This window comes from Ruditapes philippinarum, unplaced genomic scaffold (genome assembly GCF_026571515.1).
Source record: "Ruditapes philippinarum isolate M1 unplaced genomic scaffold, ASM2657151v2 ctg3368_1_1_1_1, whole genome shotgun sequence".
Taxonomy (NCBI): domain Eukaryota; kingdom Metazoa; phylum Mollusca; class Bivalvia; order Venerida; family Veneridae; genus Ruditapes; species Ruditapes philippinarum.
This window is the reverse complement of record NW_026854526.1, coordinates 7,821-79,909: the sequence shown is the minus strand read 5'-3', so window position 1 is coordinate 79,909 and position 72,089 is coordinate 7,821. Positions and strand designations below refer to the sequence as shown.

The 72,089-nt window shown below is 31.9% G+C and overlaps 3 protein-coding genes across 3 annotated transcripts in view; 1 reads left to right on the top strand and 2 right to left on the bottom strand.

Moving 5' to 3' along the window:
* The window catches only part of LOC132740369 (fasciculation and elongation protein zeta-2-like), a 19,505-nt gene extending 10,224 nt beyond the window's left edge, over positions 1-9,281 (bottom strand). The window contains exon 1 of the mRNA XM_060728249.1: positions 8,922-9,281. Within this exon, the coding sequence (XP_060584232.1) occupies positions 8,922-9,232 (311 nt within the window). The 5' untranslated portion in view covers positions 9,233-9,281. The remainder of the gene's footprint in view (positions 1-8,921) is intronic.
* A 7,999-nt stretch (positions 9,282-17,280) lies between these two features.
* On the top strand, positions 17,281-25,243 carry LOC132740368 (NPC intracellular cholesterol transporter 2-like). The gene is made up of 4 exons (XM_060728248.1): positions 17,281-17,413; positions 19,712-19,828; positions 20,695-20,870; positions 22,327-25,243. Exons 1-4 carry the CDS (start codon positions 17,338-17,340, stop codon positions 22,408-22,410), a joined length of 453 nt encoding a protein of 150 aa, XP_060584231.1. The 5' UTR covers positions 17,281-17,337; the 3' UTR covers positions 22,411-25,243.
* Positions 25,244-30,483: 5,240 nt separating this feature from the next.
* On the bottom strand, positions 30,484-52,934 carry LOC132740367 (ferroxidase HEPHL1-like). Its single transcript, XM_060728247.1, has 15 exons — positions 52,648-52,934; positions 47,221-47,468; positions 45,463-45,675; positions 44,876-45,018; positions 43,958-44,142; positions 39,297-39,403; positions 38,756-38,936; positions 37,780-38,060; positions 36,938-37,149; positions 36,113-36,263; positions 35,346-35,558; positions 33,426-33,660; positions 32,023-32,960; positions 31,097-31,164; positions 30,484-30,712 (listed from the first exon to the last, which is right to left on the bottom strand). The coding sequence occupies exons 1-15, from the start codon at positions 52,785-52,787 to the stop codon at positions 30,701-30,703; spliced, it is 3,327 nt and encodes a 1,108-aa protein (XP_060584230.1). The 5' UTR covers positions 52,788-52,934; the 3' UTR covers positions 30,484-30,700.
* Between the last annotated feature and the right edge of the window lie 19,155 nt (positions 52,935-72,089).

Here is a 72,089-nt window from a genome sequence, read left to right as displayed (position 1 = left end):
CATGATCCTTTTAATCAATAGCATTAGAAACATTTGGAGATACAGCCAAAATAACCTCAATTATTAACATGGAGAGCAGATCATGTTTAAAGAATCTATAACATTATTATAGGAAAAACACTTGTTAACAGCTTACTGTAATGTATCTATTAGTTTGATATACATTATTTATGTTCCTCCTATTAGGAACAAACATCTGTTACATAGAGGCTGTTAAAAAATCTGTTTCAATCTTTTTCCTTGCTTGATTTGCCTTCTTTGAATTTGGAAGAGTCCATTAAAAGTTACAAAGATTTCAGCACCAAAATATCAAATCTTAACAGTCTGGTCTGGGTTTGCATGAATGCATATGCTGGCCTGATGTACAGATCGTTTTTATACCTTTTTTAATAATACTTTAATTAAAAGAATGTATATACTTTATAAAATTAAAAGAATGTAATAATACTATGTAACAATCTGCTTTTTTATAACGTCTTGCACAAAACAAGCATTTATTCATGACAAACTTAAGTTTGATCAATCAACCTACATGTACTTGGATTTTCTTAAATTGACTTTTGGCATTTTCAATTAAGGGACTGCCAATATTTCAATTATATCAAGTATAACCGGAATGCATCGAATAGCATCAATAAGCTAGTATATCCTCTAGCTCTTATACATTAAAGGCATATTTAATTTGCCTGCATTACTGCATTTATAACCAAATAATGTAATTGATATAATGATAGCCAAATGTTAATGTTCTAGTAAAACACCAATACAGGAACTTTTGAAGCTATTGATAGTCAAACACTAAATTATACTAACATTCTGCAATAGTTAGTATTGCCATTCTGCTTAACTCAATTTTATAAATCAGAGGTCACTGGCTTGATCCTTGAAATAGATGAAATTTTTCTGTGACAAATGATTTTTGACATTTGTGTCTTACTGTCACAATTTTATCAATTGCAGAGATATTTGTAATAATAAAACCATAGCTATGTTTCCATATGTAGTTATTGAACTTAAGTTTTAAAAAAAGATAATTTAGATTGCTAAATAAATCAGTTTACTATGGGTTGGTAAAAGCTTTTGGCAATTAGTACACTTAAAGCGGTTTAGTATTTTGACTGGAAGTCAAAATACCACTTAGTTTACATTTTACTACTTTTATAACAAATAATTTCACATTCAGTGATAAGTATCTATAAAACTATTGCTATAAAACTCATGTTTGGCTATGAAAAATTTATTTGTTTCAAGCATAATGTGCCTTAAATATTTATATCAACATATCTTTTGATATTTTGTACTGGTTTCAAAGCCCCTTTTTCTTCAAGTTTTAGACCTGTTTAAGGCCATTTATCATTAACAATTTTCAAGACATTTTTACCATTAATATTCAAAACACTTTCTGAGGTTAATGAGTTTTGAAAAAAAATAACAAACATCATTGTGTTAGTCATGTTTCCACAAATACATGCACCAATGATGAACCATCACAGTGGCGGAATCTCTCCAGCTGTAAACATGGGAGGAAAACTATTGACTCACACTGCCTGGTATATTGATTGTTGGTGTGTTTGAACAATATTGTATGACTGCTATACTATGTATACATCAGACAAGGAGACTCGTCACTCATACCATATAGTGTAATCAATAGTGAAATACTTTTGTACCATACTATAAAGAAAGCACTTGATATAAAGTTCAGAACATGTAGTTTATACAATTGTGTAGTTAAATTAATTAATTAGACAAGGGGTCGCACTGATTTTCAAAATTTTCTATGGCATCTATCAGTCTGAAGTCCAGAAGAAATAAAATTTCATTAAAGCTACCGCTAAAAGTATCTTAATAATTTAATCAGTTAAATTCTTAAATGAAATTCTCAAATGGCAATGCCATATTTAACAGACAGCAAGTTAACAACAAAATGAAAATGTCTGAGCCACTGTTTGTATGAAACAATTAGTTTTTGCTACCATTCACAAGAGCTTTTGGCTACATGGCCATTACATTCTTAAAAGTTCTTTATATACTTGTACCAGTACCATAAAATTCTTCCAAGATACATGTACATGTGTATTCACATGCATCATAAGTTTGGTTTTAACGAATACAAAAAAACAAAGAACCTGTGTTTGGTAGACAAATATGCCACCAGCATTCTTAACAGTAACCAGAATTAATTATATTAAGGGTTTTCCAAGCTGATTCGGGGGAGGGGGGGTTGTTTGTTTTGGGTTTTACGTCACATCGACACAGTGTAGGTCATATCGCGTTCCAGCTTTACTGGTGGAGGAAGACCTTAGGTGCCCTTCCATGCATAATTTCAGGCACGAACGGGCACCTGAGTAGAACCACCGACGTTCCGTGTGGGGGGGGGTGGGGGTGGGGTACAAACAAACTTTTACAAATTACATATATGTACAACTTGCTTCAGAAAAATTGTTAACAAATTTAAATATCTTGCAAGAGTCATATAGTCAACACATCTAATTTTGCATTATCACTTAATTCATGGTAATTTAAATGGCAAATTTCCATGTGACCAGTGTTAACATTGGTCCAAAATGACAAAATACATCTAAACAACAAAGTTTTAGTGCAAAATATTTCAAATCTTTATATTTTCCGTAAAACAGAACAACATTTTACTCATTTCTGCAAAAAGTCACAATAGTCCTCATGACTGAAACAATCATCATTTTATAAATATTCTTATTTGATGAAAAAATAATTTTGAGTTATAAAATAAAGACAGTTTTAATTTTTAAAATTTGAGCAATATAACATTTAGTGATTTTAACCACAGGAACTTGAAATTCTATTAATATTTATGATAATATCCAAAATATACCCCCTATACAGTATAAATAAACACTGTAAATATTGATAGAATTTCAAGTTCCTGTGTTTTACATGTAACAGAAACACGAAAAAACCATTTACTGCGATTTAAATGATGAAAAACTGTTTTCAAAATGGCCGATCTTTTGTCTATGTCTTGCCAATTACATTGTAAATCTTATTTTGATAAGATATGTTGTTGTTTCCTTGTGTCATACAGTTAGCCAGGGTTCCAGTCTGTCAATTTTTTATGTGCTTCTGTTCGGCAAATATCGACATAATTATTATTATCAAAACATTATCAAGTATGAAATAGTGAGTATGATATGAGTCAGTAAAAAATATCAATGCCTGCCAATCCCAGGCTAGTCATACAGCAGAAAATATCTAAATGTTACAACTTTTGAATTTTTTTTGACAGTACCGGTATTAAAATTCATTTTTTGCTTTCCTTCTTGTTTCAAACAGTTATATACCTGTATATAAATGCAAGACATTGACCTAGAATCTAGCGGCCCCAAATTAAAACTAAAGTCACAGGACCATCAAAGGTACATTTATGTACCTACCAAATATGAAAGACACCAGTCCATAAATAAAAGCTGTATGAGCCTGTGTAAAATTTATTTTTGACAAAAATTTAGCGTTGATGACCTTCATCCCACTGACCCCTTATTACACTTGGTTACAATTAACAGTGCTGGTAAAATTTTGCTACAATCCCTTGAAAAAAGTTGGAGTTGGGCAATCAGAGAAGTATTTCTCTGTACATGTATATAACAAATGAAAAAACAACAACAAAGGATCATAATTCTGTCAAAATGATCTAATAACAGATCCTGACACTAAGCCTTACTAACAACAAAAGGCACAAAAGTTTGATATGTCTCTATTTCAGTTTGCAGCTATATTTCATTCATTGATAAATATTTTCAATGTGTCTCTATAGACTCAGATTTTCATTTTGTAGGGGTCCTGCATGTTATTTGATGTGCATAGGATGCAGTATTAAGCATCATCTGATAAAACCCTGCTAGTAACGATAAATTTAATGGACAGGAAACTCCCACTTGTAATAGAAAGCCTCTAGTGCTATGAATCTTGCATGTTAAATTGCAATTAAACTGAATTTGATTAAATATGTGACTAATGTAGCATTCACAGTTTTCATATCTTAATGCCTTGAAGGTAAGATATTCCGTAAGCATATCTTCTTTTCCGGACTGTGATAAATGTGGTGCATATACATAGTTAACTTACTAGAGAAATGGAATGAAATACATCGCCGATTGTCTATTCCACACATTGTCTAAATACACAAAAAACATTTGCTCTGAAAACAAAAGAGCATTCACATTCACAAATTAATAAAATATCACATAGCCATTGTTTAAAACTACACACGATGACTTCTCACAAGTGGCAAACCAGCCCTTCAAAAGAATGGTCAATCTTTGACTGCTGTGTAATCTGAATCATCAAAGGTGCCGAAACTCAGCTGACTTGCACAGATCAAAAGTTAAAAAAAAAACTGTCAATGTTCAATTATTGCCCAAGTTGAAAATATTTTTATCGGATAATTAGCGGGTCAATTATTGACAAACTATTAAGAGTAAGTGCATTTTTTTATTTTGTTTGTTTGAAAACCCGTATTCAATCGGCTTTTAAAGACTTTTTGTTAAATCTGAAAATAGTGATCACTTCTTATCTAAATTACTATCATTGCATCAGATTTATCTCGAGCTGTCCTTGAATGTAACTGCTTGAGTAATTTGCTGGTTTTTTTGTAGTTATTTTCTCAGACATTTTTACGCATTTGGGCCTTACAATAATTTTTTTACACATATACATGCATAGATGAAATTTGATCGAAGCCTAATTATAAGTCAGTGGGAACGGCTTGACCCATTTAACAGACATGGCTTGACCCATTTAACAGACATTCTTTCATATACTCCATTAAAAAATGTTCTCGACGTTTCTTTGACAAGTCTAATGGGTCAGACATATAAATCCCCATAGAATATTAATATCTTAATTTCATAAGCGGCGTATTTCAAGACAACACAGAATTTTTTCCCAAAATTCGGAGTTGGCAGGTCAGTAAACCGAAATATCAAAAAAGTAATAGCCTTAATCTGTTTTATAACTTAAAACACCATTATTTTCATAAAAGAGCATAGGTTGTGCCTGTTTTTCTAAAAAATATTTCTGTGGCACACTTTGCGCCTGTTGCTTTTAGTCATACCCATGTTGAGAGTTCTCTGCCCTCCAGTCCATTTCAAATTTGACTGAAACATGGCGCAGTTGTCATATTATTCATTCATGTTGGGTTTAGAGTTTATTCAAATTGAAATAAAATTAATTTATATTGGTTTCAATAACGGAAATGATAATGTACATATGATATACAAAAAAATATAATCTAACTAAAGATATTTATTTCAATGTACAAACAGTAAACTTTACAATATTTGAAAAGAACTATTTTGTGTTGCCCTGCCCCATGTTAAGAAATATTGAACTCTTTATTTATCTCTTTTATGTAAAGATTATCCAGTAACTATATGGCCATACATTAAGTTACATTGTGGTGGCGCGATAGCTCAGTTGGTTAGACCACTGATTATCACTCCTGAGGTCCTGGGTTCGATCCTGGTTTATAACCTTGGGATTTTTCACCTATGGACGGTACCTACAGGTGTACTGGTAAGAAATCCAGGTTATCCTTGCATGTATCAGTGCAATACACTGGGCATTTAAAAGAACCAAAGGATCTATTCAATAAGAGCTAGGGACTGGTTCCCGGATTCCGTTTTATCTCATAGCTGTCTCTTACAACTGTATACAATGTATACTGGCTTAGAGTGATCGTAAACGATTTTAAAGCAGTATCATGTAGAACTATGCTAAGGCCTTTGAGTATGACTATGACATCCCCCATATTATAGTACAACAGTAGATTTTCTGTTATCTTTTTGAAGCATGCTACTTTAAGTTTAAAAACAAGATTGCATTTGTAAAAAATGCTATGCCACCGCATAAATACAACACTAAAATAGTAATGTAGGAACACATTTTTTTTGTTTTGACCCCAGGGCTTTAATTTGAATAATCTTGCTAAAAGTTCACTACACAATGTTTACTGCAAAATGTCTCACCTCTAGCCTTTGTCAATTCCAGAAGATGATTTTTTAAAGTTTTTACTATATACATGTAAGGAAAACCTATGGCCCCGGGGCAGGGCTAGTTTTGACACTAGTGGCAAAATTTGAACAACTTTGGTAGAGTACCTATAGATGATATCATATACCAAATATCATAGCTCTAAGCCTTGTACCTTAAGACAATAAGATTTTTTAATTTTTTACTATATGTACATAGTGAAAATCAATGACCCCCGGGGATGGGTCCAATTTTGACCCCAGGGCTATAATTTGTTTAATCTTGCTAGAGGTTCACTACACAATGTTTCATGCAAAATATCTAACCTCTAGCCTTTGTCAATTTAGAGAAGATGATTTTTTAAGTTTTTACTATAAACATATGAGGAAAACCTATGACCCCCGGGGCAGGGCTAATTTTGACACTAGAGGCAAAATTTGAACAACTTTGGTAGAGTACCTATAGATAATAACACATACCAAATATCAAACCTCTAAGCCTGGTACCTTCAGACAAGAAGGTATTTTAAGTTTTTATTATATGTACATATAGTGAAAATCAATGACCCCTGGGGCGGGGCCGATTTGGACCCCAGGGCTATAATTTGAACAATTTTGGTAGAGGTCTACCAGACAATGCCTTATGCAAAATATCTAAGTTCTAGGCCTTTTGGGTCTTTACAAGAAGATTTTTTAAATTTATTCTTATAATTCCTTTTGGTTGCCATGGAACCAGAATTCTGCATGGAATGAAATTCTTTAAACAACTTTGGAAGGCCTTCACCCAAGGATCAATCCTGCCAAGTTTGGTTGAAATTGGACAAGTGGTTTTTCACAAGAAGATTTTTTAAGTTCACTATATAATCTATATAACACACACACACACAGACACACACACACACAAACAAACACACACACAGGTGAATCGCTATATGCCACCGCATCGCAGATGCTGCGGTGGCATAAAAACACTTAAAAATGTATATATATACTTTTCTATCTTTTGACATTAAATTGATTAATGGAAGAAAATGGAAGATAGAAATATAGATAGATAGTACACATTTTTTTATTTTATTTCCTTCTAAATACAGATATGTAGTCCATAGCCGAGCTAGTTCTGGCTTCCATAACTTTATGTGTCGCTTTTATTTTGACGTTGTGTGACAGTAAAGTTATGGGTCAACCCTATTTGGAAAGGCTACCAGAATTTTGGCAGTTTGTGTACAGTACATAAAAACCTATAAAATCACCCTTATTAATCAAATTTGGCTCAAATAAACATACCATTTGATAAACAAATCAATTTTGAATCAATTCATGATTTGTTTTTAAATGAAACTTCAATGACATTGTGTACCCAAGTATTTAATAGGGAAATATACCAATATGGAGTCTGCTTTCAAATGAAATCTCGCGGGACTTTAAGTTTTGGGAATTCTAGCATCTATTTTTAGTAAAGGACCATACACTATTTTTAGTAAGTGTACAATTTTAAATAAAAACAAACAAATAAGTCATGAATCATCACTCAAAAAAGTATAAATCCATCATGTTTTTGGTACAATGTCTGTTATTGAATAAATACACCTTTATTCATAATTGCAAAGCCATGTTTTCAATTAAAAATAGCATCTGGGTCACAGGTCACCAAATGTCATGCAAAGGTATCCGAACCTAAATTCTTGCTAGTCACATGATAATTTTATGAAATGTAAACCCACAGTTAACAGACATTATCAGTGTTCCCACTTCTATTTTTCATTGTGGGTATTTTTACCCCTCACCTTTGAAATAAAAAATTTAGGGGGTTCATAAATTTGTACAATAATTATATGAAATTAAAGGATAATTCCAAAACCATACATCAGACAACTAATCTATTTTCTTCAAGATTCACTTCACCCACTCCCCACCCCCTTTAAGTAAAATTCATTGTGACCAACACATACTGGCATATACCTCAATCTCAATTAATGTAACCATTATTTAAGTTATTTTAATTTATCAACAGCATATAAATCGTTACTACACACCTTTGAACAAAACAAAGCTTCCTTTTTGGATAACAAAATTGGCATCGCGAAAATATGTGACAAATGAAAATGTGTCTGTTTTCTGCAGAAACATTCACAATTCCAGTTGTTGCTGATTACAATTATATTAGAATTAATATTTTTTAATATTTCAAGATTGTTTTCATCGGCTATTCTTACAGGCATCATAAAACAAAAATTTCAAATTTGTAATTTACGGCAATAATTCCCAGTGGGGGGTCTGTAAACTTCATTGCGAATTTGGAGATTTTCTTACATTTCATCAATTTCAATGCACTTTAAGTGATTTTTGTTTGAGAAATTGCTCAAAATAATAATTTTTGAATTAAACATGATTAAGTTTCCGACTTTCGTATTTTTACCCTCTTGCCTAAATTTCTGTACGTGAAAATTTGGCATTTATGCGTAAAATACGCACATATGTGCGTAAATGGGAACACTGATTATTTCATCAATCAAACGTTCTGTGTTCAAAAATATAGACTGAAGTGTCCCAAATATATCTAATTACCTGTATTAAAATAGTTTTTGTCCTGATCACACAGATTTATTGAATTACAGTATGACATAAATATGTCACGGTACTGGTTGACTTTAGATACGGGATTGGCTTCAGCGAACACGTCTAGCAGTACTATAAAACCTGTTCGCTGAAATATCTTAAGCTATAGCCGGCCAAGCCTAGGCCTGGGCCAACTTTGTGGTCAAGGCATTTGACTTCCCCATTTTAGTACATTAATAGATTTTCTGTTATATTCTGGAGGCAATCTTTTAGTTTTAATCAAAAAAATTTATATTTGCATGATGACTTCATGATGACTCACACAAATCATAACTATCAACTATTAATACATACGGACAATCAGTAGTAAGATCATCTTTAGTCCTCAGCTGAACTGGTGCAATTTTCTCCACATTTGTATCATAATTACAAAAACAGTTGGTTATTTTTTCGTCCAAAGATTTGACAAGATCTTGCAAAGAGCCGGAGAATGTTTCACCTACACCAAAATTATCTGACGCTGGATCAGTCTTTTCACTAGTGTCTTCAACATTTTTTTCATTATTCTTACATTCTGCATTCATAGCTGTTTGAAAATCGTTAAAATCATTCCATTCTTCAGTTTCAAAACTGGCCAACGGAGCTTCAAATTGTAGCTCGGCCATTTTCCTCTCATCATATGACCTTCACCTTCATAAATTAAATACATCCGAGATTGTGCGAATTATTCGGGACACCTCGCAGATTTCCGACATTTCGGTAATTTCCGTCAGTCTTCGGATCAATATCCGAAGATTGGCGGAAAGGGCCGAAAATTTGCGGTTGATCGGTCTACTAATGAATGGTCTCCGGTCTTCAACGCTCCCTATCTACTGGAGAATATAAAATCATGATGTAAGGTAATTGAGACTGAGTAAAAAATGGGTCAAATAAGTATTTATTACAGCATAATTATTATGCGGAACTCTACCACTCAGAGTAAATTGAATGAGAAGATCTATTTAGGGATAGCATAAAATGTGTTTCCGATCTTTAATGAAAGTCAATAAGCTTATGTTCTCTTTGCATGTGTTATTACTATCGAATAAGTTTTGCACACAAACTAATAAAGATAAACCTAGTCTGCTATAGGTGTGATCAAACAACCAACAGCTTACATTTATGATTTAAATAGAAGAATAATTATATTTTGTTTTTGCGCATATGTGCTACATTAATATTATAGTAAAACAGGAAAAAGTTACATAATATGTGCTGGATCAAAACACTGTGCACACTGTCTTTCTGAAGTATACTTTTCGTACGTGCATGGGGTCATTGCTGAACATGGCAATGGTCCAGCAATTAACTTAATGATTATGTCAATTCTGATAAAACATGCTAAAGAAGAATATTTAATATATTTTAGACATTTTCTTTCTGAATATGTCCAATTTTTCAATTACATCTGTTTCCCCGCAAGAAGATAAAATATATAAAAAAACAAATTAACTTGGGTTAAATTCGATCGAAGATCTTATCAAATTTAGTACTTTTATGAAAAACTTATATAAAAAGGAAGTTGTTTGTTGTATTTAAGGTAGAACACCCCTAATGGGCACTATAAGGAACTGTAAAATTGACAACATAGGACAGTTATATGCCTTTAATGTCACCTGTATGCAAAATTTAAACAAAATTTACCGTGTGGTTGATGGGTTATGGATATCTTTCTAAAATAAATCTTTGCCATTAGAAGAGTTTTTTTTCCCAGAAATGAGGAAACTCTAATCTATAATATTATCATTATGAAAAATGTTTTACTATTGCTGATTGTTAAGAAACAAATAATAACATTCAGGTAACAAAGTAAACGAGCAAAATTATTGTTTCTAAACCAAAGGTTTTCAATATGCATAAAAATGTAACCCTACCCCACCCACTTTAAACACTTATTTTACCATTTCCCTATGTAAAAACGCTTATTCAAAATATCCCTAAAATTTACAACAATGAGGGGCTGTTTTCAAAGTTTGCCTAAATTTTCTTAAATGTATATTGGTTGATCTTGCAAAATATGAAATACTTTTACCATGTAGTTTACACTTTGAAAATATCTGGTATCAAGTTTGCTATTAAAGTTGACATTATTTAGCAAATACATACCTACAATAATTATATAATTAAAATCAAACATTTTCTTCCATAAGGGATGTGAGAGATACATAATAATACTACTACTAATAATAATAATAAACACTTTATTTCATGAAGGTAACATATTAAGAAATACAAATCTTATTTACAATATGGCCTTCAATTAAACAAGATAATGAAATTCACAAATATGTACACACATATCAAAAACAACATAAACAACAACCATTCAAATTGGCAGACACATGCATACATCAGATTTATTTAAATTGTATATCAAGCAAATATTTTTTCATATTTCTTTTAAAAGCATATAGAGACGAAGACTCTTTAATATATAAAGGTAAATGATTCCATACTTGCATTGCATTATTTCTAAAAGTTCTTTTAACATATTTTGTATTAGATCTTACATGTATTATGTTTCTATTTGTAGTTGATCTAAGTGTATACGTTTCATTTTTCGAGAACACTATGATATCTGAAATGTAGGAAGGAGTCAATCCTTGTATAGATTTAAATACTAATAATGCTGTATGATACGTGCATCTATTTTCAAAAGTTAACCAGTTTAATTTAAGGAAAAGCTGTAAAGAAGGCGTTTTAACTGGTTTACACAATATTATCTTTGCTGCGCGTTTCTGCAGTTTATTCACTTTTTCAAATTAAGTTTTATTACAAGTACTCCATATAATACAACAATAATCAAAACAAGGTAAAATATAAGCATTGTAAAACATTTCTTTCGTTTCAGCGGATAAAAAGTATGATATACGCTTTAAGAGAGCAATTTGTTTTTGTAATTTTTTACAGACGTGCTTTATTTGAACATTCCATTTTAAGTTTTAATCTAAGTAAATACTTAATAATTTCTGTGATTTCGTTTGACTTAGGCATGTACCTTCTATATTTATATCTAAAGAAGGTTTTGATTTTAATTTATTTTCTGACCCTATTACCATGTAAGTGGTCTTTTCCGGATTTATTGCCATGTTGTTTAATTTACACCATTTGCTTATATTATCAACATCACATTGCAGAGTTCTCTGAATCACTTCATTTTTTTATTTGATGCATGCATAGTTGTATCGTCAGCATTCATGTCTATGTTAGAGTGTCGTACTAAATGGCATATCATTAACATAGAAAATGAAAAGTAAAGGGCCTAATATAGACCCTTGAGGGACCCCTGATTTCACTGTTCCACTATTTGAATGACTATTTCCATATTTGATAAACTGTGTTCTATTTTCAAGATATGATTTGAAGACTTTAATTTAGGTGTTTGAAAATTTGTACAATTTTAACTTATGCAACAATATGTTGTGATCTACCAAATCAAATGCCTTCTTAAGGTCTAAAAATACTGTGCCTATCAAGCAACCCTCATCTAAATCATTAAGGAAGGATTCTATGAGTCGTATTAGAGCTGTTTGACAAGAATATTTTTTTCTGAAACCCGACTGACTTTCATGAATGATATTAGTTTCGTATATATAACTGTGTAATTGTGATGCAATATGCTTTTCAAACATTTTTGATATGGTTGACAAAATTGAAATAGGTCTATAATTATTTGGATCTTTTTTTGGTCCATTTTTGTAAATTGGAAGTACATATATTAAGTTTATCAGGAAAAATGCCATTTTTAATGGAATTTTTTATTATAGAAGATATAGCTATGCTTAAATAGTCACCACAGGCTTTAAGAATACGCGGCCCAATTCCATCATTTCCTGTTGACTTGTTTACATTCAGTTTATCAATAAGTAGTTTTACTTGGAATGGGCTGATTTCATCAACAATAAAAGTATGCCCTTGAAATTTTTTGTTCAGTTGTTCTTCAAGTGATTTGAAATTTTCTGTTTTGAATTTGGATTTGTTTAGGAAATCAGAAATATTGGTAAAATGATCATTGATTGCATTTAAAATATTATTTTTCCCAGTTATTATATTACCATCTATTGTTATGGAACTAGGCAATCTGATATTCCCGTTAGTACCATTATCGTTAGTAATATCTTTAATATTTTTCCAAAGCGTACTCTGGTCTTTCTTATCCTTGACGGCATTATTGAAGTAATTTCTTTTGTGTTGTTTTATTAAATTATTTGTTTTATTCCGTTACAGTTTATATGAATCCCACTGATTTGATTTTTTTATAATTATCTCTTTTCAAGCATGCATTTTTAATTTCTTCATCGTACCAATGTGGCTGTGTGTCCCTTTTTATACGTTTAATTTTAAATGGTGCATGCTTCACTAGAATATTATTTATCATGTTATAAAACAATTCTATAGCTACATTTGGATCAATAAATGTCTCTATACAATCAAAATTAGAATCACTTAGTTCACTTTGAAACGATTCTGTATCAAATTTAGCAAAACTCCTATATTTTATAGTTTTGTGATTACCTGCATGTGTGCTAGTATTTCCTCTAGTGAAACATATTAAATAATGGTCACTGACACAAATTTATTTTTCATTAATTTTATCAAGATTATTTGTGTAAATGTGATCAATTATTGATGAACTGTTTTTGTCACTCTTGTAGGTTTATTAATGATTTGCCTAAGAGCGTATTTCAGTAAAAGTGATGCCCATTTATTGTTTAAAAACCCTTCTTCTGAACTATATTGTATATTAAAATCACCTAGAATGTGCATTTCTAAATTCATCTGATCAGCCATTTCAAGATGTTTTTCAATCAGGTCAGCCCAAACCTGCTTTGAATCAGGGGGTCTATATACAAAGTTTAAGAGAAATGGTTTACATTTCACAAAATTAATTTCTATCCATATCGATTCAAAATGTTAAAAATAAAAAAAAATAAAAAAAGAGTTGCCACGTCTGGGGTTTAAACCCACGCCCCTCAGTTTCAATGCACATGTATTGTTTCCGATGTTATTATAGATAATAGCCGAAGATGTTCCGATTGTGGTTTTAGGAATAATAACGTGACCTAAATAGCAAGCAAAGAACAAAATTTACATGTATAACCAGAGACTTATATAACACTTGTACAACATATCTATGTGGATGGTGAATATGTTAATATTCAATGTTATAAATGTTATAAATATGAAATAAATAAGTCTTAAAATGTCCTTTTGATTGTCAGTTGTCATTAGTTAAAGAAAAACTTGCAAATAAAAAAAATCATATAATGGCCGGTTTATACAGATGAATAGTATGTGACCCTCTCTGACATGTCTGAATTACAATGCACGTCATCCTCGTGGAATTACAGTCAACTCGGGCCCAAGTCAACCCGGCTCCCAATTGGTCAATACAGCTCGGGTCCCAAAAGTCGTTAATTCGGCCCCAAAATAGATTTTCAAAGTATGTTTTATTAAATTAAATTATTACTTTTTTCAGATGATATTTTTTCCTTTTTTCATAAATGAATACTGTATTATTTAAAAAAAGTATTAAAAATAATGTAAAGCATTTCATATTTTGCAAAAAAAAATAAAACTTTACTAATTGAAGATTATGAACCATAGAATAAAGTTATAAAAAATGTGTCGGTAAATTTAATTGCACCAATTTAAAAAGGCTTTATTACACATTAATTATATGAACATCAATAATTATGTGTGAACGTATGCATGCATAACTATGCGTGTTTTCTTAGTACACATGTACCGTTCCAAAGAGCTGTTTGCAACAACCCTTTCGAAAACCGTCTCTAATTGTACAGAGAAGAGAAAGGTTTTGTTATTATTTTATTTAGCACTACTTTTTCAATATCTTTTCAGTAGAATAATGAGGGGTCGGATTGACATAGGATTGGGTTGACTTAATTAAAAAAAATGTGTGTTCCCATTTTCTGATAAATGTAAAATTCAGTACAATTACATGGTTTATAATATGATCATGCCTCTCTGATACCAGGGTCATTCTCACTTGAGCTCTGGTCTTAACAACATGTATTAAGTGGTTATAATAAATTGTAGAATAGTTTGAATCTTGTTATCATCCATACAACATAACATAGTGTCAGAAGTAAACTAAAGGAACATTATTGTAATAAAAGGAATTTAATTAAGAATTTATTTGGAATTGGATTTAACAAGCATTCTGGAAAGAAATTTAATTGTGCGCATCACAAATATTTAACTTTCTTTAGAGGAATCAATTAATTCTACAGCTCTACAATGGATTTAAATGGTGTACCCATACCAACAATGAACTGGGACAGTCAGAACCCTATGGAGGAGTTCAAAAAGTTTAGGCAGCATGCAGAACTTATATTTAGTGGCGCGTTAAGAGAAAAAGAAGAAGAAGTACAAGTTACTTACTTATTACTTTGGATTGGTGATAGAGGCCACCAGATATATAATACTCTTACATTAACTGAGCTCCAAAGAAAATCAATAAAGGCAATTTCGGATGCAATTCAAAAACATCTACAACCAAAATCAAATCCTGTATTTAGCAGATACAAATTCCACAATGAAAAACAGGGAAACAGTACGATAGAACAATTCATCACACGTCTAAAAATATTAGCAAATGATTGCGCTTTTGATGCAGGGTACAGAGATGATGTAATACGAAATCAAAATTTAATAGTAATTGGAATTACGTCGGAAAAAGTTCGTGAAAAACTTATCACAGAAGGTGAAGCATTGACTCTCGAAAAAGCAGTCAGGATATCACAGTCACATGAATATGCACAGGCACAATTACGTGATATGACTAATTCCAATAGCATTGATGACATTAATCACAAACGACATTCCACGTCAAAACACCAAAACGAGACTGGAAAGAAACACGTACAATCACCATTCAAGAGTTAGACAAAACCAACAAATAACAAAATGTGGAAATTGTGGACAGTCGCATCACAGCAAAGATCGATGTCCGGCAAGAGGAAAACTATGCAAGAACTGCCATAAATGGAATCACTATGCAGTTGTGTGTAGGTCAAACAAAAAAGTGCATGAAATCGAAACCGGAAACAATAACAGTGACAGTAACAGTGACAGTGAATTTTGTATTGGTGCAGTTGATTCACATTCAAAGGGACAGGTATTTGTTGATTTACAGGTGGGCTCTAAAGGTCATTTTAAACAGTTTAAACTTGACACAGGGGCATGCTGTAACATCCTTTCTGAGGCAGATTTCAAATCCCTCAAGGTCAATACCCCCTTAAAGAAGCCAACTGTCAAACTCACTGCTTACTCAGGCACTGAAATTAAGGTTCTAGGAGTAGTAGATCTCTCATGCAGCTATAAAAATAAATGCACAAAACTTGTAGAATTTTATGTTGTGAGAACAAACAAACCCTCTATCCTAGGTTTACAATCATGCCTTGACTTCAATTTAATTCAAATTGTAATGTCCGTAGACCAGAATGAGCAAATGAGTAAAAATTCTGTCTTGCGTGACTTTCCTGAAGTTTTTCATGGCTTTGGAAAATTACCTGGTGCTTGTTCGATCAAAGTAGATCCCAAGTACTCTCCAGTAATTCATCCTCCCCGACGCGTTCCTGTAGCTCTTCAGAGCAAGGTTAAAATGGAACTTGATGCTATGGAAAAGGCTGGAATCATAGCCAAGGTCACCACACCAACAAATTGGGTGAATAGTATGGTCGTAGTCAATTTATAATTGATAAGCCACATTCTGATAAAGTTAGAATTGTAATTGATCCTAAAGACCTTAATAAGGCAATCCATAGGCCACATTATCCCACTTCTGACACCATGTTATGTTGTATGGATGATAACAAGATTCAAACTATTCTACAATTTATTATAACCATTTAATACATGTTGTTAAGACCAGAGCTCAAGTGAGAATGACCCTGGTATCAGAGAGGCATGATCATATATATAACATAGCACTAATGAATATCAAGTAAAGGGAAGTAATCCCATTAACTGTACAACTTAACATGTAAAGAGTTATCTGATCTTGATATCATAACAATTCCAAAAATATGTATTTTCTTCAAGTCATGAATACCAATAATGTATAATCATATGATATTGATATTCTCTGGAAGACGGTTTCAGCAAGGCTGCAGATAAAGAGTTCAATTGGCTTTGTCTTTTCCCTGTTTGACACGATGGAAACCCTCACAGATGAGTAGTGCTTGATCAACACTGCTGTTCGCCATCACGAAGGCATAGCACGATGAGGAGGAAAGCACTTGTATTTGATGGTCATTCGGCTGCTCTACTCTGACACCGGTTCTTTATATAAACAGTTATCAAGGTATAACTCACTGATGGGCATTTCACTGAGGACGTTGGTAATTAAAATTGTCATGGTATAAGTCATCATGTTTAATTATTTCTTAATTAAAATTTTACAAATTAAAATTACACAGATGTCGGGCGAAGGGCGAACATCGTCCATATAATAAAAAGCCCTCAAGCGCATAATTTGTTGGGCTTATCATTTTTTCATCCGAAGATCGGATCCGAGTTCTTTTTAGTCTTCTATGGCGGTCTTTTAAGAACGGAAAAGACCGCGATTTCGCGGTGACCGTCGATTGGTATGACTAGACTGGTCCCCTGCGTGCTTCGCATCCGGTAATTGACGTACTCCGGAAACCTTCCAAACAAGGAACCAACCGGTATCTAATCGTACCATTTTTCGTCATTAGTTGGAAGGATGATGAATATCTTTGGGATCGTTTTTTGTTTATCTTTATCATTTGCTGTTATAGTAAATGGAAAATTTGCACCATGTAAGTGGCATATTTATTTGATAAAACAACTGTCAATTTTGTCATATTTATTAAATCACTGATAATGTTACACTGTAAACTTTCTACATAACCTGATAACTTCATAAGGAAATTCAGCTAGGTCATCTGTAGCTGAAATAAGAATGCTTTGACCGTTGATTGAACATTTTGGCCGTAAATGAAAACATAATTTGTAATTCTAGATATATTCTATTTGTTAACAGTATTGTACTGTATTGTAAAAATGTCATTTTAAACTGATGATTATACAGTTGACTAAGTGTGAAAATACAGTGGCAGTCATGTGACCAGAGGGTAAACTTTCAACACCACCATATTTCATGATCCCATGCTGGTTGGGGACCACCAAAACTGGACAACCACCAAACCCGGACAGCCCCGGAAATGCTTAATTTAGTATTTTCTTTGTTCAATGGTTGTCAAGTCACTTTTTTTATCAACAATAACTGCATGTTTCTTTAAAAATTAAGTAAATAAATTTATTTCAACTTCCGTAAATGGTAATGTTTTAATGTCTATTTCAAGAATGTTGACGTTGAAATTTGGGGGTCAAGAAAGCAATGCCTGACCTCATATACCAGCTAAAATCATTTGCTGATTGAATAGTAGAATATCCAAAACTTCAGCATTTGTTGCTGACATATTGAATATCATGTTAAAAATCAAAACATCCAAGCTTTTATCTGAATTAAATCACGTCATGTGCATATTATCTGTCCGGACACATTGGTACTGTAGTGTAGACAATTTAGGTAATTTTGATACCCTCCTTGTCGAGCCTCTGATAATAATAAGTGTCAATACAATCAGAAATAAACAAACTAGTTTCTTAGATAGGAGAAGAACCTAGCTGAACTGTGTCAAATTTTTTGGTCTCTAGGTTAAAATTTATGAAATCTGTACGGAAAAATGTTCCAAAAGTGTCCGGTTGATGGTCTCCGACCAGTAGATTGACGGAAATGGCAAAATCAGATTTTGACTTGATAGTCTAAAATATATGAAGCATTTCTTAACTTATCTGTATGATATATGACATCCTTGGCAATACAGACAATTGATTTTGCCACCCCAACTTTGGTTGTTAGCTAGGGCCTGCTCTTTGAGTTTCCTATTATAATTGCATAATGTGTTTCTAGGGTTAGACTATCTTTTGTATTTTCTTACATGTTTAATAGACATGTGAAAATTTACCAATACATACTGTTACACTGCCATCTTAATGGCATCAAAAGAAGTAATGAAAAAGTAAATGTAGTTGCAAATATAAAAAGCATGAAAATTGGGAAGATTTAATTACATGTTAATTAAAAGTCCTTGATGTAATGTGATGTAATTTAATATCAGCAATGAATGAAAGTTTAAACCCATTTGCTTATGTATGGCAGAAATCTACCAAGTTAAAAGGGCCAAGTAATCTCATCTGGATGGCAAAATGTCGTATTTTTAGATCTTTTAAGTCCCTGATTATTTTTAGACCATAAAGAGATTCAAAAGGATTGTTAAAATCTATCACTTTGCTTTGTATTTCTCGCATTTACAGTGTAAGAAATTAGGATTTAAATCAACTAGGCTGGTAGGACTACCAGATTGGAATTATAGAATATTCACTAGCCCAAAAGACATTTCACTAGCCCGATTTATTTGTTCAAAACAGTTGTTTATATTGCGTCTGAAAATACAGTAGCCTGGTCGGGCTTGTTACTGTGAAAAATTGGTAGCCTGAGAAGAAATTTAGTAGTCTGGGGCTATAGGACTACTGCTAATTTTACACCATTTACCACAAGCATTTAGTTTCTAACTAAATGAAGCCTAGCTATTATATACTAAAGAGGAGATATGATAGGAGATTAAAAAAATTATATGCATTTAAGTGAAGAAAATCTACATTAAGCCTTTGTCACATTGATTCCAATGAACACAAATTTATCCCTTTAAAGCAATTGACAGGTGCGTAACAGTTTTAATGTACTTAAATGTACTCCCAAGATATGGAACGCAATGAATTTTATAGTCTTGCAGGGCAGGGTATAGTGATTTACTTTATTTAGAGTGAAAATTGTTTGTTGGAAAACTGACACTTTCAAAATGACTATCACTTATATTGAATGTTTACTAGTTGAAGGGAGCCCTATGCTGCTTAAATAGCATGTCAGTGTCATAAACCCAGTGATATAATACTTCTTGAAGTTGATCATCAATGTTAGAAATAGACCTAAGAATTTTTTTTTATTCAAGTTTTTTTTATTTTTATTAATTTGTTTTTATTGTATCTTACAGGTGGTGGTTCAGCAAAGATAACAAAAGTTATTTGTAATGGCAAGGACATGGAGACTGAGCAAATGTGCATCTTGAAAAAGGCAGAAAATTCTACCTTATCTGTCACATTTCAAGCAGGTAATTAATTTTTGATGTAGGCTTATGAACATGTATTTTAAGTAATAGGTAGAAGATAGGCGTTCTGCAATTTCTTAGAATAAGGTTGTTGGTGTACTTCAGATTTATTTCTATTAGTGAATGTTTTCTAGAATATATCAGAAACATTTTTATCTCTCTAGTAGCTTTGTTGCTTATGTTGATAAGTGTTGTTCTATATATGTGCTTGCCTTCAAGTTGTCTAAGACCTTCTGCTAGCCTAATGTATGTAATCAGATTTATTTAGAATGACTATTAGAGCCTCCTTTGTTGACTGATTTTATGATTGCTAAAGTTTTGTTAATGCTAGGCAACAAGTATGTTTTCATTGTTTGTAATGTTGCAATTAATAGCCGATGTTGATTTAGTTTCAAGGACATCAAAATGTTTGTCAGAATTTATCATTATGATTTCTTTGACATGGTTTAATAATCTAGGTAAAAAGTAAGGTCACGCCAAAGAAAAGCAAAGTGTCAGAGTGTTAGAGATAGCAAATATAAAACTTTGCTGCTTTTTTTTTTAAAGATATTTTGGACAATCTTTTAGTTGAATAATCTTGTGTAAAAAATAAAATTAGGTCATTTGGTAAAGTGAAAGAAAAACCTTGTTCACACTCTAAGAAATTGGTTGATAATCCAAGTAAGAATATTGGTTGACTTGGTTTAAAGTTTATAGCATATATCAAAGGAAAATCTTTATCCCCTTTTTGTCATAGATTTATGCTTAGCACATGTTTCATAAGTGGTCATATTTTTGCCATATATTTGACTTGATACTTGTTTCAGAAGTGATCATATTTTGTCATAGATTTATTCTATAAATGATCTTCCTTCCATTTTTCTATTTAGATAAACCGGTTAAAAGTATAACGTCTGTTTGTCATGGGATAATTGGAGGAATACCAGTACCATTTAATGGCATTGATACAAATGGTTGCGATGGTATTCAAGGTGGATGTCCACTGGCTGCTGGTAAAACATACACATTTACAACACAGATTCCAGTCAAGAAAATCTACCCTTCAGTAAGTATTTTTATTATTCATCAATATTTTTTAAAGTCTCACTTATACTGTAAAGGTCATTAAAGTAACTTTCCCATATTTACTGATGGGAGAATAGCAGTCATTGAATTTAAGATAGCCCGAATTCCAGTTTTGAATTTATTCTACTATATATTTAACTAAATTTTCTTAAAATTAACACTGGCCCGAACTAATTTTTACTGGCCATGGGCCACCGGGCCAGTGCTAAATTCGATGACTGAGAATAGTCTTATAGTTATTTTGTCTCTTTTTGATGAAACTTTCTGAATACTATATATTCCAAAGAATTTGGTTGATATGAAATGAACCACAAAGCTAAAATGGGAAGGTGAATAAGTTAAAACAGTACTTACAGACATGAAGATAGAAAAAAGGCATTTGTATTGTACAAAACCATTTTATTTTTGAATGATACTTCAAGACCACCTGAAAATGTTCTGGGTGTTGAATGTTTTGTATTAAAGATGGTGTATATATTGATGTAAAAAAATATTCAATAATATTTATGATATGTATTGTTGACTGTTTTGTCATATGATTTATTAAACATGAGAGTATCATTCTGTTCTGAGGAAGACATTGAAGCGGTGAAGCTCAACAATTTCTATCACAGGCACTGATGTACATTGTCAAGCTCACCTGTGCAATATTGATAACACTGGTCACTCATTCTGAATTGTACTTGTTCAATCGTTTCGTCTGTTGTAAAATTCATTGGTTATTTTTAAATATTTATAACATCTGCACACTGTGTACTTTTCCTGTCCCAATCAGTCTTTACAGTCATTTCTTGCATAGCAGACTGGCATTTCTGTTAGTTTTACCCATGCCGGAAATTTCATCTGGCATGGGGGGTGCCAGATGAGTCGCGTGCTGTACAATGGCACGCTTAGGATGACTTCATTTTATCGTTATGAATAAAGTTGCAATTTCATACGCTGTTGTAAAAAAAGTAGTTACGGTTGTTATAATATAAATTTCCATTGAAAATGAAGATAAAGAATTTAAAATATAATGGAATATGGTAGAATATGCAAGAAAAAATATCTGACATATGTTTGCGGTTCGGATCGGAATATCCACCCCTCGGTCACCCGCCCATGGGCAGTAACTCGGCAAGCCTCGTTACCGCCCAATGAGCGGGTCACCTCGGGACGGATATTCCGATCCAAATCGCAACATATGACAGATATTATTACTCTTGCTAGTAAGATATAAAATTTACCTGATCATTATGCAGATATTACAGATTGACTTGATTTCAATTTACAGTATATTGAAATAATATTTGTACACAGTACAGACACTGTGCCCATTTTAATTTTGGAATAAATTTCATATAACTTATAATAAGAGTTTCTTTGTTTACACCCAATGAAAAAATTTTTGTCCCTGTGACATACAGATTATTGTATATTATCCTTTTTTTCAACAGATAAAACTCGCAATCAAGTGGGAAGAAATGATGGATTCAAAAACTGATGCTTGGTGCCTTGTCATACCAGCAGAGATTTTGTAACAGGTCACCAATAATAAAAACAACAGCTTATAAAGTTTGATCTGAAGTTACACAATATAATTCCAAGCACTTATGTATGCTATAATATTTAAAACAGCACATCTTCTGATGGGTAAACACATTGATAATAACATTTAACTATATAAATAGATTAAGCAATGTTTAATCACAAATCGAGGACAATAATAATATGACCTAAAGTTTAATAGTTTTACTATCATGATTGCAAATGATAATTAATTGATAAAGGGCTCTTCTTTTGAGTTATTTGAGGTGATTATTTTGGGCTATCAAATGCCTTAAGCACCCTCATGTGGTTTTAAATCACATTTTAATGGTATTCTCAACCTTAATTCATTATGATAAGAATAATTTTAAAATTTATAGAAAATTAAAGGGTATTCGAGGGTGTGTTGCTTTAAATAAAATTAAGGGGGGGGGATAAAAACATGTTGAATATAATTATTGATCTGTATGAAAACTAAGCTCACTGACTTATATAAGATAATTTATAATAATGCATATATTTTGGAATGTTCTGTTAAACTTTTATCTCAAAGTGTATAAAGCTGTATTTCATGAAATAATTTATAGATTTTATTAACAGTAAAAATATGTTCTTTCCCAATAGAATGTCTGTATTATCTAACATTATTATATGATTATTGGTCATAAAAATGTTCTGGTTCAAAATATTATGCTGCTATTTTAAGAAGGGTTTTAACCATTAAGCAATGATTTAATGCATGCACCATTCTCACTTAAGGCAATATGGTAAAAGGGGTATTTTGGAAGTATTCTTTTTCAAAATTAATTGATAATTGTTGCATTAGATATATAGCTTTATACCCTTAAAAGAAATTCTGTGAAAACTGTGTCTACTACTCTAGTTTTTAACACTATATCCTAGTCACTCTGCCATGGAAAGGTCCTGATCTGAGGAGAATTACTAATCTCAGTTTATTTTACCTTATTTCAATCAAATACACCTTTAATATGATGTATTTTATTCAATTTGATTATCTGAATTATAATTTGATACTTTGTTTTTGAATAAAATAATTCAGTTTACAAGAGAAATTCCCAGGGATAGAGAATACATGTAGTGTTGACCTAATTTACTGTTACTTACTATGTTAAACATACATTTATCACATAAACCGCAGCACAGGAGTGAAATAGCTGTTGTTTTGTTATGTTAAAATGTAAAGGGAAAGAGGCACTTGTATACAAGAATCGACATCAGTTATATATGCCTATACTATTGTTTTTAGATGACTCACTGCACCATTGTTCATGTATGTATCATGTGAATGTATCATAGTTGATCATAGGTCACTGTGTACATGTTATAATGATTTATTGTAGCTCTGTAATAAGTCATTAAATCCTGAGAACATGTTATTACAATGTTATAACAACATTATAAGAGTGTTATTACAAAACTTTTATGTTATTACAACATAATTACAATGTTATTAAACACTATTACAGTGTTATTACAACAATTGAAATTATGACAATGTTATTTCAATTACAACATTATTACAACATTATAACAATGTTATTGCAAACCTATTACAATGTTATTACAGCATTATAACAATGTTATTATAACACTATTACACTGTTATTACAACATTATTACAATGTTATTACAAGATTATTACAATGTTATTACAAGATTATTACAATGTTGTAATGAATTTACAATGACTGTGTACTTGTTAAATTTATTTTTATGTTCCATACATGCAGTTTATATAAACTTGGATGAATATATAAAAAAAACTGCATTGTATAATTATGTTGTTCTTTATTTATGTATTTTTTTCCATCTGATTTTATAAAAGGATCTGATATGTGCATTTTAAGTTTTCTTCCCTATCAGTGGTGACTCATTATGTAAGTAAACAAGTACATAATATTGATTTAAAGTTTTTAGAAGTTTCAGATTGTTTTTGTTATTTTGTTTGTACTAGTGCAACCAGGAAGTGAAGTTTTAAGTTACACTTGACTGGAGATTTAGCATTCCTGAGGTGTTATTTGTACAGATATTGTTTGAAAGGTCTAAGATGAAAGCTAATCTGTCCAAAGTCTGAGTGATATATTTTCCTATGTGAAATTGGTCATAAAATATAAACATGCACATGTATTTAGAGGACAGATAATAATAGATTAATTTCTTAAGCTTTACATGTTGTATTTTCTTCATTTTCTTTTAAACTAGCTGAACAATTTAATACTGATATTTTTTACATTAAATCAAGGAAGTGTCATTAGATTTTTATTTTGTTTTCCCACAGTTTTTGTAGTCATGTGACCAAATATCTTTGAAGAGTCATAAATATATACAATGCATAGAAATGATAATGATATTTTTTGTCGCTTTTCAGTTTGCTGCAGAAAAAAATGAATAAGTTGTATCAGTTTGTTTTTTGTTGTTGTCTTATTGAATAATGTAGATTTTTAATAAATATATATACACAAATAATGTATAGTAAAGCCTATTAAGAAATTAATTTGACTATCATTTGTAAAAAAAAATGCATATTTTTCAAAGAATAAGAAAATAACATTTTCCATATCTCACAATTTCCTGTTTTTAAGTATTTCACTTTTCTTTCACTTTTTATCTGAGATTATTAGTCTTGAGGTAGTTTTCTTAGAGATTGTCACATATAGTCTTTTGAAATGAAAAAAAAAACAGTTCTACATATTGTTAGTGTAATGTTTTAAAGTTAAAACCGTTATTCCATTTTTGTATACATGCACATTTGTACCTTTCTTTTATGAACAGAACTATTTTTGTAATAAAGAACATTTGATTCAATAGTTTTCGTCGCTATCTTTAAATGTGTGTGAACGGAAATGTATGACATAATTATAATAATAATAATAATAATAATAGCTTTCATTAAAATAACAATGAAGTGAAGAACAATGGAGCTATTTAATACATAGTTGTGAAAACATTATAGATGAGTATAGGTGTGGAAGAGAATATCCATATTTTAAGAGGTCAAAGGTCCTGGTAGCTGTGTCACACATTAACAGTAATGCTGACAGGTGTCCCACATTGATGTGTGACACTTATGATGCTAACTTATAAAACTGTTATACAACTTCTGATCAACAACTGAAGAAAATTTTGGCCATTAAGAATGTAACTTATTATATCGAATATCCCGTTTGTAGCGATGTTATCTGGAACAAACAGTAGGGGCGTGCGTGGCCGAGTGGTTAAGGTCGTTGACTTCAAACCACTTGCCTGTCACCGCTGTGGGTTCGAATCCCGACAGCGACTTTGGATTCTTTCATGTGAGGAAGCTATCCAGCTAGCTTACGGAACGTCGGTGCCTGAAATAATGCACGGAAGGGCACCTGAGGTTTTCCTCCACCAGAAAAGCTGGAACGTCGCGATATGACCTATACTGTCTTGATGTGACGTAAAACCCAAACAAACAAACATCTGGAACAAAGTTTAAAAGCAATGTGTCCACTATCCACAATTTCATGTAACGTTGTTTACTGGAACAAAGTCTCTGTGTCCCATACACTTTCAACAATTCCATGTTAGTTTAGAAAGAAAGGGTATATTCATAACTCATTAGAATGTAAGACAGAAGAGTTGTAGATACACACTTCATACTAGAATTAAGAACTGTGACAGACAATGTTTTTTGTTTTTGTTTCAAGAGGTCAAACGGGAAGGTTATTGACTATAACGTTCAATAGCTGGTGAAGATTTAGGCGAGGAAGATATAACCTCTTGTTTTTGAACATCAGAAATCCCTGTATGTGGCTTGGTTAATACTGTTACAGCAAAAGTAAAAATAACACTGACCTTTTAAATTAACTTGAACTGACAATTAATTTGTCAATAACCAGTTAAATTGATATATTAAGAATTGCCTACATGTTACATTTGATAAGACTAAACAAAATGTGTTTACATCGGCGTAAAAAACACCAGAAAACAAACAAGCATGAACCATGAAGCCAGTATTATGAAAACAGATATAAAGATCAATTCTTTAAACTTCCGTAAATTTGAGTAATACATTTGTCCAGCTTTAACTTAGTTAAAAAAATTCTACAACCAAGCAGCGCACTGTATAACATAATCATGTGCTTGCATGTCTGGTTTTATACCCCCTGGCATAATTATGTCACAAATAATCCAACAGTTTTATGAGTAATGTATCTTTATCATCTAGAAACAAAATAATCATTGCAGTTTACAAGGAAATTAAACGAACAAGGAAGTTTTAATCGACCTATGATAATCCAATCAGATTATATAGAATGGTTACATCCGTATTATTTTACCTGCAATGTCACGCCCGTTTAACTCACAACGAGTGAAAAATGTCCATCGGTAAAAATGTTGTGAGCAACTTCCGTTCCTCGTTGTGAGCACCCATCTATGACGTGTGAAACGATAAACAAGGTGAGCTTTTCATAATTTTTGAAGATTACAGACATTTATGTAAAAATATCGGAATGCAGTTAGCTAGCGATGTGTTTTCTGAGTATGCACATATAAAGATATTGCCTGTTGGTGGACAATTTGATGGAAATACCGTGCGACCCAGTCACTCGGGGTAGCTGGAAAACTGGAGACAACTTCTCTTTGGACCTAATTTAACATTGAAAACGTTGTTCTGGTGACGTTTTGTGCATTCTAACCTAAAACAGATGCCCACAAGTCTTCAGCGTGAATTATTATCTGAAAGTTTTCATAGAAACGGAGATATACCCTTTTTGCTTTAATCCTCGTTGTGAGCACCATAACCTCGTTGTGAGCAAGACAAGCGCAGTGCGTGTATGGTTTTAATATGTAATTCAGATGGTGAAAATGTAATGTTCAATCTACCAAAGCAATTAAAACGTTTTTGCACAGCAGCATTTCTTTGCAAGACGTTGTGCATACCCCAAAGGAAGTCATATTAGTTTTGACCTGTCCGTCTGTCAGTCCGTCAATCCGTCCGAAAACTTTAACATTGGCCATAACTTCCTTATTAATAAACGGATTTGATTCATATTTGAACACAACATCCCTTAGCATAAGACATTCCTACGGACCTGTATTTTTTACCTTGACCCTTGAATGGCCTTTACCTTGAAGGTCAAATTGTCCAAAAACATTTAAGATTGGCCATAATGTCCTGGCATAATGTTTAGGCACAACACCTCTTTGGACAAGGCCTTCCAACTATCCTATATTCTTTTGACCTTGACCCCTGAATGACCTTCACCATGAATGTCAAATTGTCCAAAAACTTAAAAATTGGTCATTACTTCCTTATAAGTATACGGATTATACTCATATTTTGACACAACACTCCTTTAGACAAGACCTTCAAACTGATTTGTTTTTTTACCTTGTACCCTGAATAACATTCTAGAACATCCAAAATCTTTAACATTGGTCATAACTTCTTTATTAGTAAGTAGAATTAATTCATATTTGGACACAATGCCCCCTTTGGACAAGACTTTCCAACTGACCTATATTTATTTCACCTTGACCTTGAAAGACCTTCACATTGAAGATCTAATTGTCCAAAAACAAATCATCTATCTGGTCCATAAATCAAAGGGGCATTTCAACTTACCTTGACAGTTCTTGTTTTATATACCTTGGTCAGTCTTCAGCTCAGGATAAACACACGTATGTGTGTATCACACAGACTGTGAAATTGTTGAAATATTCATAAACTCCCCGTGATGTTCACTCGTGCCACACTAGAGTATAAGAAATAAAATACCTGATTTAGCTCCATTGATTAGTTCTTCTGTTTATCTGATGACTATGAATATGAAGAATAATTTTCAAAAAAAAAAAAAAAAAAAAAAAAAAAAAAAAAAGAAGAACTATTGCAAAGAAAAACTATTGTACAAAAACGTTTTGATTGCTTTTGGTAGATTGAAAATTGTATTCTCGCCATTTGAATTACATATTAAAACCAGACAAGCACTGCGCTTGTCTTGCTCACAACGAGGTTATGGTGCTCACAACGAGGATTAAAGCAAAAAAGGGTATATCTCCGTTTCTACGAAGACTTTCAGGTAATAATTTACGCTGAAGACTTGTGGGCGTCTGTTTTAGGTTAGAATGCACAAAACGTCACCAGAATCGACGTTTTCAATGTTAAATTAGGTCCAAAGAGAAGTTGTCTCCAGTTTTCCAGCTACCCCGAGTGACTGCGTCGCACGGTATTTCCATCAAATTGTCCACCAACAGGCAATATCTTTACATGTGCATACTCGGAAAACACATCGCTAGCTAACTGCATTCCGATATTTTTACATAAATGTCTGTAATCTTCAAAAATTATGAAAAACTCACCTTGTTTATCGTGTCACACGTCATAGATGGGTGCTCACAACGAGGAACGGAAGTTGCTCACAACATTTTTACCGATGGACATTTTTCACTCGTTGTGAGTTAAACGGGCGTGAATGTGCTGATTTTCATTTGTTTGGGTCGTCAGACCAAACAAATAATGGTAGCGAAATTTCAGACCCGGATGTTCTTATTTGCAAATGCCGAAAGTAGTCCAAACTCATCGAAGCGGTTACTTCCCTTCATATGTACATTGACGCCGAAAAATTAAGGGGAGATCACTGCGTAAAGATTGTCAAATGACTGGCGCATTAATTTTCGTAACGAAAAAATAGTTCCCGATTGGTCGAAGATTTCTAATATTGTGTAATTCTTATAGATATTCATGCTTATATTCAGCTCCATGATTATTTACTTCAGTGTTAAACAACAGGTTTACCGTGAACAAAATATTTCGAAATTAATAAGGGTTACAAACTCTAAGTAAGAATAATATGGTATTCTTCAGGCTGTTATCTTATAACTCCCCGTGGTCGAGGGGTTTACACGCTCGCTTTAGAAACGAGAGGTTTAATTGATTAAGCCAAATAAACATTGAATTGAATATCAGTGTTGCAATTAGTCTTATAGCCAATTTACTATAGTTATAACACTGGAAACAGAATTTGGTGACACTTTACAAACAAATTGGTTTATAATCTCACAATCTTCACCTTTCTGACATTCTGAGACCCAAACAAATTCAGCGCCTTCTGTGCTTTGATTTGTAATGGATTTGTCTAGATATGAATTTTGAACAGTCCGTTTAAATTAAAAATACGTAAATTGAGTAACCAACAATTAAACAGCCGACCTGGCGTCGCTGATGGCAAAGAATCTTTTTAGATTCCAACAGGGCTGGAATAGCCGGGATTCTCACTACAAAAAAATGGTTACTTTATCGCATGTCACAAATTACTAAGTAATGAGACAAAAAAAAACACAAAAAAAAAACTGGCGTTAAAATATCAAGCATTTGTTGCCTATGTTGTAACGTTGCAATTTTATGCCCAAAGGGATTTGAAAGTCAATCGTGATAAATACAAATATTTCCATGTAAATTTCAAGAAATCCCCACGTCATTTAAAAGTTTTTACTTGACAGAGAGACAATTTACGATTAGACAACAATCGCCTGTCCAATTAGATGATGGCTTAAATTGTACCAATTTGTTTCAGTTGTACAAAACAAACGGTTTATAACATTTATGATGCACAGATAGAGATGTTTTATAACCACTAGTAGAAGATTATCATGGTACCGTTATAACTTAGTGATGGACTGATTGTGTGACGCTATTTGCTGGTTATATGTCATCACAAGGACTTAATTTAAAAAATACTGATTACTGATCACCAGTCAAGGATAAGCTACAAAAGTGCAAGCACTAATTTCCAGTAGGGTCCATACCTCAGCAGTGTCCAGAGAGAGCTATGAGATACAAGGGAATCCAGAAACAAGTTCCTAGTTCTTATTGAATAGACCCCTTGCAGGTTGTTTTACATGCCCAGTGTATAGCACTGATACATGTATGCGAGGATTACCTGGGTTTCTTACAAGTGTACCTTTCGGTATATATAGGTGAGAAACACTGAAAGTTTTCTGAAAAATCCAAAGGGTGTTACCCAGGATCGAACCCGGAACCTCGGGAGTGACAGTCAGTGGTCTAACCAACAATGTACAATTTTTCGTATGTCCATTTATTAAAAAGAACACTGAGATATAACACTAAAGGTGATTTAAAGATTAATAATTTATTTATTTATGTCTGTTGTCGAGTAGCACTATAAAATGCATATTTAATGAATATCATTAATAAACAAAGGTATAAGTGTTAAATTAAGAAACTAAATTATATTATAGCCATTCCCTAGCTCCTCCATTTTGATGCTCAGGTATTTATATACCAATCTGGAAAGAAGAAATAACTTCAAACTAGCTTTTAAACATAAGCACGTTATAATGTCTTTTAACAACAACTAAAATAAAAGAATGAAAACGCGCTGCAAAATTGTTAACTTTTTCGATAGAAAAACGTTGAACGACCGTTTCAAATTATTGTCTATAGAATCGATAGTCCTGACTACTTTATAAAAATATACTGTATCTGTAGAAAAATAGCAATACAGTCATATTAGCAACACATGTGTCTTGTGATGATACAAAATGTAGTAAGCGCCATTAAATAAATTACATAATGCACGGAGAGAAACATTGCGTATATTTGGCGTCATAAAGTAAGCAAGTCACTAAATTTCCTTAACACCACCAGGAAAAAAAAAGAACAACACATACCTTATGGAATCCTTTCAAATTCGAAAAAGTCTTGATACCAAAATCAGTTCCTAATTGTTTATGTTTTCCTGTAATAAAATCAAATAACGCTTAACCCACAACATATTCAAACCAATATATATGTGTAGTCAAAGTTTAATACTGAATAGCAGAATCACATTTATTGCGACATCGGTCGTCCGTACTCTCAATGCCTGAAAGGGCGAATAGACCCTCATTTAGCTTAGAATACACATAAACATTATAGGATATCAACATTTTTAAATTTATGAAATTAATATAATATTATATTACTATCTTATATCTTATAGATCTATCTCCGTGCAGTTGCCCTACGTCATATTCCAAAATAAATGATTATTGGATCGAATCTGATAAGTATATATAGCCTCGGTTTCATTTTCCGAGTCCAAATTATCTGTATCAATTGCATATTAAATGCACTTCATTCAGTCTCTTATCACTGGCTAAGTTAAAAAAACATATCAGATCCGTATTGAACAGAATTTAGCATCGTTTTCATTTTCCAAGTCCAAATGTTCCATATAAAATCCATATTGTACACGTCGTAACTGTATCTTTAATATAATAAGAGAACACTGAACATTGATTTAAAGTGGTTTCTTTAATTTTACTGTTGTTTCCTATAGAATTGGTGTTGTGAAAAAGAGTTCATCATACATTGTTGAATACCTTACATATTCTATTGGACTCGTACACGTACGCAAATCCTCTATTGGACTCAGCTGGGCCTCGTGTAACAAAGATTTAACAATTAGGTACTCGTCCATTAGAATTCAGTATTGTTCTCAGCAATGAACAATAACCTCAAAATACTACACAACAATGCGAATGGTAATGAAAGAGCAAAAATATGTAATTTTGTGCATATTCTGATATATTTATCAACTGAAGGAAATACATACCAAAAGTGATTTTTCTTTTTATTGGTGTTTTTCTTGGTAACACCGTGTACACTGCTTTCATACCATCGGCTGTGTGCAAGCTCACGTGACAATGATACAACCAAGTACCCGGATTATATCCCCTCATTTCAACAGTCTCGTAAGTTCCCGCGAATATTTCTAGCACATCTCGTTTCAATGTTAAAGAAGCTGTCCGTAAATAAAGTTGACCATGGAAATGCACAGTATGGATACCAAAAATAGACCCTAGTCCAAATATATACCACGCAGATTCCTCGCCTTGATTAAATACTAGTCCTTTTAGATTACCGTAGATATATCCGTTAATAGTACTATAACTATTACTTCTAACAAACTCAACATTTGATGTGTTCATTCTAGCAGGAGCTCGAGTTCTAAAATTGAAGTTTCTATAGTTACTTCTATTTTCATCCACAATCACAAAGGCAGTTGCAAACTCCTTTGTTACCTTATCGGTTCTCCTCCCAGAAAGATCAAGTACTCCAGGTTTGCAAATCACCATTGGTCCAAACAACCCGCTGTACGTATCATTCATTGGTGTAACTCGAGACGCGTACAGGGTACCAACACAGTTTGGTTGGCTTGGGAGAGGGGCGGATCTTTCCGGAATTAGGTAACGGTATATACGGGTTTTACCTGGCATTGTCGGTAAAGCTGACGTGATTGGTGCGCCATCTTTAAATACTACGTTTCTTGGAACAATATTGTAAGGGTATTTAGCGAAGTTCTTTAGCACTATTTCAATAGTATCCCCAGCATTGCCGCGGATAAATGGTCCTAACATTCCTAGATGCTCATCTTCAGGTTTCCTCTTTTTTAAATGGAGGAAAGATTCGTCGGTAAATTCTCTGTAGATTGCCTTGTAATAAATGCTCCCAACAAACATCGGATCGTCTCGGACATATTTGTAGGCCGGTCTGATTGGAAATAGAAACAATTGAATACTTTAGTTAGTTAACTTACATTACTATTTTAATTCATTAGGTGTAGTAGGGAGGGTGTACTACGATTAGATGTAAGACCATAAACATAACTTGTGTCTCCTGCTTTACTTTCTAAAACTATAAATTAACAATTGAATTTGAGAAAACAAAACATATTGATTTGTGAAATACGTTTATTTCTAGTTGTTAACGACAAGATAATGTAGAACCATATTCGATTGATGTCACTTTTATCTTTGACAAACACTCTTTATAAAAGTTTAAGTTGCGAAGAGATCGAGGTGATCAATATCGCTATTTTTATATTTACTTTCAGACAGCTTTAACCATCGGACCATTCCACCAGCGCTGAAAATATAGAATGCGACAAGGTTTCTTTCTTACTAGTTATTTTTCAATTATAAAACTATAGCTCTACAAAACTGAAAAACGACTTACTTGTCAGGATTAAAAAGAGTTTCACCGGTTATCGGATCTATTTTGTCCGGGCAATAATCCCAGTCACCTTCTACAACACCTATGTAATACCGACGTATTACTCCCTTCACCATTGGTATAATACGCGGCGGACGAATCTTCGCTGGGGGTTTCCCCGTACACACCATGACGTTATACCAAGCAAATAGTCCTTCTGATTCAAACGCAAGTTGTCCAGTGCGTAGTAATAATTTACCTTTTAATATAAAACAAGAAAAGCATTGATGCAAAGCATCAAAGGGCGTCCAAGCAAATAATGCAGCAAGTGAAGATAAACTAGTAGACATCTGATGACCAGATATTCTTATAAACTTTTCAATGGTTAATTGGCTTTTACCAGAATTGTATATCAATTATGAATGGACAGACAAAAGACATTGTTCATCATGAACTTTGGTAGGCATGCTATAGAGATTAGAATATTAATGTTTTTCCACGGAACTTGAAATTATATCAATACTAACGATAATCTCCAAAATAAACAGGTCTATAATATCAAAAATATACCCGCCTATATGGTATAAGTTTATTAAGTATATTATATAGAGGTTATTTTTGGATATTATCATTAATATTGGTTATCTGATAAAATTTCAAGTTCATGTGTAATTTTCTTTGGAACAAACACAAAATAGTAGTCAAAATGAACAAAGTTTGTTAATTGATTTATCGGGAGGTCAATCTACTGTTTTAATGAATTACTTCATAAACCTCGTCTGACCTACCAGTGTGAATAAACCCATAACAACTCATGTTAAAATTGCATACGAAAGTTTCTGTTGTTAGAATGTCACAATATTCGGCAAATGAACATTCCACACAAACTACAATAAAATCGATTGCCTTCAAACAAAATATAGAACTGTTACCTAAAGAGACTTGAACAGCCAATATGTTTTATAGTATATTACTGCAAGACCTGTTTACTGTCGCACAGCGTCAAAATAAAAGCGACATTTTAAGTTATGAACTAGGTATATTAAAATAATTACGGTAAAAATGTCATAAGTGCAATCAGGGCCGTAAAAAAGAATACCGAGAGACCTACGGAAAATACAATTTCAAAATGATAATACTATGATATAACAATTCGTAAAAATGGCCTACTTAGATTTTTTCTATAGATTTATAAAGAGTGCAATTAATTGTTTAAACATGTTTCTGCAAAATTCTCCAGTTCGTATAGCGCGACACGAATGACCGTATCGTTAATCTAAAACTACTTCTATAAATAGATTTTCGGACTTTCACAATGTTAAGGTCATCCTTCTATTTATAGGTACAGCAGTAACATACATAATAACCCAAATGCTTAATAAAAACCGAAGGGCGCGATTAATTGACGGATAAGATAATTTCATTTGAATATGTTTGAATTGCGAAATTCTCCACTTCGCTATTCATAGTACATTTCGCGACATTTCATTTTTCCTCATACCAATCGGAATGATCGGCTATTATGACAGACAAAATGGTCCGAGAAGTAGCAACTGCCTTTTGTCATTCTTTAAAGGGCGTCGTGCTTCGGCGCGGACGCCAATAAAATATGATTTTCTAAAGTATTCAAAATTTTAATATTATACGTAACGTGTAAATTTTACATAATTTATTGAAACTTATAACTTCATGTTTTTATTATAAAATTTATGTATATGATGAACTTACATAAATACGTTATGAAACATCATCTATTAAACATGAGATTGTTTGGACCTATTACATGAAGGCATATTGCGATTGTATAATAGGAGTATCATATTTTTGAATTGTTCACGTTGTATAATGGACTGAAAAAATATATTCTAAATATACTGTCATAATTATGGTGTATAAGCTTACATCTGTTATATTAATACGGTTACCACTATCAGATTATCATACCTGATTGATCAGTAATCATTGATACAGTTTGTCCGGTACCAGGTAACACAGAGGTTGTATCAAGCTTACGATTTTCATGGAGGAAGTTGTTACCCTCAAAACTGAAGTGATGGTGATCGAATCTTTGTCCCAAACCATACATATGCCACGAGACACGATCGCCCAAACACATGTCCAATCCTTTAAGCGTCCCAAAAGTACGCCCGTTAATTGCTGTGAAGAAGATAACAAAAAGTGTATACAAACTTCAAAATAAAACACATGTAATAATAAAGTATGAAAGAAAGACTTTTTAACACATACCAGATACTTGATGACCCCTACATAAATATGCTTATTGCAGCAATGCGGTCGGCATCTATCTAGCGTAGACACTTTTTGCAAACATTTATTATAAATGCCTAGCAATTACTTTGTATATCTCACCATAAATCATGATAGATAGATACTTTTATCGTAGTTATCTTATATATTTAAACTAAGTTAACAGCATATAAATTCGCTTCAAATTTGAAAATTTTGTCAGCAATCTAAGTTAAATGGGTTACAAACTACAAAAAAGAGCAACACAAAATACCTTTGAAAACTAGGCCTTTTTATATAAACTCTAAAATTTTACATGGCTATTCATATTTGCTTTCATTTATATAGCTTGACTTTTTTTCTTTGTAATGATTTCAACTGCCAATAGGGTCTTTAGAGTAGTTCAGATTGAAAGACCCCGATGTCATTCAATCCGTTGGAAAGATATTCAATATTTTTCTTACATCTCATCCTATTTGACAACTGAAACTGTGGATCCTGTTTGTTCACTGTATACGGTTGTGTTGTGAAAGCTTTGATATTGTCATCAATATACCAGGATAGGTTTTCATCAATTACCATCCAGTTTAGATAGAACTCTCGATCTACGCCGACCTGACAGGGCGTTTTAGGAGAAAATCATTACAATATTAAAACAAGAAAAGATTAAACAATGTCACATTGATAAAATTTAGCTTCATATATTTATAATTTGTTTAGTATATTTAATGTATTGTGTCAGTTAATAGTTGTACATTGTATGTACAGAGTACTTTTAATCTAATAGTTAAATAGTCAAATTTAAATTGTAGACAGTAATATCGAAATGTTTAAAAAACGAAAATCTTAAAGAACGTCCGGAACGGAAAAAATGCGCTGCTGGCTCGGTTTGATCGAGCCTGTTCATGAACTATAGAGGTAAGTGCAAGCTACTGTCCCCCAGCACCGGCTTGAAGTATATGAAGTATATATTCATTTTAAGACTACTGAAATAATAAATACCATGCTTAACTTACATTGATGTTAAATTCTTAAATGTCTTTGTTGAAGTAATGGGATGTAATATAGAAAAAAAAAGACTTCTAGCAATTGCTGTGATAACCGGAGATTTTGTTGTGACCTCAGACATTTCTACATTTCAATTTCCCCTTACTGTCAGTGACTAATGCAGCTACGTACTTATCTTAATCTTAACTTAAAATGTTTACTTTTACATAAATGTCATATACAAGAATTTTTGTTGTTGTTGTTTCGCTAAGATTTTAACCAAGATGTGTTATTATGTTTACCTGTTTATCTTTGTATGAAAGAGTTCCTGGTTTACATACGAGCAGTGGACCAAAAAGCCCGGTATATATATCTTTTTGTAGGTCAACTGCAGAGTGATACACGTATGTGATACAATCTGTGTTTAATGGTGTAGGTGCTACCTGCTTTGGTACATTGAACTCATAAACTCGAACTCTGCCTGGTCGGACAACATAACCCGTCTCCAGCTTGTCTATAGAAAAAGTGCAAAAGTGTTGTGATAATAAAATACAAATAACAAATATGATAAATCATTATCGCATTGTAGAAACGAAATAACTGCATCATTTATTGCACATTGTGTTATTGTAGTTACAAGTACCTTTTTCTACCGGTCACTGTATCATTTATTGCAATCTGATCGACGCTATTCAACTTGTACCTTTTTTTGCGATCTCAGGAAGTAGTTATTATTAGTTATATACTAAATGCAAATGAATGTGTTTCAAGGAAGCGCATGCATTAAAATAAATATAGTTTAATTTTAAAACATCATCTTATTTCATTATACATGTAATTATATATATACATAAAATGTGCAATTCAAATAAGCGATTGTATTTTGAGAAATGACCTTCGTAATTAATTCCTCATTAAGAGATTCAAATCGTTTTAATTTAAATAATAATTAATACTTCAAAACTTCGTTGTTCGATCATATATTTTCTTCTGTATTTTATAATAAAAAATATCACGTTTAATGCTTACAATGCTATGTTTGAATGCTCATAAAAGTATACAATTTGAAATCGATCAATCTTGAAATAAAAGATTGAAAAACGTACTCAAACGTATCTAGAAGGAGTTAATAATTTTTGTTTACCAAACCGGTTGTTTTTATAAAATGCTCCTTCGTTCTCTTTTGAAATGGACACACCATTGGCCAAAAACGAATATGGTCTCGAAGCTCTATTCATAACGTAAACGATGACGTGATCACCGACTTCAGTTTTGATAGGAGGACCAGCTAGACCATAATGCAACTCTCGCTTTCCACGTGGTATAGGCATGGTGAATGTTTTATCTGTGTATGCACGATAAACTGCTTTCTTGTATACTGAGCCAATCCGTTGCCTTCCTTGCTGCAAGAACCTGTCAGCACCTCTACAAAACAAGACCTTACGTACATTTCATTCTGTTAATCAGTAAATGAACAATGTTCCGCAGGAATACATAAAAATCCGTCGGATAGTATTTAAAGGCCAATTATGCCTCAGAAATAATGCATTATTTTTATTTCTCAAAAATTTTGTGTCCTGATATAGTTTCCAAAAGGTTACTCATTGTCCAATAACCTGAATCATATTTTATTTCTGTTGCTTTCTGAAAACTATCACAGTTATATAGTCATTTAGTATTTTGTATGAAAGTCAAAATAATACTTAGCTTATATTTTTATGACGAAGACGAATAATTTCACATTCAATGCAACTTTCTTCTTATAATTTACATATACCATGCTTTAAAACATTATACAAACTTTGCAAAGCTCATATTTTTCTTTTCTCACGAAGGAGAAATTCATTTGTTTCTGGGGCATAATGTTCATCATTATTTTAAACAAGAGAGTCTCGTAGGAAAAATAGCATGGGCAATTAAATGAAGTATGAAAAAATAAATGCTAAAAAATTGTGCTACAAAATTGTTAACTTTCACAGCCACATCAATGCATTTAAACAAATGAATGTTTTACAATATTTAAAGTGTATGAAACAAGTAAATAACCTTCTAATTTATGTCAATTACTACATGGCACCGAGTATTGTGTTACGTTACTTTATTTTCAGATTATAACTTACGGAAATTTCTTTGCGTTTACTCCTGGAGCATAGTCCCAAAGGACTTCTTCTATTGCTATATAGTATATTTTCGTCCTTGGAATGATCTTTTTCACCTTTTTCTTCATGTCGATATATAATGGTTTAATCAATGTTTTACGAGGTTTACATTTCTTGACAGCTAGGAATGCTCTCATTCCCTCTGAAAATAAACATAATGTATACTTTCTTATTAAATATAGGATATTTTCATCCGATGATAATTGATAATAGCATTTACTTTTAAGTTGTTGCTGTTATTATTACAATTACATTATTATTACGGTAATTGATATTGTTTATATTTCTCGTGACCACCAAAAATAACTTATTTATACACTGCAATCGACATTTCCCGGCAATCCTACGCTTTTTGGCAATCCTCGACACACACCCATATTTAAAATTCATAGTTGACAAAATGTTTTTTGTTGTTTGTTTTTTTTTGTTTTTCTTGTTTCTGGTCGATTTCGAAACTTAGCCATCCAAGTATAATATAAACATATGAATTGTATACATGTACCTGTGTAATGAAACAGATTTCTACAGTAGAAAAGCCATCTACCGGGGTTCATCGGGGTCATATAACCAGAATAAAAACTAGCAGATTGCAATGTTGCAGTGTCCGTTCTGTAAGAGAATTTTTTTGTATGAAATCAAATTTAGACAATTCATGCAGCGTGTGTGTGAATGAGTGTGTGTATATTTACATTATATTTTAAAAGAATCCCTAAACTTGTTGAATATTTAGTCAGCCTTAGTAAGAAAGTAAATAAGAGATTATACTGCCAAGAATGCTAGTAATCTTTTTTTTTTTTTTTTATCAGGTTAAATTTATTTATCTAATTCAGTATGTCAGTGTAGTTTATTCAATTAAAGATCTTACTAATTGCCATCTATTATTTTCATCTTCTGTCAAGTTTGTATCTTTATAAATATTCCATGCTAATTTAAGACTATTTTTAAAACCAATACATGTGGGTAGCACTTTTTTTCGCTTTGACAAATAAATATATCTTTTTAGTTCTAAAAACAAAATGTCATATTTAAAATCTTTAGATTCTGAACCTAAAATAACTGATTTACAGTTGAAACATTCTTCAAAATTATGTGTGTTATCTTTCAGATATTGAAAAAGGCCTTGAATCTTGTGACATTCCCAAAACAAATGCAAAAGTGTTTCTTCATAACAATTACAAAAAGTACACATTTTATTGTTCACAATTTTCATTTTAAACAGAAGTGAATTTGTAGCAATAATTCTATGAATAATTCTTGTTTGGAACCACTGAATGTATGAATCTTTTGTACAATGGAAAACATAACTATAAATTAAATGCCAATTAATGTGATCACCTATAAAGCATGTGTTCCACTTTTCTTGACTTGTTGGTAAATCTGAATTCTTAACTAAAGTTTCATATACATATTTCTTATTACTATTCATGAACAAAATAGGTTTTATATAACAACTTATAATAGGGTATTGAACATTAAACAAGTTATTACAAATCATCATATTTAGCGTTTGCATATAAAATTTAATTGCCTGTTTTAAACTATGATATTGTAAAAAATTCACTTGTTTACATGTTACCTGTTCTAAATAATTCAAATCTACAAAATTACCCTGTTCATTAATAATATCTTTCACAAATCTGATGCCTTTATCATACAATATCTGAATGAAAATATATCTGTTCCCAGATAAAAAATTATGATTGTAAAAAAGTGGCATATGTAATACTTGCTCTATATTATCTATAGAAAGTTTTTCAATAAACATCATATAAGCCTTTAAAACATCAATCCAGAAAGCATTTTTAATCTTACTGATAATTACTTTACAAAACATTTTACCTGTGTTAAAAACTTTACCAATATCAAACAATGTATTCACTAGCTTATAACATTTACTGCTGCTATTACTAACACACCTTCTAAACCATTTTATCTTTAAACTATGAACATAACTATTAATGTCAGTCATATTTAAACCACCTTCTTTGTATGTTTTAGTAATTACTGATTGTTTTATTTTTGCCTTGCCCTCCCATATAAAATCATAAAATAAGTCATTCAATGTCTTCAAATAAACAGTACTAGGTGTTGGTAAACTTGTAAAACAAAGGGTAAATAATGGAAGCAATATTGATTTAACAACAGTAATTTTTCCAATTGGAGTTAACATTCTCTTTTTCCAGTGGCTACTACTATTTTTTACTTTCTGTAGTTTTTCGTTAAAGTTTAAGATTATCATTTTTTCTAAATCAACATCGAATACTAAACCTAACAATTTAAACTGTGTATCACCCCATGTAAGTTTCCATCTTGTCTTAATTGATCTAGTACTATATTTTAAAGAGCCTATCCAGATAACTTTGGTTTTGTCAAAATTTATTTTTAATCCGGAAATCTCTGAAAATGTATTTAACAAGTTTAAAGAAGCATTTAGTGATTTTTCTGAACCATCTAATAAAAGTGATGTATCATCTGCAAATTGTGAAATTTTATATTCCTCACCGTCTATTGTAATACCTTTAATATCTTTACTTTGCCTAATTTTTATAGCTAATATTTCTGCACATAAAATGAAGATATATGGGGAAATTGGATCGCCTTGTCTACAGCCTCGTTCAACTTTAAAAAAATTAGATAAAAACCCATTTAAAATAACACAAGTTTCAGTATTATATAGAAACAAAGATATCCATTTTTTAAGCATAGGACCAAAATGAAAAGATGAAAGACATTTCTCAATAAATGTAAAAGATAAAGTATCAAATGCTTTTTCAAAATCTATCATCATTGCTAAACCTGGTATATTATTATCTTCTGTAAATTTCATTATGTCATACAATAATCTAGTATTTTCTCCTATATATCTATTCTTTATAAATCCTGTCTGATCCTTTGAAACTAAAATATCTAGAACACCTTTTAATCTGTTTGCTTTACTACCTGATGCTAATTTGTAGACTACATTTAATAAAGTTACTGGTCTCCAATTTTTCAAAAAATGTTTCTGCTTGTTTTCTTTTGGAATACATGTTATTATACCAAGTTTTTGACTTCTACCAAAAGCATTATTTCTGTAAGCAAAATTTATAGCTCTAACAACAAAATGACCAATTCTACTCCAAAAGGTTTTAAAGAAGTTAGCCGTAAATCCATCGCAACCTGGGCTTTTATCATTCTTCATATTTTTCAATGTAAAAGAAACTTCATCATATGTAAGAACACCTTCTAGTTTTAACATTTCATCATGAGTCAGTGTAGTAATATCACAATTTCCTAATTCTCTATCAATAACAGATTCATCAGTCAAGTTCACTTTTTTATATAGATTTTCATAAAAACAACAAGTATGTGTGAGTATATCTTTTTGATCATAAATAAATGTTCCGTTATCCATTTCTAAAAAAGGAATATTTTTTTCAGCACAATATTTTTTTTCTAAATTCAAAAAAAAAATTAGAAGGTTTTTCCCCAGATTCAATCCATTGTGACCTTGACCTAATCATAGAACCTTTTATTTTATTATGTCTTATCTGATTTAATTCATTTTGTAAATGTAAGAGTCTGTCTTTATTATCAATTGTCAAATTTTGTTCTATGAGTGATATTTCCTCCATTATTTGTTTTTCATAATTATTTTTCTCTTTAACCTTATAGGAGCTATATGAAATAGTTTTACCTCTTATTTCCATCAAAAGTGTTTCTAAAAATAGTTCATCATTGATTGTAAAGTTAATGTCTTTATTTTTTGTATCTATTATATAGTCTATATTATAAACTGGTATACAATATTGAAGTTTTATTTCATCAATTTTTTCATTTATAATTTTTAAATATTCAATATCATTTAATAAAGCATTGTTAAATTTCCACAAACCTTTACCATGACAAATATGAGAAAAACAAATATCTAAAAATATTATTGAATGATCTGATTTATAACTCACATCAATATCACATTTTCTTACATACTGATACAAATCATTTGATAAAAGAAAAAAATCTAATCTCCCCTGTTGTATAGGATTTGTACGCCTCCATGTAAATTTTTTAATTTCGCCATGTAATTCTCTAAAAGGGTCAATAAGATCTTTATCTTTAATAATATCCAATAAAAAAATTCTGGCTTTTATATTATTAGTTTTGGATTTATAATTATGATAATCTAGATCTGGGTCTTGAACCAGGTTATAATCTCCACAAATTATAAGTGAATGCTAGTAATCTTGAGTAATCGAATACTAACCTGCATTTTACACGCGTTAAACATTGGGTTAAAATATTCATGCATTAAATACAGTCAATAAATGAATGATTTGAATGATTTGAATTGTATTGTCAAGTTAATGTCTAATAAGCATTTAAATCTATTTAATTATTCAATTTTATTCAATAAATCAATGTAAAATGGTGTCGATTGCATAATGAGATGTTAAGTTCATGCGTGCTTTTTATCGATAATTTATGTAAAAACATTGTCTAATGTTTTATAAATACATACAAGATGAATGATAAAGTCACATAGGACAACTTTATGAGGCTTGGGCATATTTCCTGTTCTTTTGGGCCAAAACAAAACCCAGCGAATGCATGCATCCGGCAGTGCTGGGAAAGGCTTATTGTTAAACTGACTTCCCCCTTTATTCTCCCCCGGAACTTCCCCCGAGAGAAGGGAGACATGGTGACAACTAACTAGTGCATTAGAACATCTGACAGAAGCTTAATTTAAAAAAATATGTTGATCATTATGTTTGTAACGCCAATCTTAAATTGTAAACAAGCATAATCTCTCAAATGCACCCATTTTAACACTCGCTTCTAGCCCTATACAGCATTACGGACATAACTTTGTTTTGCCCATCCACTACATAAATTGTCGGATCTGCGCTTAAATTGTCGTATAAGAATGGTTTTACAGTAACGCCACATAGTAAAGACAACTATTATTTAATTCATAATAAAAACATTAAATTTCATTTTGGAAGTGGTGAACATTTGCAAGTTTTGCAATACCATAATCTATTACTTCATACTAAACTGGTTAACGATATATGTGTCATTTTAAATACTAGTTACCCGATTGGAACCTATATACGTATCAAAATAACAATATAAAAGCCACTTTATGATAAGGTATTCGTATATATAAAAAATCTTATTGCTTACCGCTTTTTCTCTATAACCATCGTCTGTCCGTTAGCATGCATTGTGTGAACTCCAAGATTCAATGACATAAAATACCAGACGACATTTTCCCCTTCACATACTTTAAAATCCGGCAAATTACCATAAATATACCCATTTATGTGGTATTTTTCGTTGCTAAGTTTGAATTTTTCATCTTGAGTTTTCTATAAATTCAAACATGAATCTATCAATCTTTTTGATATATGCCTTAAAATGTCTTTGAAAATAATTACATGTAACATGTACTTAAATAATACTGTATCTTGTTTTTTTCCAATGAAAAAAAAAAAGAATGCATTTGTAAAGAAAAAGAGCACTGGCACACAGCTTTATAACCTACAATAATGGAACTGAACATATACAGCCAAACTTATTTTCACGCCATACAGTCATATCAGAATTAATACTGCTAGTTGACCACATTGCAAATTTTCATTATAATATACATGTACATGTTATATCTTAAAACTCAGTCAGGCAATTCGGTATGTTGAGAAATTTTGGCGCTTAAATACGACATTGGCCTTTTGTTATCGGCTTCATGTGACCAGTTCTCGTCTGCTCTTGAAAAACAAAATTTCACGCGGTCTATGTTTTAGTTGGCAAGCGTTCTCAACAAGATGCTTTTTTAACATAAGCCTATTATTCCAGGTTATATTACGATAATATCTCATAAGATATTTATTAACTTATACATTAAAGTTTACGAGAAGTTCTTTTAAATAATGGATTCCATTAATACATTTGTCTTGTATTTTTATCGCATCGCCAACAGAGCAGGATGTTGGCACTGAGATTGCATTTGATAATTTTTAGCCAACTTAACAGCTTCCATTTAAAAGTTAACATTTTTTTTTATTAACAATACTAAAAATCTTAATTTTAAAAATCTAATACCTTTAGATGCCTACACAACTGTGGATTGCCACATAGACCTAAATTGTCATCAAAATACCAGCTTTTGTTCTCGTCTGCAATGTCTGAATACAGGTACAGCTCCCTGTCTACATCCATGCGGTTACCATAGTGATCGAGTGTTCCTGATATAGACAAAAACATTCTGAAACCAAATGCCAACTTAAGTTTAACCTATTATATATAATACAATGTTTTTATGTACTTTTTCAGATTTATTCGGCCACAAGACTACATGTTAACTCCTTTCAGTTTGGCATATAAGAATGCATGTATGTATATTTCTTTAAGGGTTTTGACATATCAACAGGATGCAATGAAACACAAACATTTTATCATTTTTCAGGAATGCAAATAAAGTGTTTAAATAAAACATTCTGTAGAGTTTCTTTGTAAGTTGGATTGCTTTCTATTGTTTTGGCTGTACATAAATAATGAAGCTGTAGAAGTGTATTTCTATTGACAAAGGATTAAATGGACTTTAGTGAATACACACGTCATTTTCATACACATTGTTGCGACGATTCGGCTAATGAACATTTGCATTAGTGTGACATATAAGAAAATACCTTTTCGACAAATAACTGCTAGACCTACAAGGCCAGTGTCGATGTCCTTCGGTGAAGTCACGTGAGAATGGTAACCCCAACCTACACAGTTGTCATCTTGAGGTGTTGGCGCGTGAATTTTGGCAGCATGCCATATATATGTTATACTGCCACCTGGTGGTACGGCGTCGTCGTATTTAGCCTTTCCGCTCGTTCCGTCGATATACAGAGCACCTTAAATGGGCAAAACATTCTTTGAAATTGTTGTATTAGAGTGAAAACAACAACAACAACAAAATAGCTAATGGACTATAGCCATTGAATACAAAACGCCATGGTAAGCAAAATCCCTACCATCATTTTTTTTCCTGAGTGGACAAAAACCCTCAATCAATTACATTGAGTTCTTCTACATAAAAATGTCAATACTCACTATTTTATTCTGTCTTACTAATATAATGATAATGTTATTTATTCATGGTAAAGTACACGAACATTTTTAGAATTAATATTATTCGAAAATAAGTTTTGAGAATATTGTATTTAATGTATAAGAATTAACATCAGAATGAAGGGACCTCTTAATGAATGTTAATTATATGTCTGAATTGTATGAATTAAAATATTTTGTTAGAGGAGTTGTAGTGAAGTTACCGCAATTATAATAATATATGTCATATGTTACGGTTCGTATCAGAATATCTATCCTGAGGGTACCATGCCCATTGATTGAACGATAACCCCGCATGCCAGTTGAAATCTCCGGCATGGATAAAACTAATGGAAACACCAGCCTAATGTGGAAGAAAAAGATAACCTATATTGATTGACAGTAAAGCTTTCAATGTCAGTATTCAAATAATCCTGTACTGCAATTCCTAAGATATTATCATTATTCTTGCAATAACAAAATAATGCAAGAAGAAAATACAAAACAACATTGTATCAATATTGATCAGTTGCATTTTGTTCTAGACATTCAAAGTAAAACTTTTTGCTATGACCATAAATACATGTATCTCTAAAACTTAAAACATTGTTAATTGATTGATTTTGTTTTAATATATTGCAGCTGTAGAAACTTTATTTATTTGTTTCTTTTCTTTTCATTTTTTTTTCAAATAAATTTTGTTTTGAGGCATTTTGTTCTCTTTGAAGTACGTTTATCTTCCTTGCAAATTTGATGGACGCCATTATCCCCTGGCTGCTTTGGGATGAAAGGGCTTTTGTCAATATTCCTTTGTTTCAAATACGACTTTTTGTCATAATACATTATAAACCTAAATATTCTAGTTAAATATGAACTTAACATTGGTATCTTATTTTCTGGTTTTGGTTTAAGCTCTCACCGCATCGTTTATGTCATATCATTAACATAAAAGTGTTGTTTTTCTATCAAGTAAGTCCTTTTTCAAATAAATGGATTGTATATCAACCAAGAATGCTGCTTAATTGTAAAATTATATATCTTTGTTTTTTATGTATTCCTTATTAGTTTTTTTTCTTTAAAAGACTTGTTATAGTTGATACTATAATTGTTACACAACATAATCCGTGAAGACACTCGTTGCTATACAATAATATAAATATACATGACAGTTTATTTGATTATTACAATGTAGCGATATAGACATTGATTCTAAACATTAGATAGAATGCACACTTAACTATTTAGATAAAATATTAACATGTCATACTTAAAATGACTTTTTTAAAATGATATATTCAGCCATTATGTAAAAACTTTTACTGTACGGTAGTGTAAAGTTTTACATTTACCTTCATTTGCCTTATTGTATAAGAAGCCATGAGGGTGAATACTGAAGTTGCTTCCGGTAGCCCAATTCTGGAAGTGAATAACCACAACGTCTCCTACTTCTGCTTTGATTAGTGGTCCAAGAAGCCCGGCCCATTCCGGACGCGGAAGTGGTTTCGTGAATGTATTGTCCGAATATCCCCGAAATACGGCTTTCTTGTATGTACTGCCTATTCTATCTTGGCGACGGTCAATCTTCTCCCGGGACGCACTAAAAAAATGAGTATATAAGTCTTAATTCCCCCACATTTAGGTTTTCGCTGTGCTCATTAATTTTTAACCATCATTTTTTCTGTTGTTCTGAATAGTGTGTTTGTTGTAAATAGATACAATATTAAAATAAATAAGGTCATTCACTGACAATTTAACCATAACCACATCTTATGTTTGGTTGTTTCTAACAGCGGTAGTCGTAAATTATAGCTTTATCATCAATAGCGGTTTATATGATGGTCGATAAAAGAAACGTTATGGCGGGGGACCCAGCTTACCAATGAGAATCATTATTCTTATAAGCATCCGGCTTACACCATTCATTTGCAGTCGGGTGATCAAAACGATGCAAACAATTTTTTTTAACCCGCTTACACCACAGACTCCACACGTTCAATTTTGTACTATTTGGTAACCCTTTTTTCCTGTAAATAGGATAATTTTTAAAGACATTGTCATTTTTTAAAGCCATTTTCGAAAAAGAAATCCACATTTTGTTATTAAAGTAACGATATTATTATGATATTGGCCATTTTCTAAAAACAAAAGGAAACCTCCAAATTTAATATGATTTTAGTAACGGTATTATTAGTTTTCGTTGTGTTTGTTAAGTTTGCTATCAATGTTTCTGTCATTCCGAATAATGTGTATGTAATATATATAGATACTATGTTTAAAAGTAAATAAGGCTATTTACTGACTTTTTAACTGTTTCTTACAGTAATAGTCATAAATAAGTCTTAGGCATCGTTCGGTGTAATATATTGCTTATCATTCATGAGTTAAAATCAAAAATCATTTTTTAAAAAGAAGAGCCGCCTCTCCTAAAACAAATCAATATTAAAAGAAAGAAAAAAGATAAACACACATTATCAAACAAGAAAATGTTTATCAAAAAGTCAGTATCAAGCAGATAAAAAATCACTCTTAAGTTACTATCAAACCATGTTTTTTGACATTACAATCTTTCAAAAACAGCTGTAAAAATCAGTTTCTTATATTATAATTCGGTACATGATGAAGATTTTAATGCAACCTGAAATCACTTTATAATGTGGCTGTTGTTGTAATTGTTATTATCTTATTATTATAAGTTATTCTATAAGTACTATGATTACAAGGAGTGTACGCCAGTCGTGTGAGTGAATGAAAACATTCTAGCTCTACATTTAAGTAATATATATCTGAGATTTTTTGTTTGTACGAATTGTTAACTCAGAAGACGTACTGAAAATAAGAACACATATGCTCGTTTTTCTATAAAAGATCAACAAGGCAAAGGCAACGTTCACAGGACTTTTGTATGATACATTCTCTAAATCAAGATTCATTCTCATTATTATTATTATTATTATTATTATTACTCTTATTATTATTTATTATTATTATTATAATAATAATTATTATTATTATTATTTATTATCATTATTCACCGAAATAGATTGAAATGAATTCAGAAATTAATACGTGTGGATCAAAGGGCACAATAGTTTAACACAACTGTATTTTAGCTCTGTTTAATGAAAGCTTTATTTAAGTTATTTTAGCCGCTCCCGGAACCGCTTTATTGACTAACAAGTACTAGTATTACATTTGGAAACATTGTCATGACACCGTTAATTGTATTGATAACTGAGAGGTATTCTTTGTGATCATTTCGTCGCCTATCCCTTAACTGTACAATGCAAAACTACATGTACTGTAGTGTTTAATTCAGTACATTTATCAAATACTTAAAGAGTACCAATTGATGATTATACTGTACACATGACAATGTATAGATCTGTATTCAGAATGTTAATCATAGCCCATATAAAGCTTTAATAAGTAAATATTTGTTCGATTGATTTATAACGCTGACTAATGTATTCTATTGTCATATTTATTAGTCACGCCCGTTTAACTCACAACGAGTGAAAAATGTCCATCGGTAAAAATGTTGTGAGCAACTTCCGTTCCTCGTTGTGAGCACCCATCTATGACGTGTGACACGATAAACAAGGTGAGTTTTTCATAATTTTTGAAGATTACAGACATTTATGTAAAAATATCGGAATGCAGTTAGCTAGCGATGTGTTTTCCGAGTATGCACATGTAAAGATATTGCCTGTTGGTGGACAATTTGATGGAAATACCGTGCGACGCAGTCACTCGGGGTAGCTGGAAAACTGGAGACAACTTCTCTTTGGACCTAATTTAACATTGAAAACGTCGATTCTGGTGACGTTTTGTGCATTCTAACCTAAAACAGACGCCCACAAGTCTTCAGCGTAAATTATTACCTGAAAGTCTTCGTAGAAACGGAGATATACCCTTTTTTGCTTTAATCCTCGTTGTGAGCACCATAACCTCGTTGTGAGCAAGACAAGCGCAGTGCTTGTCTGGTTTTAATATGTAATTCAAATGGCGAGAATACAATTTTCAATCTACCAAAAGCAATCAAAACGTTTTTGTACAATAGTTTTTCTTTGCAATAGTTCTTCTTTTTTTTTTTTTTTTTTTTTTTTTTTTTACGTGTGTTTATCCTGAGCTGAAGACTGACCAAGGTATATAAAACAAGAACTGTCAAGGTAAGTTGAAATGCCCCTTTGATTTATGGACCAGATAGATTATTTGTTTTTGGACAATTAGATCTTCAATGTGAAGGTAATTCAAGGTCAAGGTGAAATAAATATAGGTCAGTTGGAAGGTCTTGTCCAAAGGGGCATTGTGTCCAAATATGAATTAATTCCACTTACTTATAAAGAAGTTATGACCAATGTTAAAGTTTTTGGATGTTCTAGAATGTTATTCAGGGTACAAGGTAAAAAAAACAAATCAGTTTGAAGGTCTTGTCTAAAGGAGTGTTGTGTCAAAATATGAGTATAATCCGTATACTTATAAGGAAGTAATTACCAATTTTTAAGTTTTTGGACAATTTGACATTCATGGTGAAGGTCATTCAGGGTCAAGGTCAAAAGAATATAGGATAGTTGGAAGGCCTTGTCCAAAGAGGTGTTGTGCCTAAACATTATGCCAGGACATTATGGCCAATCTTAAATGTTTTTGGACAATTTGACCTTCAAGGTAAAGGCCATTCAAGGGTCAAGGTAAAAAAAACAGGTCCGTAGGAATGTCTTATGCTAAGGGATGTTGTGTTCAAATATGAATCAAATCCGTTTATTAATAAGGAAGTTATGGCCAATGTTAAAGTTTTCGGACGGAATGACTGACAGACTGACAGACGGACAGGTCAAAACTAATATGACTTCCTTTGGGGTATGCACAACGTCTTGCAAAGAAATGCTGCTGTGCAAAAACGTTTTAATTGCTTTGGTAGATTGAACATTACATTTTCACCATCTGAATTACATATTAAAACCATACACGCACTGCGCTTGTCTTGCTCACAACGAGGTTATGGTGCTCACAACGAGGATTAAAGCAAAAAGGGTATATCTCCGTTTCTATGAAAACTTTCAGATAATAATTCACGCTGAAGACTTGTGGGCATCTGTTTTAGGTTAGAAATGCACAAAACGTCACCAGAACAACGTTTTCAATGTTAAATTAGGTCCAAAGAGAAGTTGTCTCCAGTTTTCCAGCTACCCCGAGTGACTCCGTCGCACGGTATTTCCATCAAATTGTCCACCAACAGGCAATATCTTTATATGTGCATACTCAGAAAACACATCGCTAGCTAACTGCATTCCGATATTTTTACATAAATGTCTGTAATCTTCAAAAATTATGAAAAGCTCACCTTGTTTATCGTTTCACACGTCATAGATGGGTGCTCACAACGAGGAACGGAAGTTGCTCACAACATTTTTACCGATGGACATTTTTCACTCGTTGTGAGTTAAACGGGCGTGTTAGTGGTTAAACTATATTTAAGCAATGTAGTACATGTAACATAACGCACGATGTTGTACTGACATAAATTATGATAACAACTGGGTGCATTAAAAAATATATTTTAAAGTAAAGTCAACATTATCTACTGTATGTTAGAACTAAATGTAGTATATTTAGGCATATGACATTAATAATGTAAAAAGAATTGAATATCATATTAAGTATTTTATACAATATAATTTGCAAATATCAGCTGTTTTACAACCTTTATGTATATTTTGTCAGTTGCCATACTTAGTTTATTAAATTTGCATTATTCCAACACTATCAGGACGGCAATAAAAAAGAAGAAAAAACATTGATATAAAGTGGTTACATTAAGGAAAAAAGGTAAGAATAAAATAGTGAAAATAACTAGCACAATGAATAAAATGTCTGCTTTATAGTATTTTTGTTTAGTTTCTTTGCTTGGTTTTACGGCGCAGCAACATTATTAAGGTCATATGTGCGCCGAAACAGGAAAGATGATTTTGGCTAACCTCGGCTTTTACAACCTAAAAGGAACATCAGGGTTCAAAACTATCGCACCTGTTGGAGCTAAGATTTGCATAGAAACCTATTTAGTCGCCTCTTACGATCATACAAGGTTAAACGGTGGCTGCAAATTTTAATGCATCAACCCGTAAAGGCAACCCCTCAGCCACAAGGTGTTTGTCTGTTTAGAATAAAATAAGAAACGATTTGAATTATTTTTAGAGCCGTCCATTGGTGTTTGTACAAGTTCAGTACAGTAAACTGGTTAAGTAATTTACAGTGAATATACATGTACAGTAGATATACATTTTGCTATTTGATGGAGGAATGTGTTTGATTTTTATCACCTGTAAATGACAAGTATACAACTTTGAATGTGTGCCTTAGTTGTTAAGGAAAATGTGTCTTGTCATTTAACACTAAGAAAACCTAAAAAAGCAACACGATAAGAATATACAATGGTTTTTATGCTAGTTCGAATAACTATTGTTGAAAAAGTAATTTTACAAGATTTTTTTCGGCAAGATTTTTGATAGAGAGGAGAAAGTGTAATACTTCAGACAGCGATCATCTTAAATTTCTGTTACTGTTAGAAGTATAAAATATATGCGGAGACATAAGAAAAAAGTTCATGATTTTAATTAATTAAACGCTACCGAAAGGGAACCGGTAAAATTGCATAGATGAACACATAAAGAAAGACACTGTTTGAATGAAAATACAAAACTGAACAAGAAATGAACGCTGACCCCCGACTAATACAACACCATAGTTGCTTAACTCTAAACATTATACATTATACATACTCATTGTCTACAGAGGCAAGATTTCGTCCAGACGGCGCGTAATTCCAAGCAACTTCTTCTGCTGCAATAAAGTAATGGCGTTCCATAGCAGACGACAATTTTGCAATTATTGAAACAAGTAAAATCCATGATATTCCCATTGTTATATTTCAGCAAAATGTCATGCTAATGAGACCATATGAAACTTAATTTATTATAATTAATTATAATAACACATTTAGCTCTGCTCACAGGTTGATAATGTGCAGTACTTTATTCAAGCAGGCCGTACGCGCTTCACGTGCGCCACTATGACAACTGTGATCTGGTGTTAAAGCTATCATATTAAACTCGTCAGATTTTGATGACGAAGAAATAATAAACAAATGACAGTTTATAACTTTTTTCACGCAAGCGATTTCTTTTCAGTCCACTCCATCAGACACTACTGTGGTTAGTATTCAGGCCACTCCGTATGGTTATTTATATGAGATTCATTGAGTGTTTTCAGTTGTCCGAGGCTCTTCAATAAATTGCGATTATTTATTACAATTTCGTTAATTGACTTAAAAGAAATGATAAGTTGTCCCGATTAATTTATTGTCAAGCTAATGAAATTCTGTATGTTAAGCAATATAGAAAATTATGTCAACTTAAACTACAAGTATCGCGATAGATCAGTAAATCACATTTGCTTTATATCGTCATTTGACATGAACGTTAATATTGTTTAACGCTGTTTTTGAATGAGCTCTAATGACGTCCAAAGACCGATAAATATGATTTTTTTACTGAAAGTGAGCTAATAATTTGTCATTATGCAGATAATTAATTGGTATGAAACTTCATAAAACAATGTAGTCTCTTCAGACAAGACTCGGAGGTGAAAAATACCCACTCAATTGCATATGTTACGTATCTGTTTACAATTTCGTATATTACAACATTTAGATAATTTTCATTTTATTTGATAACCTTTATAAGATATACTGATTGATAACGATGTTTCTAAATTATTATCTCCCTTTTTACAATTTTAACACGTGATTAAAGCACGTTTTTTTTCGAAATTCTAAACTCTCACATTTACTGTTATTTTCATACTCGTTGTAATTATTTACTAGCCTAGTTTCTCTATGAAAATATATGTATCTTTTGATCCAGTTATTTTATGTAATTATTTTCGAAAATTATATATGCTATATAAAAAATTACGTTTATACATACATATGCACATGTTTTATTGTATTAAACAGTAATAGACGTTTTATCTTATTGTAATATTATAACGTTTCTTTTACGCGCCAAATGTGACGTCTATTAACGTAGACGTTTTTTGTACGTTTACGTCATTTCCTTTATGTATCAACTGAGGAAGCTGAATAAAGCGAAACATGTTTTGATACTTAAATTTGTGTTGGTTTTTGATCCAAGTGTCCTATCCTGTATATTACAACAGAAATATTTGGGCTTTTTAGTAAAAAATTAAATCTTAATGATAACTGACGCATTTGAAGATATTTTGTATAATTTTAATCATCTTAAAATTTCTTCATCTGATAATTCATTTCTAGTTATCTTATTCAGTAACATCACCATTTTCATTTACTACTTATTTTTTTACAAAAAGATCATATTATCTTTTTTTATAAAATAAAGTGATCGATACAGATGTCGGAAAAAACTTAATTAATTCATGGAGTACACATGGTTCATATAAAAGAACTGTAATTAATATTCATTAGTGTTATACTCCTATTTTTATAATACATAATTATATCTGAGCAAAGACAATACCGCAATAAAATCATTTAGGAAGATGGACATAAATTGATTCGCTGACCGAAATTTATGTGCCTTTGATCGTAAAATAAACATATTCTATTGTTTTGTGTGAGAATCTGTAAAATTTTATTTTCTATAGTGTCAACGATTTGTCAAAGTAAAGAAGAGCTGAGTTGATATCGTGTGACCAGACCATCCATAATACAACCACTTTTGTTGTCATTTGTTAGTAAAAGTGGCAATTTGTGTGTACCTGTAAGCCATAGCAATAATGGTACATGATCCTGGTGACTTAAAGTATATCATTTGGCTTTGTTCAGTTTTTTTACATTGACAAATGTATAAATGTTACTGATAATGTAATTTGTACACGTACATAACGAAAGAACATATGAGCCGCGTCATGACAAAACCAACATAATGGGTTTGCGACCAGCATGGATCCAGACCAGCCTGCGCATCCGCGCAGTCTGATCAGGATCCATGCTGTTCGCTTACAAACCCTATAGCAAGTAGATGCGCAGGCTGGTCTGGATCCATGCTGGTCGCAAACGCATTATGTTGGTTTTGTCATGACGCGGCTCAACATATGATTTTAGAATTGTCGAAATTACAGTGATACCTGTGCTTATGACCACATCTGATCATGAATACTTCTCACTAATGGCTGTCGTGTAATTTCTGATCTCGCCAAAAATGTTGCAAAAAAAAATTGTTTAGAGGCAATAGTTTTGAATTTCTCTAGGTTAGTCTAAAATATGCTGGAACGAATCAAATGTGATTAACCTTGTTATCAGTTCGGGTCAGGCAAGTGTTGTGCAGCAGAAAAATGATAAAATTCTTTTAAAAAAATAAATGAATAAATATGCATGATGATTTTCTTTTAAACAAAAATATTTATAAATATAATCATTTTCTAAAAAGGTCACATTTTCAGAACAATGTGTGAAATTTCAAATATGTTAAGTTACAAATATTATATGTTTTAATAACAGATGTCAAATTAATATTTATGTAACCAGAAGATTAAATATGGCTTTTCCTCTTTGTCCAATCAACAGTGCTAAAAGTTTTATTATATTTAGGTGATAATGTCAATTTAGTCGTCTGTACTTAATAAGTTGTTAAACCTTATGACTGATAAAATGTCCAGGTGATGATTGTTGTTATAAATTCTATGTTGCTATGTTACCATATTTTGTGGTGAAACCTGATTGGTCATTTTGTTATTTAAGACACAAAAATGTTAAAATTCTATTGGTCAGTTTAAAACGAATTCCTATTTAGAAATGTTGTAAAGATACATGTAGAAAAATTTAGATAGTTAGATTTTGGATTTCCAAGTGATAACGTTGTGGCTCTCCACTAGAAATATTTGTTACTGTTTTTTAATATCTATTTGTTAACATAAGGATAACCTGTGTATATGTTATATATTATTTGTGGTATTCCACTAAGAAAGATTAACATTAAAATATATAAAACGGAACATTGTGTTGTGTAAATCCACCTTAAGTAGAACCCATAATTCAGCGCATAATACTTGGTGGGAATCAGTGTCTTTCCCAACCTCTCAATTTAGCAAGCGAGACTACGAATTCAACTTCCCCAAGAAAAACAACAATGAGTTTCATAAACGGAATACCATTTAGAAGTGAAAAATCATGTGGACAATGTGGACTTAATCATTATAACAGAAAGGAGAAGTGTTGTGCAGAAATGGCAAGATGCAACAAATGCAAGAGAATTGGACATTTTGCACGAGTCTGCCGAAATCAAGCAGTCAAGTCAAGTCTATCTAAACAACGGGATCAAGAACGTATGACAACTTTTTATCAGACGTAAGACAGCAGAAAACATGTTACCATTCTATAACGAAGACGATGCCTTCTTTAAGTATATTTTAACAAACAACTCTGTTAGTAACGTTTCTAAAGCAGAATTTCAGAAGATACAATCTTTAAATGATTCAATGAATAAAACAATTCACGGTTTTAAAATCAGAAAATGTGGCTCTAATTTGAAAAATCAAAGACTTAAAAACTTTAATGAAAACCTGCAGAATGAGATTTCCCTCAAGAAATCACAAATATGTAATTTTCAAGAAGCATTGTTGCAAGAAAACAACTCGCTAAAAGAAAAATTAAGTGCTGACTCGTCAAAACTAGAGAAAATGGACAAACTTATTTTAGAATATAAGAAATTGAGTGATGATTATGTAGAATTGAGACTCCAATACAAACAGAAAGCTTATGACGAAGCATTGATGACAGAATCATTTGAATGACCAAATAGATGACCTCAAAAATAAAAACCAAAACCTTGACAGATGAGATTACTCAGCTTAGAGACAGAACAAAATATCTTTGTCGTAAAAAGGAAATAGTAATCAGGACCTTTCAACAGCATGTGAAAACCGGGTTCCCACACGAGTATAGATCAGGAAGCAAATTTCACCATGGAAGACAGCAAGGACAGAGGGGGCAGTATAACAGAAGTAGACGTTATTGAAAGTTTATTGTTTACAATAAATCAGTGACATACATGTATGATAATATTATAAAGTGGATGGTACTTATGCTTTTCAGCAAAAATCGGTGCTTTATGTTAATACACAATATATTTCTGTAACTGAAATATCTTACGTAAACAGTATTCTAATTTAATGATATTTATTTTTGTTATATACATATTTATGCTTCATTTCACAGGAGTGAAATAATCTTAAAGGAGGGAGAAGTGTTGTGCAGCAGAAAATGATAAAATTCTTTTAAAAAAATAAATGAATAAATATGCATGATGATTTTCTTTTAAACAAAAATATTTATAAATATAATCATTTTCTAAAAAAGGTCACATTTTCAGAACAATGTGTGAAATTTCAAATATGTTAAGTTACAAATATTATATGTTTTAATAACAGATGTCAAATTAATATTTATGTAACCAGAAGATTAAATATGGCTTTTCCTCTTTGTCCAATCAACAGTGCTAAAAGTTTTTATTATATTAGGTGATAATGTCAATTTAGTCGTCTGTACTTAATAAGTTGTTAAAACCTTATGACTGATAAAATGTCCAGGTGATGATTTGTTGTTATAAATTCTATGTTGCTATATTTACCATATTTTGTGGTGAAACCTGATTGGTCATTTTGTTATTTAAGACACAAAAATGTTAAAAATTCTATTGGTCAGTTTAAAACGAATTCCTATTTAGAAATGTTGTAAAGATACATGTAGAAAAAATTTAGATAGTTAGATTTTGGATTTCCAAGTGATAACGTTGTGGCTCTCCACTAGAAAATATTTGTTACTGTTTTTTAATATCTATTTGTTAACATAAGGATAACCTGTGTATATGTTATATATTATTTGTGGTATTCCACTAAGAAAGATTAACATTAAAATATATAAAACGGAACATTGTGTTGTGTAAATCCACCTTAAGTAGAACCCATAATTCAGCGCATAATACTAGTCTTCACATTCGTGCAGTCGACCGAGGGAGTTTATGTTGTTGTTTTTTGTTGTTGTTCCTGTACTTGTTTTTTTTTCCATTTATTTATATTTTGGGGGTGTGGAGTGGGGAAGGGATGAGGATTGTTGTGTTGAAGCTTTTGTGTTTTTGGGGTTTTTGTTTTTGTTGTAGTTTTTCACCAGCTTTATATTATTTACCCCCCACCTCTCCAAAAAAATTGCTTTCGTGCAGTTCAAAAAAATTTGAAGCTGGTTGATCTAAGTCCAATTTGTATCGTTTCAGATTCAGGGTTATCATCTGTATAAAGCAGACTGCCTGGTTAACTATTGTATGGTTAACTGTATTTTTTAAATTTGTACGAATAAATACGTTACAAAAAAAGTCCAACAACAACAACAACATTAAATGTGTATGTTAAGTGCATTATGTACCTAAGTACATGTAATTTCTTGTTTAGTTCGACTCTTAGCACTTGTCGTGTCCTGTTAGTCGTGGTTACTAAAGAATGCTCTTTATATCAAAATATTGTCCATCTTTTCTTTCTTTTTTTTCCCTTTTTTAATATAAGGATAAATCTGAAATATCATATGTTTTAAAATGTTTTAAATATCAAATGAATACATTTCAGGTATTACATTATAGTGAACATAGACACGGGTCAGACCACGTGCAATCGTGACAATGATTAATTAGACGAGTGTCGTATGATTTCATATATTTATGTACTTCTTGTTGTTTTATGAAGAGAAAGTAATAGGTTTGTAATAATTAGTAACCAATGCAAAAATGACTTACAGATTTCGTTACTACATCAAGAAATTCTGTTAATCTCAATATTTTTATTTTGCAAGCAATGCAAATATGAATACAAAAAGTCATTTCAGTTTTGTTGTTTTTATGCAATGGCCACTATCAAAACATGGCAAAAAGTCCGTAAAAATGAAATTTTTAGATGTTCACATTGACAGTCAAGAACGTACACATATATGTCACGTTGTAATATAAAATGATGGAGTTACAAATTGCATCATCTTCATCATTGTCGTAATCATCATCAAAATCTGCGCTTATCATCGCTATAATCAACAACTTGACTTTTCTAATTAGTAAAGACGACCATCATCATTATAAGGTGGAACAACATCACCATCGCTATCGACATTATCGCAATCAACGCACTTCTACTTATCAAAATCAACATCAATATCGTAATTAATTTGATTATCAAGACTTTAATCGTCATCTAAAAAAACGAGCAGCTTACCGACTATCACTACCATCATCATCATCATCATCACAACCACCACCACCACCACCACCATCATCATCATCATTTGATATCATAACGGCAATTATCAATATCATCAATATCATCATCATCATCATCATCATCATCATCATCATCATCATCATCATCATCATCATTATCATCATCATCATCATCATTATCATCATCATCATCCTCCTCCTCTTCATCATCATTATATAATGAATATCATCATTAAGACCCCTCAGCATACATCAACTACTTTATCATAGGTGGCGTGTCCATCTCATAAACCATTGCATTGTTTAATGCTAGTATGAAATTGTCCATTTTTTACAAAAAATCTCGTTTGACTCACAGTATGACCCGTTAATGACGCTTTATATGTAATATTTTACACGTCACTATGTGAACTCTAAAACATGTTAAAATAGACACTGTTTGGCAGTTATTTATATTTTGAAATATGCAATTCGAGCAAAACATATCATTAAGGAATATTACAACCAAAAAATTGAAACATCAAACTATCGTCTTGAAATACTACTGCACTGGCTTTATACGAGCGAATTCTGACCATTAACAAAACTTTATCTTGTCATATATATACGCAATTTTTACAAATATGTCTACAAATGGATAACATAATAGATATGTTATAACAGATGTTGAAACATTTTATTGTATTTGTCAAGCTTAATGAATACCGTTTCTAATAGTTTTTGTTAAAATCGTCATTGCTAATTTTCTGTTTAAATAGCAGCATATGTTTTTAATTGATAAAGTTAACACAACCTGTAATTGTAGTATTTATTATAATTAATAAGCACTAATCATAGACTTAAATGCTGATTTTAATTAGTTTCTTTTTTCCTTCATTAAACAAAAATGTTCGACAGTTGAAGTATTTACATACAGTTCCAATTATTTACAATTATGCATTATTTAATGGTGACTATTATTTTAAAGGTGGTTTAGGCATGATGACGATATATTCATTGTTAAAAAAATCCTCTAATTGTAATCCTTTTACAATTCAATTCTTTTTTCAATTGCACTGTTTATTTGAATTTAATTAAATTTAATACAAGTAATTAAAAATAAAGAAAATCTATATCATGGACAAGATTCATGTAAAATGGCGCGTCGTTAAAGGGTCGCCATGACTGTCTTATTCATTTGCGCGTGGTGTGATTAATATATTATATTTTTTAGTTTATCACTAGATATAATGCAATAAATATTTATGCTTCCTTTAATATTAAGTTGTTTTTTTCTTCTTCAAATTTGTTCATTTCGGCGGTATATCACGTAATGTTAATGGGAAATGTAGATTAATTGACGTGATGTCAGATTGACAGTGGACATATCACGTGATGTCAGTAGTTATGTCACTTGTTTTCAGAAGTATAGTAGATATATTACGTGATGTAAGTAGTACTGCAGAACTACCTTACAATAGATATATCACGTGATGTTGCCTGAAAGTTGATGTATCACGTGATGTCCGTTTTATAGCTGATGTATAACGTGATGTCAGTTTTACATCACGTGATGTAAGCAGAACAGTAGATCTACGCGATTTCAATCTCAAAGATGTGATGTCAGTTATGCATTTGATATCTCACGTGATTTTATTCGTACAGTAGAAATATATCACGTGATTTCAGCAGCTTCACAGTGAACACATCACGAATTGTCTGTCGTACAGTGAATTTGCACATGATGTCAGTCGAACAGGGAAAATATTTCATTATGGCAGTTTGGCAACAGATAAATAATGTGACATGTTTATAGTCTGTTGTGCAGAAAACTGTTATCAGAACACATGAATAGGTAACATTTGTTTGTATCAGGATATCGGCTTATAAAGTGTAACAAATGAGCTAGCTTCAAGCATTTGCACCTAGTGATGTTCAAATAAAAATCATGATTGGACCAAATTTATAAATTTAGCCTCCTACTAGTATACGCTTTGATATATTTAGCTCGAGCAAACGTTATAAAATATAGATAGTTTTGGCAGAATGGACAATGACGCACGAATACATTGATATTGGTCGTGCTGTGTCTTTAATATTAGTTCTATAATTCAAAATTGGGAAAGTTGAAGCGCCTTGTTAAATTCAAACTATCCCTGAAGATAATTTAGTTGATGTTGTAAACAGTAGATCTGATGTTTGATAAAAATGAAGTGCGCATTCGTCGTTTTCATGTTTCTTGTGAACATTTTAAGGTTTACCTTTGCAGATATGAGATTTGTGAATTATTTTATTATTTCCTTTGCAAATGGTGGACCAAGAAGAAAAGCATGCGCACAAACATACGCTGATAACGATTACTTCGCTGTAAAAATTGATGACGTCAATGGGTCTTGTGAGGGATTGACGTGGGCCTGGGGTAGTGACCAACAATTTGAACCCGGCTATTCATACCTAATGAAGAAAGAAACTATTGAAATATATCAGCCGTCGGTAAGTTTCTTCAATCTGAACATTGGTTTTTTTTGTATTGAACGTTTTTTAATAATTTATGCTGTAGTAAATTGTTATCTTAGTTTACTTCGCCACTTAGACCATATCATTGCATTAACTACGCATGAACGATAGTTAGGAAACTGCCCGCCTATATGACTGAAATACTGTTGGGCAAAAGGCGTAAATGAAACAAACAAACAAACAAACAAACAAACAGACAACTACGCATGAGCACATGTGATCAGAAAGAATATACGAACTTAACATAAGAATATTTTACAACTGATTAACAAGGAAATCATTGACGCAAAGCATCATAGGCGACGCCAAATATATTTGATCAATACTTGCACCTAAACAATTAACAGAAGATGTGGACCATTACATGTGACCTGGAGGCTCAGGACGTTGTTTAGGTTGAAACTTGGACCAAAAAGAATAGACTCTTGCCAAGATGCAAAAAGACAATTTATAGTTAATTAACCAATCACTAATAAGACTCATGCCATAAGTGAGAATTTCTTCAGATTTATTTTACCAGGCACAAGAATACCTCCGTCATCAGCAACAACTTATAGCTTATGATTGCAGACATGTCATTGACATATTCTAAAAATAAAAGAGGACCTAAAATGAACCCCTGGGTGTACTATACGTAGGTACTCGGAGCAGAAGTAGAATGAGTACCGGCCACATCCACCAGCTGATGTCTATCGGAGCTAAGATTTGAACCATGTAAGAATGTCATTATCTATGCCAGATGTTTGAAGTTTCATGTGCAGTATGGTGTCATCAACTGTATCAAATGCCTTTTGTCTGCAACCATAAGCCATAAGCTTTTGTTATATACTGATGACTCAGGTATCCTTGTATCTGGTAAAATCTAAACTATTATGTCTACAATACTGCCTTTGTCTATTTAAAATTTAATACAATCTGTTAAATGAATCAAACATGTCAGTTGAAAAAACACTTCTAAACCCTAACTGAAACTGCCTGCCCATGATACGAACCCTTGGCTTGGTTGTCAGAAGACCGTACCGCAGCTCTACCAACTGAGTTATCCGACCGGCTACACATTATCTCTTAATTTTTAAATAATGAACAGTTCTAAACCATAACATATTTTCCCACTATATTGATACTTGTATTCGAGTTTCTGATGTTACAGAGCATAGTGAATTAAACTCCTCTGGGTTATATGCAGTCACAGGATGAGAAAAAACGTGCAGCTTGACCAGAACTTGAACCTGTGACCCACAGAATAATGAACTTCGACTGTAGCGATTGAGCTATCTGTCCGCTTACACATTTTCTCCCCTAAATAGTGAACAGTTCTTCATAATGACATATACTTTCAGATGTTTTAATTAGCAGGTTGATCAATTCTTAATTCGTACAAATATGAAAAAGAAAAACTGACATACTCATTGTCTTAATTAAAATAACAATTTACATTGTACAAAATGTATATATTTTATGATAATTTAACTAAAAGAGGCTGTTATTGGTTGTACCACAATTCAGAAAATGATATTTTTGAAACTCAATAAATTATATTCCTTAATCCAAATTTAAGGACATTTTCTTCCCTTAAAGGATAACTGGCATTAAAGCAGAAAGAGTATGTCTATATTACCATGCAACCGTCCGGTGGAATTCCACCATAGAACGCGTCATCACTGGTAATGGACACTAATTTAACCTCGTTTCTGAATAAGTCATACCTACCAAATCTCACAAGTTCAGAAAATAAATATTTTGAAAAATACAGTTAGTAAAACTCTTCTAAAGTTAGACATATAACCACACCATCCAGACTAAGACACCCTTTACAATATTCCTTTAACTCTGTAACAAATAAAATTATTAGCCAGCTAACACTGGGTATAAGCCTATAACCTGAAAACTAATTCATACCTTTATTATCATTGATAACTTTAAATGTTAGTCTCATTCTTTTAATAATAATGTCATAACTGTTCCTTTTTAAACACAGAAATATTATACAGTCCCATTATATCCATATACTAAGATATGCATGTATGCGCACATAACATTAATTCCCAGTATCTATTAAATAAAAATGAAATCTTATTAAAATTTGTACTTTGATAGAATTCAATCAAGTAGAAAGGAAACTATAATGTATAATATAAAAGTAAAAATGCATTTCAAATAGTCTATATCACATTGAGATTGAATTAATATGTCTAAGCATTAAATGCATATCTCTTGAAGTAACAAATATTGTCCATCTTTCAACTTTCCAATAAACTTTATTATAATACAACTAACTGCATATACATGTAGTGTTAAAAATTGAAATCTTAAGGCTCTGTTTCAATAATAAATGGACATGGATATGCATGGCTTTGATTTTCTACCTTTCATTTTACCACAGTTTATTACATACAAACAAATAGAAAATAATAATTAGTTTCACATAGTATTTTGAAGATTCCGGAAGCAGAATACCTAGCTGTAGGTATGTACTTACTGAATCCAGTCTAAGGTATATAAAGCCAGTCAAAAAAATTCTTATCAATATTCACTCCTAAGGGCCTCCATGCTTTTGATAAACTTGATCTGACCTAGTCCTGTTAGAGTCACAGTACCTGTGCTCGACCAGCCCAGTGCTCGACCAATACTTCTATTTGTGTACGATTTATGCATTAAAGTGGAAAAAACCTGGGAGTTTGTGTGTGCTATTTGTACCTGGCCTGTTACCTCTCCACCATGTACAAGTACTCCAAGTTTGGTAGAAGATAGGCCATTTTGCAGACAATATTAAACAGTACCAAAATACAATTCTATAATAAAAGTAGCAGTAAAAACTATTTAAAACACAGAAATAGTGATACTTTAGGGCAAATGTGGACAATACTTTGTTAAATTGCCTTTACTCTTATGATTCCAATTGATTTCCATAGGAAAGGTGCCCAAAAATTATCAAAACCCTGCTTTCCATTAACGGCAGGGGTGATGAACTTATAAACAAACATGGCAGCTGTACGAAAACAAATCGGGAACACACCACTAAAAGCATAGACCATTTGTATATTACAACAATTATCACACTTAACTATGTTTGCAGAGTGATTTAGTAAAAAAATATATGAGAATATGTAATCTCAAACATTCCAATATATGTAAATTCCAAAACTCTTATAAACACTTTATTTGTCAATGTGTAGCATTTACTTCCTATCAAATTTGCTCTCATATTTACATCTATAGACACTAAAACATAAATGTTTCAAAATATTTTTGAAATAGAATTGTTGAACATAAAAAGTCATATCTGTTTTTAGAAAATAAAAGTTCTGATAGAGATAAAACCACCTGGTCGAGCACTGGTTTGGTTGCCTGAAAAATATAGTGGTTTTATACCCTATATACAACTCCGTGGTAAATTGTATCCTGATCTGTGTAATTAAAATGCTTTAGCTTATTGTGAGTTTGAAAGGGCCAGCTTTGTAACAAAAATAAGTTTCCCACCAAACTTTTTGTTCTGAAAGAGTTTTTATGTGATTTAGTGAAAAACTGGTTGAGCACTGGTACAGTGACTCTATCTCCTAATGGGACAAAGGGCATCCACAACAGCTCTCCATCTGGGTCGGTTCATTGCTGCTCTTTTTGCTTCTGCCCAGGTGATATTTTGATAAACTTACATGTGGTAAATTTTTCATTTTTATTCTACTTATCAACATAAAAAATATAATAAGAAAGTTATTTGATAGCCTGTATACCATACTGCCAATAACCATACTGTTTATATACAGCAAAAAAACAGTAGGCAACGTATCATTTAAAGTGATATTGTGCTACTTTTATTATCAAAATACATATTTCAAAAGACTGACCATTATAATTGTGATCGACCAACAGTTTGTTTTTTAAAAAAGTTAAAGATAAAATATAAATCTGCCTAAAATTTTATAAATAGAACTTTACAGTTATATTCCAATGGATATTTACAGACATTTCCATTGGTCACGTGGTTTATTTACTGTTCATGCGAAGAAATGATAAAGTTGAAAGGAATCGTGTGGTAAATTATAAACTTATTTGACCTTCACCAGTCCTGTTCAATACTATATTTCTGGGATGAGCAATAATGTAGCCCATTGATCAACTAACATATTGCGCCGATGATTGGGTAGTGCATAGCGTGACACACCATATTTCATCGGATTAGAATCCAAAGGATCCTTATATCCTGGTGACGACTATTTCTCCATTTCCCTGAACAAGTGCTTGCTCGACTTTCTGTAAATTGTTGGATGATTTGAACAGACCGTATTGAGAAAAGCGACCAGTAGCCCTTCGGCAATTTTCTGGAGCCGGGGAAATTATTCCCCAAGTCTCCGTGTGAAACTACGTCATTTTCATGAGATATACCATTTATAGGTGTTTAAATGTTGTTTAAGGGGAGTGGTGGCATTGTGGTTCAAGGTTTGTTCTGCCTTTTTTAACTTAGGGATCATGGCTTAATAGGTCTCTATGACCATGTTTCTTCATATGACTTCAGTACTGGTTGGTTCCAGTAAGCGCGAAAGTGATTAATATAATTGCAAGAACTTATTTGCAATCGAGCTTAAATTTACATGTTTAAACCAGATCTGGTTATCATACAGATTTAGTGCGATCCAGAGACTGTTCATTTTGATACGATTTTTACAGCCATTCTGTATTTTTTTACTTTACAGTAGCCTGTTTGTATTGTTATGTTTTTTCTATTATTCTATTATTTTTTTCTTGTTAATGCATTGTGAATAAAATTCAAATATAAAAAATATAGTATGATACGTTGAATACTGCATGGTCCAAATTTGAACAAAATCCGAAAAATCAAAAGTGTCGCGTTTTAAGTGCCTCCGAGTGTATGCTCTCATCACATACATATATCGTATACTGTCGGCAACATAATCAAGTAAATTAATAATGCAATAAATACCATTACAAATTAGCGGTTTAAAACGAATATTATAAGTAATAATGATATAAATTAATCTTTATAATAAGATATACGTGTATCATTTTAGCTGCAATGACACTTCATATAAAATTATAATGTTATATTTTGTAGAAAGATTTTCCCAGATGTCTTTGGATTGTTGATTCCTGAACATTTTGGTGTTGGTGGAAGTTTAAAATTTTTTACATCACGACGCCAGAAAGGTGGCAACTTGGGAAGGGTAATATTTGAATTTTCTTTTACATAAAACACGTGCTTTACACGTAACGGTACTTATACATCCATTTCTACACTGTAAATGTTGGTCTTCTCACGTTTCTAGCAAACAAATGGATGGATCATGGTATGGAGTTTATTGCGGACTCAGTCATGTGGGATTTTTGGGGTATTAAAATATTCAGTTGGGTTGGGAAAGCTATTTTTCGGGCCGTTTGATGAAAACCAAGTTTCCAGTCATTTTGGTAATTATAATTAATATAGGTTCGCTTATCAACTTACTGGATAACTACAGATGTTAAAAATTTCCCCAACGTGTATGGGGGAAAGCCTCTGAGGCCGTTATGTTCCATATAACTTGTTGTAAGACAAGATAACGAAAAGCGAGCTCATGGTCAAAACATACGCTCATGCGATTTGGCGGTACGAACATATTAATCATGGCTATTCCATTTTCTAAAGGAAGTGTTACTAAGTTTACTTTAGTACCATATACAGACGTCTTACAAGTAAGATATGTTTCTAACGGTATCTATGTCAATTTTTTTACCTTATCCATGTATTAATAAGTTTGAAGACATGCTATGCTAAGTGAGCTTATCAGATTTATCAAATCTTAAAATATGTATAAGCCGGATATCCAAGGGCGTAAATGGCGAAATTTGTAGCTATTTATTAACCTGTACATGTATAAATAAATAACAGTAACCAAGTACTGGATCTACAGTTATTTTACATAACTACTATAGTATACTATAATCAATAAATTAAACAGTTTTTCGTAATTGCTATAGTATAGCCTGTTTTTTCATTTTAGTCAAGGAATTCAAGGATGATACTACCTGCAACCTTTACCGTTAGCTCTTTCATTGTCATAAGCATTATCCAGAAAGTTATTGTTTTCTGCAGAAAGCAGATTTTGTACATATTCAATAAACGAACTTAATACTTAAATGAACAATCAAGAAAAAATATTGTAATACATGTAGTTATGAAAAAAAGTTTAATTAAATATAGATTGACGTGAAAAATTGTCTCTATAATTAATTCTAACGTAATTTCAAATTACTTATAGATAATTACAAAGGTAAAATTAAGTTATATCAAGTATGATATATCCGCGTTGATGACATATTCGTCTGACGGTATATAAAAGCTTAACAATTACTTTGATGTGTCGTAATGTTTTTGGCTATTGAATCTCCGTCAGTGTGCAACAATGCAAAGTTTGGGTTGTCTACGACGCCGTTTATATCAGTTTTAGTTGAACATATGTTTCCATTTTAACCTACTCGGACCTATATTACACTAGTTAATACTTGCTTCTTGAAAATCATTCATTCGGTTTTACATAACCATAAATAGAGTTTACATATGTAAGAAGTACTCATTTTTTGAAAATATTTCAATCTTTTCTTGCTAGCAAAGTCATGGGTCCAAAGAGAAAAAAGATCATTGTACAGGTTTACTTTGCTAAAGATAATGCATTTCTTTGACATCATTTGTAATCGTATGTTCTTTCATTTCACTAGTAACATGATAAAAAGCTGATGGTTAATACTGCAATTACGTACGGCTGGAAAATAAGCTTATGACCAAAACAGAATAGGCTTATGACCAAAACAGAATAGGCTTATGACCAAAAATAGAATAGGCTTATGACCAAAACAGAATAGGCTTATGACCAAAACAGAATAGGTTTATGGCCAAAGCAGAATAGGCTTATGACCAAAATAGAATAGGCTTATGACCAAAACAGAATAGGCTTATGATCAAAACAGAATAGTCTTATGATCAAAACAGAATAGGCTTATGACCAAAACAGAATAGGCTTCACAGAGGCTTGAAACGCAGCAGTAAATTATAATCAATTGATGGAAGTATACAATTATGCAATAGTTACCGTTTATGTTGTTTCTTTTTCAGGTTTTGATGGACGATGAACACTTAGTCCAGTACCCACACACTGTCGATCCTACCACTGCAAAATTGATCAACATCAATCCTTTTTCAAACACCTTAATTAAGCTTCACAATATTACCTTTATAGGTATATAGACCAAGATCGACTTATTGAAATTTGTCAAAGCGATCCTTTTCAAATTCTGACATACAATAAATTTCTATAAAAACAGTTCACCTGCCAGCGTTCGTAAGCGTCTTGGTAGACTTCCGCTGTTACCTCTGTGTCTGTGTTTTCCCATCCCCTCTTTTCCATTACTAATGTCCGTGGTCCTTGAACATAAGTCAGTTTACAGCCGCCAGATTCAAACCTGGAAATAGAATTTTATAACGTTTTAAAACACTCAGTCTGTCCAAATATGAATCACGCATTTTGTTGATATTTAATGAGAGAGACATAATGATATTAAAAGCTTTCTAAACATATCGGTTTATGTTTGATAAATCAAGCTGAGTGATATAATGACTATCCTTATGCTTGTGGTAATAATACATGATGATGTCATAAGAGCATTGACCAGTACAAACACGCGCACGCGACTTGCTGACGTAATAGAGCATAGACCAAGACAAACACGCACACGCGTATATAGTATGAGCAATCTCTTTACGCAAGACACTCTTACTTTTCAAAGCATTCTAAGTAACCAAAAAAATAGTTCGTACGTGATAAATGATTTTATATCTTTGCATACTGGGCATGTGTTGTAAAACGAATCAAAGCAGCTGACCATGGCAATTAAAAGAACAAACATCTAACTTCAGCATTTGTTTTCTGTTAGGTTTTTTTGCTTTGTTTTGTTGTTTTATTTTTGGAAGGAGGGGGTGATTTTTTTTTCATAAAATGTTTAAACACACCCATATATGTGTGTGTGTGTGTTTAAATATTCTGCCTTTAATGTTTACCTGGTTGCATAAAAAAAAAGAAAAAATAATTTTGAGTACAGATTTGCTTAACAGAAAGTAAAACGATGCTTCTATTTTGATATGAGATTAAATTTTTTATCCAAAAGGCCAGTCAAAATGTTTTATCTGATAATCTGAATATTAATTACACAAAATAAATCATTTTTATTATTGTGAAAATGATACGTTCAATGTTGCCATTCTAACTTTAGATCCAAAGTTATTGGCTTCTTTGGTGCATCTTTCACTTTGGTTATATGCCGGAAGTCCAGGTTCACATTGTGAATACGTCTTTTCACAGCCACACCCTCCACAACAACCACAACCTTCAATAGTTAACTATCAGCGGCAATGAATGAAGGTAGTATAAAATTTCCTATTACTAACTAGCAGCAATCAAAATTTCCAACTGAGATAGTTTGTTCGTTTAGTTAGGTTTTATTTAAACATAACTTTAAACGACACTGTTAAGTTCAAATTGTGGCTTTACAGCTTTGATGAAAGAAGACATCAACTTTCAAACTGAATACCAAATTCAGTAAGTTTACTAACCAGCTTCCTGTCATGGAAAATGCAACGTGACTCATTGCATTCGAACAAACAACAATGAGGGACAAATGATTTGAATTAAGCAACCTTTACAACTCTGATAATAATAGAGGTCAATTCCATCGGGATAGAGCTAGACTGGTCTGAACATCGTTTCAACCAAACCTAACATTAAACTGTTACTTGTATCATGCTATTCCATATTTCCATAATACTTTAAAACCATTATTATTTGTGGTAACACTAATTTTCGTCATTTTTTGGGGTTTGGTCAAGCCATGACTTTCAAATCCAATAATTGTCATTTTTTTCCTGAAAAATTATTACATATTTTGCTTTTTTGAATAGACAATTCACGAATTTAAGAAGCCACGTAAACGAAACCAAGCAAATGTTTTTTATATGTGACAATATCTCTGGATACTGAAAATAAAGAATACATTGTACAGTATTTTAACATAAAACTGTTTTAAGATCACACGAAACATTAAAGCTATGCTACTTGCTTCATTCAAATTTGCGCTGGCTTTGGCTCGAGTCGCTTACACAAAACCTATACTCAAACACATACTGAAACAAATGATTACTACAAATCGTAACTAAATGTAACAACAACAACAAGAACCGGTTAAACCGGGTTCCCTGCATAAGTTTTGGACACAGTAAAGTAAACCTCTGGTAGTTTCAGAGTTATATACCGGGCAAATTTCAAAGTACATTAATTGTAGACGTAGGCAAGATAGAGTTGCTGTTCTTTGTACTGCTCATCTTCCCAATGAGATATATCGACCTACATAGTTTCTTGTTCATATCTCTCATAGTGTCAGAGTTATGTCCCGCACAAAGTTCAAAATGTAAATATGAACAAAGGGCAATAACTCCAAAATTAGGCAAGGCAAAGTTAAGGTTCTTGTGCACTGCACATCTACCCAATGAGATCTATCTACCTACAAAGTGACTTGTTCATATCTATTATACTTTCAAAACTATGTCCTAGAAAATGTTCAAAGTGTAAAAATGAACAAAGGGCAATAACTCCAAAATAATGCAAAGGCAGAGTTCAAGGTTCTTGTGCACTGCACATGTACACAATGACATATATCTACCTACAAAGTTTCATGTTGATACCTTTTGTTGGTTCAGAGTAATATCCCGGACAAAAAAGCGAACGGACGGAAGGACAAACAAAGCGGCGACTATATGCTCACCCTTCGGAGTGCATAAAAATGAAATTATTAGATATAGACTTGGTTATCTTCTACATAATTGTTTTCAGTCACTTTTTAGAACGTCTCGTAGATGTCAGTGTATAATTTACTAGTACTTTACATATGGAATGAATCTTAATAAATATATATAGAGATCTGTAACTCAAGAAATGGAAAGCTACTTTTATGTATTTTGCAACAATATGTCGAATTTACCAGTTTTATCCCAATAAGTCCTCCCCGTTATTAAATTGCTGCAAAGTTTGTCATCATATCAGTTAACGTTTTTTACATAGCCTAGATCAAATATCAGTGACTTAATTCGCTTCACTACATTTAACTCTTCAGAACATTGTTAAATGCATATCATTTTCTATATTTAGACTTAGTTTGTGGATTAGAATTAAAGATATATAATGCTCAAATTTGATGTTTAAGAGAACTGATAATTTTTGATCTGTAAAATAAATATACAGAGAAACCATGTTAAGTTTTAAACTGTACACACTACAGGTAATCACAGTATGAGAACATATTAAGTGTCATTAAAAAAAACTGGCAAGTTTTTATAAGAACAGACCAGTAATAGAGAATGCAGGTTCCCAAATATATTTTATACACTCACTTATTCA

Coding starts and splice junctions, on each gene's coding strand:
- LOC132740368 (XM_060728248.1), top strand. CDS start 17,338: ATGATGAATATCTTTGGGATCGTTTTTTGTTTATCTTTATCATTTGCT. Junction 17,414..19,711: donor AAATGGAAAATTTGCACCAT/GTAAGTGGCATA, acceptor TGTATCTTACAG/GTGGTGGTTCAGCAAAGATA. Junction 19,829..20,694: donor ATCTGTCACATTTCAAGCAG/GTAATTAATTTT, acceptor TTTTCTATTTAG/ATAAACCGGTTAAAAGTATA.
- LOC132740367 (XM_060728247.1), bottom strand. CDS start 52,787: ATGGGAATATCATGGATTTTACTTGTTTCAATAATTGCAAAATTGTCG. Junction 37,150..37,779: donor TTATAAAAACAACCGGTTTG/GTAAACAAAAAT, acceptor CTTTTTCTATAG/ACAAGCTGGAGACGGGTTAT. Junction 36,264..36,937: donor TTTCATACAAAGATAAACAG/GTAAACATAATA, acceptor ACGCCCTGTCAG/GTCGGCGTAGATCGAGAGTT.